This window comes from Lycium ferocissimum, chromosome 12 (genome assembly GCF_029784015.1).
Source record: "Lycium ferocissimum isolate CSIRO_LF1 chromosome 12, AGI_CSIRO_Lferr_CH_V1, whole genome shotgun sequence".
NCBI classification, from domain to species: Eukaryota; Viridiplantae; Streptophyta; class Magnoliopsida; order Solanales; family Solanaceae; genus Lycium; species Lycium ferocissimum.
This window is the reverse complement of record NC_081353.1, coordinates 40,435,305-40,496,517: the sequence shown is the minus strand read 5'-3', so window position 1 is coordinate 40,496,517 and position 61,213 is coordinate 40,435,305. Positions and strand designations below refer to the sequence as shown.

Genomic DNA, 61,213 nt, shown 5'->3' with positions numbered 1-61,213 from the left:
CCCTCCCCCCACCCCCACCCCCACCCCCCAAATTTCAATTTTCTTATATATTACTTCTATAAAAAAAATTATAAATAATGGAAAAGAATTTCTGGTCCCCCACCCCCACCCCATCCCCTACCTCCACCCCCCGCCCAAAAAAATAATCAATTTCATATATTTTACTTTTATAAAAAATGAAAAAAAAAATTCTTACCCCCACCCCAACCCCTTCATGACCCCCACCCCTCACCCCTGAAATTTATATGAAAAAATTAATTTAACTTGACAAAAGAAAAAAAAATTATAAACATGCACTTGAAATAATATTACACCTGTATAATATGGGTTAACCCATAACCAACCCACCATTTATCACCCAACCCATATTTACCCGTATTAAAATATGGGCGTTTTCGACCATTTTTGTTCAAACCATTTTCAACCAAACCAAATCCAACCAAACCCACCCATTTGCCACCCCTACGTCTATGACAACCAACATTTTTGCTTAATGAAGATGTCTATTTAAAGGGGATTAGAGAAAAAGTGAAAATCAAAACAATAAGCACCCCAAGCTACCATTTTCAATATACACATATTGGGCTCATCTTGTAGAGTCCAACAAAATTTCGATGCCTACACATATATCAGTTTTTGAGGATTTCAAGCCTTTTCAAGACCTTCGACCATGCACGTAGATTCAAAACTACTCCCTTTGTCCCAAAAAGATTGTCCTCCTTTCCTTTTAAGTCTGTCCCAAAAAGATTGTTCCCTTTTTATATTTAGAAACAATTTAACTTTATGAGATGATTTACATCCACACAAATATCTAAGCCTTGTTTTGGACCACACATTTTGTAACATCCCGTAAATCCAAGTTAGGTGTAAATGTGTAAATATCTAGTGTTAACATGATATTATATCTATATGAATCCATTCTTGATGAATTCGGGTGGAAGATGGTCGTTTTGAAGTCAAACCAACAATTGAAGTTCTTAAGGGCTCTTAACTTCGCCTAAGTTTTGGTAGGTCTGTCTTCTGGGAGATTTTCATGAACATATGTTACGAATTTGGAAAAACTTCCTTGATGAAAGTTGTATATCTTTGAAATATCTTTCCAATGGTAGGTCGCCCAGCCCGAGCAAAGCTATATACAATAAGTTATGTCCATTTCTTGAAGGGCACAAAAGCTGGAGAATTCGCCCAAAGTACGCCCAGAAAGTACGGGCCGTACTTTAAAGTACGGGACGTCCTTTTGGACGTACTTCTTCCATTCTTCACTGGTCTTGGCAGCCTAAATATGGGCTACAAGTACGGGACGTACTTGTAGGCCGTATTTTCTCCGTTTCTGGCAGAAAATTTGGGTTTAAATTGGGTATGGTCTTATTTTGTTCCCATTTTTTTTCATCCTTCCAAACCCTAAGCACGAAAATCATCTCTCCAAGTCTTCAAATCAAAGATAAGAACACTCTTAACATTACTAATCTATTCTAACATCAAACCCGTGATTCTTACCATGATTCTTGTGATCAAAACCTAGGGTTTGCAGCATAATTCTTCCTAAAGTGATTCATGCTAGGGTTTGGGTGTTCTTCATTAGAAAAGTGAATTGTTAAAATTTGTTTAACATATTAAGGTATGTCTCTTTTAAAAATCATATTTTGGCTGTAAGGATGATTTGTATGTCTCTCTTTTTGGAAACTTATTTTGGAATGAAAATCACTTTTGAACCTATCGTTGGAAGTATAATTTTTATTCGAGATTCTTTGATGAATGAAAGGAAACGTAATCTTTTCATGTTTCTTGAACTCTAATTCATGTCTAAACAATGGTTAATGTGTGTGAGGGGACAAACCCACATTAAACCTAGATTGTAACAAACCCTATATATGTATAAGATATTATGAATGTTTTTCTCTATGAGAGATGCTTAATAATGATGGTTAAGAGTTGGTAATGACATTCTTATTGATGAATTGAGACATGGAAATCTTTTGTAAAGGAGTTATACATTTTCAAAACATTGACTGGAATGACTTATTCTTTCGATATGGCATAATGAACTTTAAGGTTGTTGATGGTGTGACTACTTTGAGATGAATTGTGAATCGGCTTCTATGCCATGGACCTTGTTGTTGTGTTTGCCTTGCTATTCGGGGGGAAGAGTAGCCACTATGGATCCTAGTGTATTAATTGCCTTGCCATTCGGGAGGAAGAGTGGCCACTTCCGGGTTCGCTACACGGTGTATTAATGGCCTTGCTATTCGGGAGGAAGTGTAGCCACCGTGAATCCATATTTCAGTGTATTGCGCAGTGTTTAGGGAACCTCTACGGTCATCCCTTCGACGTGATTGATTCTTGGGCCTGTATTAGCATGTGTGATATTCTTATTCTCTCATGGGTCTGTTGTTGACAATCATGATCAATTTGGAAAGCATAATTGAAAGGAATTGGGATTTTGAAATGGCTTGTAAACTGTTTAACAAATGATATTAAGAATCACAAAGTGGAATAAGCTGCTTTTATACTATCTTTTCTGGATTGATTTCTTTATGTATCATTATAATTTATGTTCATATTACTTGTTGTCCCTGAGACACTCACTGAGTACAAAGTACTCAGGCATACCATTGTTGTTTTTGATGGTATGTTAGGTAACGGAGAAGAAGAGGTTCTTGATACTTGAGCGCTTAGGAAGGACTTCTTTGTTGTTTGCTGCGATTTGTTTGGTAAGCCCACACGTTCATTCGTGGGACACCCTATTATTTTGTTAATTTATTATTAGTTTTTGAAATGCGTCCCGATGAGTCAAACTATTACCTCTTTATCCTAGAAGCTCCATAGTATACATTCTTGTGGGTAGTTGTTGAGTTTTGTTTAACTCTTGGGCGTTTGTCACGTTTTGATTAACTTTTATGATATTAAAGACTTCCGCTGATTTAATTCATATATGCATGATTTGTTTACCTTTATTTTATAAACTGTTGGAGGCGAATGTTGAACCTGACAGGTTCAAGTGTTATTATTGTATCGTTTAGGTTCTTCCGATGTTGTTCATGACTTCAGATGCCGGTCACGTATAGGGTGGGTTTTGGGGCATGACACATTTCAAAAGTCTTCCTTTATTTCTTAAACTTTGTGCCAAGTCAAAAGAGGACAATTTTTTTGGGACGGAGGGATTATTCACTTTCAAGCGGTGTGACTTTTCGACTTTTGGATCCTGTAACAGTTATTTCTTTAATTGACTGTTGGAAAGGGTTTTAGTATTTTGAATAGATGTAACTATATATTTAGAGAATTAATGAGGTGTTTTTTTTTTTTTTTTTTACTTTGTAAAAACAACACATAGGAAATATTCAAAAATTTGAGAAAGTAGATAAATACATTCCTTGACCAACGAAGCATGCCACGTTATCTGGTTAATGTCCCTATATTATAAATATATATAGATTTATAACTATTCTATCTTTTTATCCTTTAATCCTCCATATGCAACTCTTTTTTCAAATATTTAGTGGCTACAATGGAAGAAGTAGTAGCACAGTTACGTTGAAGTCTTGAAACAAGCATTTTTATTCTTTCTTACGACCTTGATTCGAGTTTCATCAAATACCCGCAAGCACACACTTTGGCACGTGCCGACCGTTGTTGTTCACTCTTGTAGAGATTGATTTGTTGGTAGAGTATGTAGAGAACCTCTAGTGTTAGAGAATACCAAATTATTCAATATTAGAAAGTAATGAGCATACACAAGAGTGAAATGAATCGTAAGGATTCATAATGTGGAAAACGAAATCATATTGAAGTTAAATCCACGAGAAAATCGAATTAATGATTCAATTTTATTGGCTTACCGACAATGAGCTCACTTTTCCAAGCCCAAAATATCATCTTATCCTAGAGGCCCAAAGTGGTGTCACGCGCGTGTCAAATGAAACGGCACGTCAAGTCATATAAAAGAGTCAATCCACATGTCAAAGTGACATCGCATGCCTTGTCAAATCAAAGATTAATGAAAATATGCCATGTGTTCAAGTGACATGTTCCAGTTGATGGAAATATAGGCATACGCAGCGGAAGCAAATAGCCAGGATCGAACTTGCATGTAATATAGACAACACATAATCAAGATATTAATCAAACACAAAATTGATACTTATCTCTTGAAGCGTGGCCGCGACCAAGAATCGAATCTTCAACCACGAGCACACACCATCCAGCTGATCGTCATCCTTCGATTCTACGGTCTTGTACAGTGTCCGAATCCGAATACCGAGAATTTGCGAAATTCGTGTGGGCGAATTTCTATGCAAAAAGAGTAGAAACTTGTAAAACCCTTAGCCTCCTTATGGAATAAGACCCCTATTTTATAACTACAGGTTTAGGGTTTTTCACCCTTTTCCAAAACCTGTTGGGTCTTTATTTTTCCCCAAGAAATAATATTCCATTTAATTCTTTATTATTCGGGCACAACAGGGACCACATAATTTAATTATCGAGGCTTCCTATTATGGAATTAATTCAAAAAATCTGAATTAATCTTACCATAATAAATTACGAATTATTCCACTAAAAAATCGTAACTGCACTCCTCAGTTCAATTTCAAAATCATACATTAAAACTTATTTAACTCCCCATGTTAAGATTACGATACCAATCAATTAAATTAAATTACGACAATTTAATTCATTGACTAATTGAATCCTTTATATTTACGCTAACTTACATCATGTGACGGATACAAAATCCACTCGCAGGGTTTTCACATGAGACTTATAAGCATCCATAAAGGGTATCATCAATCTCAAAGTTGAGACATGGATTACATCAACTAATTATTATTTCAAAAATGTAATTTGCCATTATCCAATTCACCAGGAATATATAGACCCGCAATTGAGTTGTACCTTTTAATAAATCAAAATAATGAACAAATCACATGGATCATAATAATTATATCAAGATTAAGAGTATAAGTACATTAATGAACTAGAGAATTTGTTTTATATATTCAGTACAAAAACACTTATCTCTACTTGGTCCGTTCAATACATACAAAATGTACTAGCACAAGAAGACGGAACTATACCGTTCCCATAATGAAAATACATTATATTAATCTTGGGCTACAATCATACCGATGGCTTTGTCCAATTTCCATCTTAGATTGTGAACATAAATTTTATACTTATAAGAGTCGACGATTTAATCTTCCGTGTATAAGCTAAACTCTATACACCAAATCATCTACTATATAAGTAAAGGACACACATACTAGTACATGATCTATTTAATTCTTTATTAAACAATGAATAAATAATTGTTCTATAATAAATACTATATCCAAACATATGGTTAATAGTATATAAACCAGCACCAGCCATGTCTTTCATCAGATATGTTCGTCGGAGCCGCAACCACTCTTTCGACCGATATAACCTTCTTCACCACTCTACTTTCGACCGATCCAAAAGCAACAAAGCAAAAGAAGTCAAAAGCAACGAAGCAGAAGAAGTCAAGGGTGGCGGCATCACAATTCGAGTTAAAAGTAGTTTGTGGTTGATCTGGTCATGGTTTAACAAATTTTTGTTGGGATTAAATTTATTCAATACTACAACATACTTTTTGGGGAACAATATCGGATATACCTTCAAATATGTTTTTCAGTAACACTAAACTGTTAGAATATGTAAAAATATATTCGATTAGTAAAATATATTTTGTAATATTTTGTAATCTTCTATTTTAGGATAGCATATGTTAGTATTATTTAGTGAAATTAGTTCCTAATTGGTAGCCTACAATTATGGTGTAAATCATGTATATCAACCCATTCATGGGAGCAGTTATTCAAGGAAAACATTCTCTTACATGGTATCGGAACTAGATTGGGCCCCCAAATTAAATTGCCCGCTCACGGAAACCCTGCAGTCCTGGTTAATGGGATGGGTGGTCTCCTTGTATGGTCTTGGGCAATCCTCCCCTCATGAGCTAGCTTTTGGGGTTGAGTTAGGCCCAAGATCCATTCTTAACATGGTATCAGACTAGGTTCTCCTAAAAACCCTAGCATCCTAAAACCCTACCCCTCGCTTAACCACCCCGCCCGGCACCGACCCCTCCCTCCCGCCCTCTCTCTTCGTTTTCCTCCTCTTCTCCATGGTGACACCTCCAGTTTGCATCCTGCGACTACGTCACCAATATCAAATCATGCATTCTATTGTGCTTGACTACGAAGGAAGCGATACAATAAGCGGGCTACCTCTTGACTCCGTTGTCGTGCCCGACTTGGTGATCGACCATATCCTATCCTCCTCTGCCTCTCCCACCGCAGGTGCCACCACCGTTTCTGCGGCCAGAAACTTCTTCTAAGGCACTATGGGAACGGGCGATGACATTGTTCGGCAATGGATTTATGGCACCATATCCAATGATCTTCTTAACACGATCGTTCATCCCGGAGAGGACACCGCCATGGGGCTTGGGACCGCATTGTTCGTCTTTTCGGGACAATAAATCGGCTAGGGCTCTCGCTCTTGATGCGAAGTTCACCAACACCAAATTGGTGGATTTTCCGAATGTGAAAGCCTCTTTGCACCGGTGAAAGTTCTTGCGGACAACATGCCGGCGTCGGTGCAAAGTTTCCGACGAACGACTTGTCTTCGCCTTGCGAGGGTTGTCGGACGAATATAAGACTTTTCGCACAACGGTGCGACCGGTACTCCTCTCCCGTCTTTTGATGTTGTCCGGTCGATGCTTGAGCTTGAGGAAGATAGCCATGCGCCGAGACGCCATTCACGGCCGGCTCGGCTTCTGCTCTTTGTTTCCCCAATGTTGCTCCTCGGCATTTCTCGGGTAATGGACAGCCGCGGTTACGAAAATAACGCCCACAATCGTGGCACTTCGCGGTCGTGGCGGGAAAAACAACCGCGGTCGCGGCGGCGGCCGCCCGCAACAACCGCGGTGGCGGCGGCAATGGACAAACAGCCGGCGGGGGCGGCCCGCGTCAGCGCGGCCGCGGCGGCCGGCGGCAAGGCCTCGGCGCCGTCGTGTGTATTATCCACTATGGGCGACTTGGGGGCCACGGCCGTGGGCCACCCCGCGCGTCCCTACCCTACGGCGGGATGGCGGCGGCCGTGGCGGGCGGCCGCCGCGTCCGGCCCTCGCGGCGGGGAGTTCTTGGTCCTCGTCCTCGCGGTCGTTCTACTCGTCGGCCTCGTCATCACGTGGCGGGTATGCGCCCGAATATTGATCAAGCTATGCACACAATGTCGTTGACTCCGCCGATGACGAAATTGGTACATGGACACGGAGCCACGTCTCGTATGACCCGACTCCCGAGGTACTCTCTCGTGCTTATTATCGGTTGAGCAAAATAATGGCATTATTGTTGGTAATGGTAGCATGATTCCAATTCGTGGTTATGGTCGGGCTTCCCTTCAAGTAAATCCCTCTTTAAAGGCTGAAAAATGTCTACATGCACCTAAACTCATCAAAAACCTTATTTACATTCGTAAATTTACTATAGACAATATGGTTTCTGTTGAATTTGATCCATTTGGTTTTAATGTGAAGGATTTACAGACGGGGAGCAAACTCATGAGATGTGAGAGTTCGGGTGATCTTTATCCATTTTTCCCAAATTTTCGAGCCATCTCGCCATTCGCACCATCTGCTTTTAGTGTCATCTCTCCTCGTATACGCACTCCGTTTAGGTCATCCGGGGGATGTTATTCTTAGTTCTTTACGTAGTAGTAATTTGATTGAATGTAATAAGGCTCGAAACAATGTTTGTCATTCTTGCCCTGCGGGAAATTAATTAAATTGCCTTTTTATGACTACTCTTTCAACTACTACTATGCCCTTTGATATTGTTCACGGTGATGTATGGTACTTTTTTGTTCTTACCTCGTCCGATCCACGGATATTATGTTTTATTTCTTGACAATTACACAAATTTTCTTTGGACTTTTCCAATCAAAACAAAGTCCCGGAGTTTATGATGTTTTCTTGTCGTTCCCGGAATTTCATTCGCACTCGGTTTGAAAAAGAAATCAAAACTTTTCAATGTGACAACGGGCGTGAATTTGATAATGGTCCTTTTCATAAATTTTGTGAACAAAGCAGGGATGTGTTTCCGCTTTTCTTGTCCCCACACTTCCCCCCAAAATGGTAAGGCGGAACGGAAAATAAAATCGATCAATAATGTTGTTCGTACACTCTTGCCCATGCATCTATGCCCCCACTCTTATTGGCGTCACGCTTTGGCCATGGCCACGTACCTACACAATATTCTCCTTCTAAACTCTTAGCATATAAGACACCCACTCACATTCTTTATCAAAAGAATCCATCCTACTCTCATCTTCGAGTTTTTGGTTGTCTATGCTTTCCTCTCTTTCCCTCCACACAAATTCATAAGCTACAATCTAGGTCCACTCCATGTGTCTTCCTAGGATACCCTTCCAACCATCGGGTACAAATGCTATGACTTATCGAGCGAAAAAATAATCATAGCTCGGCATGTGTGGTTTGATGAAAATTCCTTTCCTTTTTCACAAATGCCTACTCTATCTCCTACCTCATATGATTTTTTGGATGATGATAATTCCCCGTTGAGAATCCACTTGTTGCATGACCGGAGGCCTTCTTCCCCCGATACGACCCCTCCCTCTCGTGCAACCCACCACCCGATCTCCCTACCTCTTCTCCTTCATCGCCGGCGCCGCCAGTCCGCCTCCACCCCCCGCGGCGGTTCCCCGGCCCCCGACCCTTCCCTCTCCCACACCGCCCCACCACGGCGGCCCCCTCCTGCCCGGCCACCCACCGCGTCATCGCGTGACTACACGTAGTCAACATGGGATTTTTAAGCCCAACTCCAAGTACCATAATCAAGCCTTAAGTGTCACCACCAATTCCATCTCCCCCATTCCTCGGAATCCGTTGGTGCCCTTAATGATCCGAATTGGAAGAATGCTATGCAAGATGAATATAATGCTCTTATTGATAGTAAGACTTGGGAGTTGGTCCCTCGTCCTCCAAATGCTAATATTATTCGGTCTTTATGGATTTTTCGGCATAAAAAAAGAAATCGATGGTTCTTTTGAGAGGCATAAAGCCCGTCTTGTAGGTGATGGCGAGTCTCGACGGGAGGGTGTTGATTGTGACGAGACGTTCGATCCGGTGGTCAAGTACAACTATCCGTGTGGTTCTTACTATTGCTTTATCTCGCTCTTGGCCCATTCACCGACTTGATGTAAAGAATGCTTTCTTGCATGGCAATTTGAATGAGATTGTCTATATGTATCAACCTTTGGGGTTTCGGGATCCAGCTCGTCCTGATCATGTTTGTCTCTTGCGTAAATCTCTTTATGGTTTGAAGCAGGCACCACGGGCTTGGTATCAGCGTTTTGCTGAATATGTGGCAACCATTGGTTTCTCCCATAGTACATCTGACAACTCTCTCTTCATCTTTTGTCGTGGGAAAGATATTGCTTATATTTTGTTATATGTGGATGATATTATTCTAAGCGCATCTTCAGACTCTCTCAGACTCGGCATCATGTCCAAATTAGCTACGGAATTTGCAATGAAAGACTTGGGTCCGTTGAGCTATTTTTTGGGGATTGCAGTCTCCAGGGACAACAATAGCCTCTTTATGTCTCAGAGTTCTTATGCGAGAGGATATTCTTGACGAAAAGGCATGTCACGGTGTAAGCCACCGCCCCGCTCCCGGTTGACTCAAGGGCAAACTCGGCGCTTCTTCAAGCGCCCCGTATGAGGATCCTACGAAGTATCGTCGTACGGTCGGTGCCTTGCAATACTTGACATTCACTCGGCTGACATATCATCGTTGTCCAACAAGTTTGCTTGTTTATGCATGACCCCAAGGTCCGACTATGGAAGCATTAAAACGCGTTTTGCGTTACATTCGAGTACGATTGACTTTGGCACACATTTATACAAATCCCCTCTCGGATCCCTCCTATCATATACGGATGCTTGATTGGGGAGGATGTCCGGACACTCGACGCTCCACATCGGGTTATTGTGTCTATCTTGGGGATAACTTGATTTCTTGGTCTTCCAAGCGCCAACCTACTCTATCTAAGTCAAGTGCTGAAGCAGAATACAGAGGGGTTGCTAATGTTGTCTCTGAGTCTTGTTGGATTCGTAATCTGTTGCTTGAACTCCATTGTCCTATTCGTCAAGCAACGTTGGTCTATTGTGATAATGTAAGTGCCATTTACTTGTCTGGAAATCCGGTACAACATCAACGTACCAAGCATATCGAAATGGACATTCACTTTGTTCGCGAAAAGGTTAGACGTGGCGAAGTTCGTGTCCTACACGTTCCGTCCCGTTATCAGATTGCTGACATTTTCACCAAAGGTCTTCCGCGCGTACTATTTGATGATTTTCGCGACGATCTAACCGTTCGTAGACCTCCCGCTTCGACTGCGGGGGTGTGTTAGAATATGTAAAAATATATTCTGATTAGTAAAATATATTTTGTAATATTTTGTAATCTTCTATTTTAGGATAGCATATGTTAGTATTATTTAGTGAAATTAGTTCCTAATTGGTAGCCTACAATTATGGTGTAAATCATGTATATCAACCCATTCATGGGAGCAGTTATTAAAGGAAAACATTCTCTTACATAAACTTCTGAAAGGAATGCATGAAGATCTCAAAAACTGGGAAAGATTCCAAAACCTAAACTAAACCTAAGCTTGCGGAAAAGGAAGAAAATAACCTTCTTGCTGTGGAAGTCGTGGAAGTCCCCCCCAAAAAAAAAAGCTACTTGGTGGCTTTGAAAGCTTTTGTCGGGCTTACACTTCATCATGCCATGCTGTTTTCAATAAACAACCTCAGGGTACTGTTTGTCTCTGATGACTATAATGATCTAGTTGAATTGGCAGCTCGCTATTGATTTTCTCAAGACACTAGTGGATGGATATACCTTTCTGGATCTTATCCTATGTTTTAGTTACAAATAGTATAAACATGTAGGCATAGTATATATTGTACTCAGGGTTGATCTTAAAACAATATGAATCTTGAATTTTTCTATTTTTTTTTAAAAGACAATTGAAATCACTCCCTTAAAGTATAGATCAAATTGAAAGAGAAAAAAGGGCAAAAAAGAAGTAAAAGAAAGAAAACAGCTCTCATGACCCATATGAACAACCCGGAAGCAAATTTGAGCAAGAAATACATAATGCGCACGTACTATAAAATAATTCAACGAATGAAAATGGAAACATATGTAGAAGAAAAGAAAATAGATATTCATTTTTTTTAAAAAAAAAAAAAAAATCTTTTTAATTCAATAACAAGATTCCAAAATACTGACCAAGAGGAAATGGATAATTTTATGCAATATTATTTTCTAAGCACTACTAACACTTAAGCTTACATTTGATCTACAATAGATATGTAATGTTATGCACCAAATAGAAACAGTGAAGACAAATTCGAAACGCGAGTCTAATCTAATTAAGTTAAGCATTAAACTATAAGAAACCACTCTATCAAATCAATATTACATGATTCTTTTTTCCAAATAACCACCAAACATGTGGTGTAGTGACCAAGCCTCTTTTGAGTTACAAGAAGGATGAAGATTTCATCCCTGTATAAATATTTGCCTGCTGAGTTAAGGTTAGGGGGATATCGTTATAGTTATAGTGTAAAGAAAGTTTATCCTTACAATCCGGGGTAGGGAAGTTAGCTATATAAGCTATACAAAAAATAAGCTCGATACTAATCATGAGGAGTTTCATATTGATTAGGTCTAGCTTTGATCCAGAAAGAGGGTCGTCCTTCAAAAGAGATTTAGCTCTTGTAGGGAGAGTTAAATCTTCTATGAAAAATTGTTCTTTCTTGGTCTCTTCTCGGTGGTTAGCTAAGTAGTCTGCAACTGTGTTAGTTTCGTAAAAAAGTGTTTGAAGTTAATATTGCCCTGATTTTTTGTCATGTTGATCTGTTGAATGAGATCTTGACTTGCCAAGCAATGCAAATGTCACCATATATTGATCATGCCAATAGTAATTTAGAGTCTGATTCGGTGTTGATGTTTTGATAACCCTTGTTGATGCACCAATTCAACCCCATCAAGGTAGCTTTTGTCTCTGTGATATTGTTGCTGCACTGTCCATAGTAGGCAAAGAAAGCCATCAAGAAATGCCCGTTCTCATCTCTAAGTATTCCTCCTCCTTTTGAGCTGCCTGGGGTGCCTTTACTACATCCATCTGTATTTAATTCAGAAAAGATAAATCAGGTTTGATCCATTTTATACATTTAATATTGATTTTAGGCTTAAGATTTTCGATCGTATAGCAGTAGTTATGCCAGGGGCCATCAATTTTCAGAGAAGTAAATTGAAAATTAATGATCAATCTAGCAAGGTAAGTAATTTGATCAATGACCCTTCTCCGAGTGTATTTGATGCCTTCATATCTGTAAGTACGCCTTGCTTTCCATATTTCCCAACAAATAATAGTTAGGAGGCATTGGAGGATCATAACATGGACTTTGCTATTAGGCTTAAGAAGCCACCAGTTCATAGTAGTCACCCTGCTATCTTTAGCAGACGAGATAATACCACAGCTAACACCAAAAAATTTCACTAGCCCTGAAAAGATGATTGGTGTTCTCAATCTTTTTAATTAGTTACCGACTGTTGCTATACTACGTATGTAATTACCTACCGTAGCTATACTATGTATTTAAAGAAGAGTACTACACCGTAGAGAAAAATACATTGAGAACAAAGTTTCCTTCTTCTCCCTCAATTTTCTAAATTTGGCCCTCTCATTCTCCAAGCCTGCACGAGCCGCTCCGGCGAAATCCGAAATCCGACCAACTCCCACCACGAACAACACCAATGAAGATCAACTGCTTTCCCTCTTTCTCGCCCTTTCCTCATCACTATAAGGCTCACTGCCTATGTTGATGAAACCCGCTGGAAAACTCGAGTTCCAAATCGGCTTCATTATCACCTCCACCCCGTCGTCATCTCTGGCCGAAATCTATGGCTAACCAACCATATTTCTCATATCTGAGTGTATTTTCTCTTATCTGAGTGTATTTATCAGATTTGATTGTATTTTATTTCTTGTATTTCTCAGATCTGGCTGGATTTGAGCATATTCGTCATTTTTATTGTGAATACAGTGTATCTTTTTGTATTTTCGCCTGTATTTCTGTATTTCAAAGGAGATTTTTATATTTCCGCCAGTATTTTTTTGAATTTTGTTGTTTGAATACAACCGATTTGAATAAAGTGAATTGAATACAATGTAATAGTAGCTACGAATGAATGCAGTAATTTAAACATATCTGAATATCCCTGTATTTTTTTTTTTAATTTTTGTTGTTTGAAATATAGCCGAATTGAATACAATGGAATACATCCTACAAGGAATTAGTAGCTACGAGCCGTAAACAGCTAAACTATAGATAAAGCTTATTAGAAGTGTCGTAACTATAATCAAGTTTACTTCGTAAGTTATAATCATTTACGTAAGTTCCCCTTTTTTAAAACCTTGAATTGTTTGTATTAGATTGGGCTGTCAATATGGGCTTGGTCCGTTTGTCCGGTCTAGCTTAGCCCGTGATTTGATAGGCTGAACTGAGATAGTAGAAGCCCATTTAAGAACGACGCTTTTTAGCCTGGCCCTAGTAAGTTTGTTAGTCAGTGAGGCTTGACTGAGGTTGGACTGAACCGGTCCCTGGGCCAAATAAAAAAATATTGAGAAAATTACAGCCAATTACCATTCGACCATCTAGTTTACATAATATGTACACTACTTTATACTAAATATACATCTATTATACATACCAAACATATACATACCTATACATATAATTACATACCTATACATAACATATACAACCGAAGTGTATAAATAGTATATACTTCGATCATATTTGGTAAACTAAATGGCCAAAGGGTACATTTACATAAGTTTCTCAAAAATATTTACACAAATGATCATTGTGACTAGGGGTGTTCAAATGAGACCGAAAAACGATCCGAACCAGTAAACCGAGTCAAACCGACTTAATAAACCGAAAACCAGCTCGGTTTGATTTGATTTGGTTTTAAATTTTAAAAAATCGATAACATTTAGTTTGGTTTGGTGTTACACACAAAAAAATCTGAACCAAACCGATAAAATATACATATTTAAAATATTATATATATTAACTATATTTTATCTATCTTCTTCATAATTTAGGGCATTCCAAGTTATACATACTCAAATAATTAGAGAAGAAAGTCTAGCCCATTTATGTTTAAGGTAAAATAATTAAAAAAAAGCACTAAATGTAAAAATGGAATTTTCCCTCATTTAGTTTTTCATCTCAAATTTAAACTTTTCTTAGTTTTCCAATTGTTAATATCAACCTTCAATTATGAGTAACACGATATTCACTTCAGTCAAAAGACTTCATTTGATACATATAACCAAGAGCTTCCCACTAAGTAAATACATAGGTAGATTCAAGAGGCCAATTATTTCCTCTCTGATTTCATCTCTCAGTCAAAGATGTTCTGGATATTGTCTCAAGCGTATGTCAATATTTCTTGGGAACTCCGTTATCCATTTATGAATAAGAAATTTTTGTGCCTCACTTGTACTATCAATTGTTTTGCATTATAAAATACATCCTTAAAATTCGCAAAACCCGAATCAAACCGACAAAGCCGAAACCTATAGAATCTATACTATAATGATTTGGTTTGGTTTGAATATTAAAAAAAATGACTTGATTGGTTTGGTTTGATTTTAACCAAAAACCGAGTCAAACCAGACCATGAATACCCCTAATTGTGACCGGTTTTGTGAATTTTTTGACACCCAACTCATTATTTAGCATTTATAGCAATCCACGTAAACTTAAATAATTTCAAAACCAAAAAGAAAACCGGAGTTTGAACTACTATCACAAGAGAGTAATGGATGTGTTGAGTACTTCGTACGTACCACACTTAGATATAAACAGAAACACATAAATGTATAATTTGCTTTTGGTCCTTTTTTTTTTTTTTTTTTTTTTTTTTGGCGTGACCTTGTCACATGTGAGATTGTAGATGATCCGATTTACGGGAATTAACAAATACTATATTGGCTTAATGCATATGCAGCCCTCTAAACTTGCACCTTTTTTTTTCATTTTGACACTTTAACTAAGTATTGTTCCTATTGAACTCCTGAACTCGTCCTCAAGTGTGTCTATCAAATAAAATCCGACTTAAATAGCATTTTTCAAATAGCATATATGAACCTATTCCTTTGACTATCTAAGCATACTGTTACAAAACTAGCCATCTAGTCAATGGACCATCTTAAACCCAAATTCCATATATTTTTCTTCATTTCCAGAAACTTCAAACAAGATTGTCTTCTGTAAAGTATAAATCCCATGTAGTTTATCTTACAAAATTAGATACCCCGCAACAAAATCTTTAGAATATTTTTAATTATTTGACTACCTAAATGCAACAAAACAGTAACACCTATTAGAAATCAATTCAATCAATGATCAACCAAAAAACCGTGGCACATGAACTGGAAGTTGGTAATTAAGTAAGAAAATGACACTAATGAAACTAACTGAATATCGGTTCGCGCATACAAAGAATAATTCTATCTTATTGCAAAGTTTGCTATGTACGTCGAATTGTGTTTGATAGACACACTTGAGGACAAGTTTAGGAGTTCAATAGGAATAAAACTTAGTTGAGGTGCAAAAATGGAAAAAAGGTGCAAGTTTAGGGGGCTGCATATGTATTATATATGTACGTACCCTGTTGGGTTGGATTATTCCTAATTTGTCCAAGCTCTGGTCTTCAATCAAATTTTGCAAGAAAGCCAAATGTCATACATTACTGGTGCGAATTAAACTCAATGTCCAAATACAAAATGGGTTGATATAGTACAGGTTGTTCACCAAACCACTTACATTTTAAGTTTTACATTTGTGTATTTGAGTTTTGAGACAAACCAGAACCTAGACTTTTTTTTTATTTTTATTTTTTAATGAAAAGATAAAATGGACTATTGGTAGCCCACCAACCTAAGGCAAGTGCTGCTTCATTTGACGCACAAGTCAAGACCGTACCAACCCTACCAATTTCATGTCCATTTAAGCTCAGTCTTTTCTCCATAGAAAACATCAGCCGGTGATTATAGGCTATAGGCAATTCAGTAGAATTTTTTGTAAGTGGTGTTAATATTTGAAAACATGAATAAATGACAAATTATTATAATGACAAGCCACGTCATTTTTTATATTTATATTCGATATTTTTATATTTAGTAAAACATTTAATGAAACGTATCACATGATGCCGCTTGGAACAAGGCATATTTGCCGTGCCCGTAAACATTCATTCACGTATTACGCATATATCAATATATTTTAACATGTAATTTTTCCAGGCTACTAATTAATTTCACATTTTATAAATGATTATATATAGTTATCTTTTAAATGACTTGATAACGTAATTTTTTATTTTTTATTATTTTATTATTAAATAGAAGTTACTCTTTTTTTTCCTACCTACGTGTAAACTTTTGGAGGATGCCGACTACTCCACTTGTATGTAGTTCAGTAGTTGAGGTTTTTTAACATATTACTTTGCATGATGAGTAACACGCATAGATCATTATCCGTGGATGATTTTCTTAAAGTGCTACTAACCATTTATTACGCTGACAATATGAAAAAAATTACATTATCAAGTTAATTTTTTACTTTATTCACATATGGATTTCACGCAATTTTTTATAATCTTGAAAATATGATAAACTCTCTTTTATAATAGACAAAACTAATCTGATAATATAAAAATACATTACTGTTGTTAAATAAGTTACACTCCTAATCTATTTTTCCACAAGACATGCACAATGGTAATGAGATAATTAAGTGGTGTCAATCATTTCGTTGAAAAGCTTAAGGTACACTTGTACATGAGATAATTTTATTTATTAAGTCTATTACTCTACGTGTGCAATGAATCAAAATTTAATAACCTTATTACTAGCTCGAAAGTTCACAAGGGTTAGACCGAACCTTTCAAATTTGATTAAAATACGGAAAATTTAGGCCATGCATGTAATTTTGGTCTTGCTTAAAGTAAAATTAGACAGTCCTGATGATGATCCATATGAATTAATGCCCTCAAAATCCCATATTAGTTATCTTAGAGTATACTCTGAATCTACATGATGTGTCGGTGATCTATAATTAGTTTGAGCCCTTAAAAGTATCTATGAGTAGGTAAATAATAAGAGGAAACTTCTATTTATAGAAAACGTTCAAGAACCACAATTTCATAAAGGGAACAAGAAGCCATTCACAATAACACGATTCCCCTCATGCATTCGATAAAATTCTTAATGAAAAGCAAAACTATTTAATTTCACTCACCATTCGCTCTCTTCTCAACTAAAGTGGGTGGCATTTATCTCATTTTTAATCTGTCTTGAAAAGAATATCATTTCTCAATTTATTCTTAAGTGATAATTTATAGTTAGATAAACGTTTAAGACTTGTTTTAGATCATTCAAAAGTATTCATTCCTTTCTTAAATTCTACGCAAGTGAAATACATAAGTTAGGACCAATGAGTAATATATTAGAGTTGAGGCTCATCTACAATGTTGGTTACGGATTCACGTGAACTCAATAACTTTTGCACATACCATGTATATATATTAAAATTTTCACTTAATAAATTATTACTACCATTTGATTTTAGTTACTAATTCACGTAAATTCAATAGTGTTTGCACAGATCCTATAATATATCCATTAAATATGTATAACTATTAGATCAAGAATCCAATTATTATTATAGTGTTAACTTGCAGTCATTAGAAAAAGTACCTCATAAACTTTAAATCTGCCTTTATGATTGGAAACAACCTACTAATTATCAACTCAATTAATAATATACTCTTTTCTAGCCCTCTATAAATAACATAGACCCCCTTTATCCTACGTACTCAAATCTGCCATTTGAAAGCTCTAATCTGGACCTATCCCTCATTTCCCCCTTCTTCTTCTTGAACTCAAAGTGTCTAACTTTTGTTGCTAATATAACATGTTGTGTTGTCGTTCAATATTATCTTTACATGTGCTCTTTTTATTCTATGTTGTTCTTTTATCCGAAGGGAAGATGCAGCTACCAAAAAACTTGAATATGAAGGCCGTTTTTATGTTCGGAGATTCCATAGTTGATCAAGGAAATAATAACAATATGACAACCATAGCCAAGTGTAATTTTCCACCTTATGGGAAAGACTTTGTTGATGGAAAGGCAACTGGAAGATTTTCGAATGCCAAAACACCGGCAGACTTGATAGGTATATCCATGATCTTAAGCTAATTATAGTTAGGGTGTGTCCGGTAAAAAGGAAATTTTTTTCAGAAAACGTTTTAGTTTCTAATATTTCCATTTTCCTTTGGTCAAAATATTTTCGAGAATATTGAAATTCCAAGTTCGTCTCCTTCCCATCCACCCAACCTCACTCCTTGAACCTCCCGCCACCGCCACCCACCCCCAAACCCCATCCCACTTTATAGTATTTTGCTAGATTATATGTAAATGTTTTTGGGATAATATTTTTCTGCTTACTTACCTAATACTAGGAAAAAGTAAGAAACCGACTACGAGAACCCTGAGCTCCCAAATGCTAGTTCAAAGGGAGAAGGATTATCCAAACCTTATAAAGAGTCCATAATTCTCATCCGTCACCGATGTGGTATATTCTCTTCACCTTCCTACGACACATAAGCACAGAGTGAAGCTAAAACATGAGAGAGCAATTAAAGATTATATATTCAATATAACAAACACACCATCTTATTAGTCATAGCCCGAGAGACCGTTTTGCATTTGAATGTCTACTAGAAGTAGCTGTAAATATGAGTAATTTTGCCAATGCTCACTCAACTTTTATTTTACTACACTAACGTTACTAAATTATTCTTTATAATAAAAAAGTCACTCAACTTTACTGAGGTATTACAAGGAGTCGTGACCAAACTAATATTTATAAGAAACAATTCCCTAAACTTTGCCTAATTGTCACAAAAAGTCATTAAACATTTTTTTTTTAATCAAGAAGTCATTCAACGTCTTTGCCTAAGTACCGTATGAAATGTCTATTTTATTTCCCTCTAATGACTTTTAGTGATATTTATAAAATGTTGAGTTGCCTTTTTAATTAAAAAAATAGTTTAGTAACTTTCGTGATATTTAAGTAAAGTTGAGTAATTGCTTCGTTATAAAAATAAGTTAAATGACTTTAGTGCAATAAAGTGAAAGCTGAGTGACCATCAATTGCTTCAACATATATAATTTAAAATATTCATCTTTTTCTTGCAAGATTATCCTTATAAAATATAAGTTTAATGTCACTTACACTTAATTAGCTACATACAAGTGCAATTTTTAATCCTTAACGGGAGACCATTAATCTGAGAAATTCCATTTTAATATTTGCTTATGTTAAATAGAGTTATGACTTAACTGTGATATTAATATCAGTGGAAGAACTTGGAATTAAAGAGCTAATGCCAGCTTATCTCGACCCCAAATTGCAAGCTGAAGATCTTAAAACTGGAGTAAGTTTTGCATCAGGAGCTTGTGGATACGACCCTCAAACAGCTGCCTTTATGGTGGGTATTTTCCATTCTTGAATTTATGTTTTATTAGTACAAACGACTCAAAATATATTTACACAATCAGATAATTTGAAACTAATACTAACATTCAACTAGGTATCTACTTAATAATCTGTTTGGTCAAGCTTCTGAGAAGTCAAAAGTACTTATTTTAGAGAATTGAGGTGTTGACCAAACTTCTAGGGAAAAAAAAGTGCTTTTGATTAATAACAAAAGTTGTTTATTACAAGCTAAAAGAAAGTAACTTTTTCTTAAAAGCACTTTGAAAACCTTGGTTAAGCGCAAGTTGCTGACAAAAGTAATTGCAAATTGATTAGTCAGACATACATTGCTAACCTGCAAAAGTACTTTTTCAAAAATACTTCTATCAATTTTTCCTTCTTCAAAATAAACAAATTTTGAAAGTTTAGCCAAATGGGCGAGTATAAGTTTAATTAAGTGATCACCTTTTAAACATACCCTGAGCGTGTAATTATTTTTTATACCTTCGATTGATGAAAAGTCATTTTCATCCTTTACTGCAACAATACTATAGTCAACTTAGTAAGTTCGAATGTCATCATAATCTTCTAATTACATTTTTACGTATGGATGAAAATGATCAGTCAGTGATGCCACTATCTACTCAATTAAATTATTTTCAAGAATATATTGGGAAGCTAAAGGGACTGGTTGGAGAAAAAGAAGCCAACAACATACTAAACAACAGCCTATACTTTGTGGTAGCTGGAAGCAATGACCTTGCCAACACCTACTTCACAATTGGATTTCGCCAGAAGCAGTATAATATTAACTCATATACTGATTTTATGGTGGATGGAGCTGCAGATTTTATCCAAGTAAGTACAGTCGTAACTTGCTATAACGACACCCGCATATAACAACACCCCTCTTTAACAGCCAATTTGTTTTGGAATCGATTTTTTATGTTATATTTTACTTCTCTATAACAAAGATTTCATCTATAACAAAGAACAATCAACTTTACAATAATACACTCTTTGTAAAATTACCCCCCATATAACTGTTATCTTCTTTTTTAGGTAATATAATAATTAACCATCTTTATAAAAATAGAATATCTATGATTACCAATAATAAGTGTAGAGATTTTGACCAAATATTTGATCATTTAATACACTATTACAACAAAAAATAATATTATATGAATATATATATTTTCATTATTAAACGATTTTCCTTCATTATACAAAGTGTGATTAAGCTTAGAATTCGACAATTAAAAATGAAAAATGGATTTTATGCATCTTTTTTGCCTATAACAGCGAAATATTATTTAAATGTCAATGCTGTTATAATTGTATAACAACCATTCTCTATAACAACTGAAAATTTTTGGACCCAGCGATGCTGTTATAGAAAGGTTTGGCTGTATATGAATATATTTTTCTCTATTGCAATTTATGGTGCCTATGTGTAACGGCCTAGATTCAATTGTCAAAGGTATATTGTCTACTTTGGATCTTGAGCTTGAGAAATAGCCCACGCTGATCATTTATCGATCATGCATATAAAAAATAGTCATTATCATGTGAAAAACTCCGTGACAACATCCTAGAATTTCACTTGCGGACAATGTCTCAATTATACAGACTGAAAATGGCTATTTGGGAAAACTATATATATACATATATATACATACATATTAAGGAGAAATATTTATGAAACGTGACGATAGTTTTTCTTATTTACAAAACATAACGATATTTTACGAAACATGACGGATTTTCATATATTTTATTTTCAGAAAATATTTTTTAAATTTTTTTTTAATATTTTATATATATATATATATATATATATATATTTTTTTTTTGCTCAAAGGCTTAAAAAATTACCTCAAATTTTTGTGTATGAAAGCTATATGAAAAATGTATGAAATGTGTATGTGTGAGCGAAATTTTTAATATAATTTTCATATACAAAATTGTGAGTGAAAACTTTAAGCCTTGAATATTGTATGAAAGTTGTTACAATGTTGTTGTAGTTGTATTAATTTTCCAGAAACCTAATATGAACTTTATATACGAAAAATGTGAATGAAATTCTAAGTCTTGAGCGAGATATACACATTTCATACCATTTTCATGCATAAAATTTTGAGCGTAATGTTTAAGCCTTGATCGAGAAATACACATTTCATACGTTCTTCATACATAAAATTTGAGCAAACTTTTTAAGCCTTGAGCAAGATATACACATTTCATACACAAAAATTTGAGCGATTATTTTAAGTCTTGAATATTGTATCAAAGTTGTATACAATGTTGTTGTAGTTGTATTAATTTCTACGTAAATCTAACATGAACTTTATACACGAAAATGTGAGCGAAATTTTAAGACTTGAGTTAGATACAAATTTCATACTGTTTTCATACACACAATTTTGAGCGGATTTTTTAAGCCTTGAACAAGATATACACATTTCATACCGTTTTCATACACTACATTTTGAGCAAACTTTTTAAGCCTTGAGCGAGATATACACATTTTATACATAAATTTTTGAGCGAAAAAAAGTATTTTAAGAAAAATAAATATATATATATATATATATATTTTTTTAAAAGCATGTTTTGTAGAGGGGTTCTAATGTTATGTTTTGTAAATATAAAACTATCGTCACGTTTCGTAAATATTTCTCCTTAAGATATATATATATATATATATATATATATATATATCGTAGTTGTCCCTTGTGGATTTTACCGTTTTGGTCCGACCTCTTTGGTATATATATATATATATATATATATATATATATATATATATATATATACGTAGTTGTCCCTTGTGGATTTTACCGTTTTGGTCCGACCTCTTTGGGCCAGCTCAAGGATTTTAGGCCTTACAATTTTTTCTTGTTGGACTTTAACCTAATAGGCGCCCCCGACAGTTGAATCCTGAACTTGGCCTTATATGACCCTCTCCTTCCATTATGACGTCTGATTTGCCTAAGGCAAGTTTCACAAGGAACATTCTTTCGAGTTCAAACGCTACTGGTTTGTGGGTTCGTTATACTACACCCACCCCTTCTCGGAACTAGCGTCCTTGTGGAGTTTTTACCCACCATTGTACTAGGGAATATACTGACTCGAATACCACCTGTAACATTCTAAGCCCACAACAACGGTATTGCCGCTTTGGCGCAATCCCTTTGCATTGGTTCACATTTTTGTGAGACAAAAAATAGTCTCACACAGTCACAAAATTATTTTTTTCCCGCTAATTTACGTCAGTAGATATTTTGACTTGAGTCAGCACATCAATTTGCTATTATTTATTTGATTAATTCATCTTTTAATTTGTAAGGAATTGTACAAGTTGGGAGCAAGAAAAATAGGAGTTTTTGGGATTCCACCAGTTGGTTGTTTGCCATTGCAGAGAACAATAAGTGGAGGTATAGCTAGACTATGTATAGAGGAATACAATGAAGCTGCTCAATTGGCCAACACTAAGCTTTCTACTGCCATTAATGATACACTATCCAAGAAGTTGCCTCACTCCAAGCTGGTTTTCATTGACCTCTATGATCCTATGCTTGATCTCATTGTCAACCCTCAAAAATATGGTACACTTTAATCTTTTCTAAATACATATTCTATGATCATAGCATATGTTTGGTCTCATTGCAACTTTCAAAAGTAGGTAAATTTTGAATCTTTTTAGGCCGAATCCACTAACTTTTGTTCAAGTCATGCATATATACTCTATTGCTCGGACTCTTAAAAAATTTTGCTGCCTCCGTGTCGGATCCTCCAAAAATGCACTATTTTTGGAGGATCTGACACGCACCCATCGGAATATTTTAAGAGTCCGAGCAACATAGCATATATATGTTAGGAAATAAAAAATTTCGAACCTTGTAACTCAAATTGTTGGTGATTCAGTGGTATCTCGAACGCATAAAGTTTAAATTTTGGATTTGTCTATGATGGTGGAGGCGCTTTACTATCAGAGAAAGCCTCACTTGTTGTCTAATTATTTGTCTCTTTTTTGTTAATTTGTTTGTTTTTAATAGATTAACTAACATTTTAGCTCTTAGGATCTCTATGTGAACACCACTGTCATAAGTCTCCAACACAGGCAACGTAACTAATCTCCAAGCTACAACTTATTGACAAACTAATTAAGGAAAGTTAGATTTTGGTCTAACTAAATAAGGGAAATGGGTTTTTTGCAAAGGGTGCAATGAGCTAAGTGGTTGTAGCTAGAGATTTGGAAATATAGGAGGGAAAAAAATATTGTTGATGGTTATATCATATACAAACATTGATATCAATTCAACAAGTTGAAAGGAGTTATTTATGGCATGAAAAAGATTAGTTATATTTCTCACTACTGAAAACTGAAAGGTGCTAAATGTAATTCTTTTATGTATATACATTTTGGTACATTGGTGTTGTCCAGTAAGTGAACTTATTTGAAATCTGATGATGCTATCAGGATTTGAAGTGGTAGATAAAGGATGCTGTGGTACAGGAAGCATAGAGGTGGTCTTTTTATGCAACAGATACATGAGTAGTACATGTGAAGATGACACAAAATATTTGTTTTGGGATAGTTATCATCCCACTGAAAGAGGCTACAGGATCCTAGTTGATCAACTGATGAAAAAGTATATCAATAGTTTCACATAAACATTGAATATCAAGATCCAGGATATTGCTTCCCCCAGACATTGGGAAAAAGCTCACAAAACAAGTGTGCGCCTTTTCGTCCGTACTTCATCACTGTCCTAATATCTGTATTGATTGAATTTTTTTTTGTTCTTTTATATAGAATGTGTTTGTGTCCTATACTAGAGTTTGAACCTTTATACATCTTATGTTTTTTCCATTTAGATACCTAAAGGGTTTTGTATTGTTGAGATTTAAAGAAATCCCGAGTTTGTGCTTACTTTATATTAGGAATCCAATGGCAAAAAGCTAATTACATGGCCCTACCTGCGTTTTTATTTTGTACATAGACGATCTCTGGTTATAGAGCTAAAGATGTAGCCGCTCTCCAGTGGCAATTGGCAAGAAAGTAAACAGAATCTTCCTTGTAGGGTAATTCAATCAGCGTGTAACTGGAAATGCAAGTTACAATGTCTAATTTTGCTACCTGAGACAGTTTTCTAAGTGATATATATGTCAGTGAAGCAACATATTATTACAAAGGTTTAGTGAAGGGGGGTTGCAGATTAGCCCATAAAGTTTTTAAGCAATATAGGGAAGGTAACACCCACCAAAGCCATATAATACAACCATTCATTTATGTTAAAGAGTCCCAAATTGGTCGACGAAATGAGCTATGGTCTTCCTTGATCTTATGCTATTCTTATCTCACGGAGGCTGGAGCTAACTTGTATTAGACTCAAGGCCCATTTTCTGTACAATTAACTACAACTTCCAATGTACTATTGCACCTGGATATTGGCAGCGCCCATATCTCCTAGCTTCTACTCAAACTACACATGTATGTATAATCCAATAACTCTAAAACTATATCTGAATTGCTGTAATATTGGATATTCTCAAAATAAATGACTCTGGTTTTCCTTGTGTGCTTTGTGATCCCACTAATCCTCTAAACTATTCATGATTATCTTAGATATATGTTTTTTTGTATCATAGATATAGTATTTTCTCTTTTGCCCTGTATAGTTTTCCGCTTGGTCATGCCAAACTGAATATAAGTCCCAACTAATAGGGCAACTTAATCTTTTTATATTAGCAGCTTCTGCAGAAGCTTGTAATGAACTATGGGCTTATTCTTTAGTTATCACGTTGTTTCTATACTCAGAATGTTGTTACAGTAGCCCCTTAATCACGCAACATCATTTCCGAGCACAAATAAACATATTGGTATTAGTAGTATTAATGGCATTATGAGAGTAATCACTAGAAAGTCATATTATTTGTGCAGTATAGCATGAGTACTAAAAATGAAGGAAATAATAGTTTTCTTGGATAGTCCATGCCTACTGGTTGTTGCAAATCTCTCTACAGATAGTGATTTCTTTGGCCTCTGTGATAGTCGTCTCTTTGGCATCTGTGGCCATTTTAACTACTTTTTTCTTGAGTTAACTGTTCTAGCTAATGTCTAAATTAGAAACTTAGTCCAACTTCCATGTTCTTTTTGTACTATAATTCCAACTTAAGGTAAGTTCTTTATCAGGGAGGCATCATCAATGACTTTTGTTCACATTTTCTGTGTTGTTGCTGTGCACTAGTCCAAGAACAAAGGCAAGTGGAGATGAGGAGATTATCGGGTGTCACTTCTTTACCTATCAGTTTTTTCTTAATGTGACTAAAGAGGATCAAGAAGAATATAATATTCTCATTTTGGTAGCGTCTGTTAAAACAAGACAAACATGCTGTTATAAACCCCTCACCAATGCTTCTTTTCTCAGAATAACACACTTCACCAATCAACAAAATAAATACAAATTAAAGTTCCCAATTACAATAATTACTTGGCCTGATCATGTGAAACAAATGTTATCACCTAACAAATCTGCAGTCCGGCCTAACTTCTTGTCCGGTACCACTTATACTACTCATCTTGATCATAGAATTGGCAAATGCTTTAAAGAAGTCATCCTGAGAGGTAGCATACTTTGAAACTAATCTTTTTGTCCTTGAATTTGTGAGCAGAGCTTCATCTGAAGAGAAAAGGCCCTTGCCATTCATTAGTAGCTTGTAGTAGGCGTTGTCGAATAAAGTTGTTGTAGAATCCATTGTGGCGCCTGCATTTCTGACCTTGTTGTGCGCGGGGCAAACATTCTGGAGACTGGCTGCAAATGACGCTTGTAGTGTTGGATCAACATTGTGACTGTTGTCGAATTTGTGGATTCTGTTTTGAAAGGAAGAACAATGAGAGAATCCAAGAGTGTGCCCTCCTGTTAACAGAAACCAAAAAAAAAAAACTCTGTTACTAAAGTAAATCTTGAGTTGCTGTAATCAATGTAGGAAATTGTGGAGGCCAGAAAGGTGAGAAATAGAGTCATATTCGATATTTACATTTTGATAGGTCCAACCTTAAGTTTCTTAGTATCGAACTCATTATATTCCTGAAATGATAGTTTCAGAATTTAAGAGCCGTGAATGCAACCAATAAAAGATTACCTGAAAGTGCAACCAAATCATCCAAAGAAAGGCCTCTTTGAGCAAAGTTTTGTTGGAGTTGAGAAAAGTTGAAGGTGGGAGAAGGTAATTGTCGGGTTTCTGTGGCTTTTGAGATTCTTCCATCTTTTCTACCTTTTGGCACTTCCCAACTAGGACCTCCAGACTGACACAATATACATATATTCATTAACGGAGAAGTAATATTGCCTTTGTTTGGCTGCTAGAAATATTTTTAATGGTAATATCATGTTTAGTTTATATTAGAACTTACAAGAGAAACAGCATCACGAGCAGCGAGAGCCACAATATCAGCACATGAGACAACTCCAGGACACAAATCCTCGATTTGTTTCTTAACAACGTCGATGACATAGAATGCATGCAATGAGATGTTAGGGGGTCCATCTTTCTCTGCTTTGTTGTTTCTTGTTGAGTTCAGCAGCACAGATCCATCACAACCCTTTTATATACATAAAAACATAAGTATATAATTAGCTACTATGTATATATAATTAGTTATGATACTCTGTCCATCATAAGGAAAATTAGCTACTCCTACAACATAAGATGATCATAACAAAAAGAAATAACTAATATATAATAGTTGGCGAAATACGATAATTATAGAGCGACGTTGGCTTTAAGTGGTAAGCGCCTCCAATTCCAAGGACCAGGGGCAGAGCTAGGTTCAGGCAAGGGAGTTCAATCTAATCCCCTTGTTTGGAAAATTATACCTTTTTGCAACTATATGGCAAAAAGGAATTCTTTCGTTATATAAACGTTGAATCCCCCGACATTAGGAATGTTGTAGTGTAGTGGCAAGGGGGGGTTCAAAAGTTGTTTAAGTGACATGCTCAAATCCTAGGTATGACATTTTAATATCTTTTTAAAATCCCATATATGAATTTCTGGCTCCCGAATGATGAGTAAATGAGGGAGTTTAGTGCTCCATTGAGCCGGGAAAAAATGTTGATAATTATCTAACTAGAGGAAAAAGGTAGAAAAGAAGTGAAAATTTACTCTAACGAAACAATCATGGAAGTGCATCCTTAAAAGTGCTGCTGGAACTGTTTTGTCATTCAACATAGCTTTCTTGACAATTTTTGTGACAGTTGACTCGGCGTTGGGGCATGTTTGGTCGTAGTAATTTGAGCTCAGTGCCTTCACTGCAGTGGAAAACAATGCAAAAACAAAGAATAAAGCAATAAGACATCTTGATACTGCCATCATAACTAAAAAAAATGGCAAAATTATCTTATCTTTTCTTTATGCTTAATTTGAATTGGGACTACGCTGTGAGACATTATGATCACATACAATGTGCATTTAAAGGGAATGCTTTGTAATAGCGGGCATAAGATTACAGAGAGAGTTGTTACTTGAATTGTTGGTTATGTTTGTTAGCAAGTTTGGTCAGCTAGAACCATTAGAGTGGTATGGAATTGGAGTAGTTTAACATTCTTAATTTAAATTCTTCTTTGTGAAGCACGTTCATATTCTTTAACCTGAGTGAAGCCAATTCTAATGTTTACTGATTTTGGTTGGCATATAGAGACAAAGGGGTTGTTTGGTTCAGAGACAAGTTATACAAAGATTAATAATGTACGAATTCATTATAATGCTGAGATTGTAATGTAGGAATTAACAATGCATAAATTCTAATGTAAGGATTAAACTATCTGCTTTATTTACTTTTCTTTTTAAGTAAATAATCATTTAATACATAAGGTTTTTTTTTGACCATTTTAGTTGGTTTGATCTCTATGTACTACCAACCCCCGTGTTCTCAATCCACTTTCGATCACATATAAAATAAGAAAGCAAATTTAGATATTAAGCCTATGGATTATTTTGACGTAGTGTCACATCCATTATTCTGTGGCAATTGGTTCATATTAAGTGTAAATATACATTTTTTAAAAATTCAAACTTAGATACACAACTCAATAATTTTTTTTTAAATTCAAGCTATATAAAAACTCAAGCGGATGAATAATAAGCGAAGATTGGTTTGGTAGAAGGATAACTCATTATAGTCTCGGGATCATGATCCTGAGATTATAATTCCACATTCTATGCAGGATACCAATTTAGTACCAAGACTTTGGCATAAAATTTATAACGATTTTAAACTAATAACCAAACACGGGATAAATGTAATCTCAAGTTTTATACCGAAAGTAGTATCCTAAACCCGTTAAGCAAACGACCCCATAGAGTTGACCCTCAAGTTTTAACAACCCTAGGCTAGAGAATGTGGTTGATCACCATAAACAACAATTACCCAATTATTATACCAAAGAGAGTATATAAAATAAGAGAGGATAAGTTGTTGGTAGGTAGGAGAATTCTGTAAGCATGCAGTGGCTTTAAAGTTAGTTAAATCGCTTCTATAATATAAGTCAATAACGAGTTCTTGTCATTAGGTCACAAAAAGTGGAGGAACAACAGTTGCTAAAGTGCTGTTTATGAGGCAAGCAAAATGACCAACCTTTTCACTTACTTTAAAAGAGGAATGTTATTGTTACATTGGTGGGTAGGATTGAACTACTAAAGCATAGATTGATTAATAACATTTTGTCATGTTATACTTGCAATGAGAGTCATAATATTCAGAAAATTCTAATATCATATGACCATGTTTAGGAACATATTTTGCTTGGTCATTATGCAAATTTATTATTGTCAGATCATAAATAGCGGAATCTGGCCAACTACTCCTTTTGTCACTATCATAGTCCGGCAGAATACTTACTCACATTTGATATTTATACTAGTCTAATAAATATACCAATATGCAACTTTATATACAACTGTTAACATTAATATGACCTAGTGGGCAGACGTTCTAGGAACTAGTTATGAAAGAACAATTAATATTTGTAACAATAATCAAGAAAGACCTAAAAATTTAATCATAATTAATTAATATATTTCGGTAAAAACATTAGATGTGCATAAATCTTTACTTTGCGTCAAGTGACTTGAATCAATCCATCATCTCACCCAAAGCAAAATTTCTGATCTATTTTGAAGTAGAGAAATCATGAACCAGTAGCCATTAAAGAAATCTTTAAGTTTGAATATATACTTCACTTCTTCCAACAATTCTTGGATACAAAACAAAAATGTTGTACTTAAACAAGAATATATATGGTATACAAGATGTATAACATGAAAATGGTCATATTACAAGGGTACAAGATCAGGAGCAAACTGAAAGTATAATTGATGCAGCTAGACAAACTGTCTTATTTATCCTTTCATATAGTAAAATACAATCTTTTAAACTACCCCTACTCGCATCAATAATTGATTTTCTGTTTTTTCACCAGCTTTATTTGGACTATAGTTCATGGGCTTACTTTACCAATTACCACCAACTCCTCAACAGTCAAACCACTCCATAATTAATCTTCAATTCCTCCTTGAGTTTTTTTTTCTTCCAATAGTATGTATAATAATTGAATAAAAACAAAAGAAAAGGGGGCGGGCTACTTTCTGTAAATAGTAAGCACGCCGCAGCCCTATAAACCCAAAAACTAAACTCTGGTTAAAAGACATTCTTTGAGCATTTTCTTGTATATGATCAGAATTGAATGTGACTTGAGAATGTTTGCCCAAATTTCCAACTAGATGGAACAACATTTAAGAATGTTTTTGTGACACCATCAGTAGTAGTGACTTTAAAAGATATGGATTGTCCATCAAGATATGCATTGGATTGAAAACTTGCACCCCAGTTCCTAGACATGGTTAGCCAGTTTGTGTTTGACCCTTTGATTTGAACAGATTGAACAGATCCTGCCCCTCCTACATTGCTTACCAAGACTAGTTCAAAATAGTCCCTTCCATTTATTGTGAATCTAACTCCATGCTTCTTCTTGCAAGGTACCCTGCCCCACAAAAACATCAAATTTGTCAAATCAACTTGTCTGATTGCTCAAGACTATATAAAAAGACAACATCCTATTCATCAATTAATGCGGGACACTTTAACACTCCTCGGAGGGCGGATAATATAATATGAAGGCCCAACGCTGACTAAATCAAGAAATAAAGTAGAAATAGCACCCGCTGGCCACTTTACGGCCGTGTTTTTGAAAGATAGCCATAGTCTTGAAATTTTTAATTCCACAAATGAAGCTCCATAGCACTGTCCCGTAATTTTGCCTATGAAGCTTGAAAATTTGTGACAGTGACTTTCTTATGAAAAGTGACTATTTATAAATTTTACCCAGAAATAAGGTTGAGCCTAACCTTGATATCATGTAAAGATAATAGACCCCGGACGGTCGGATCTAACTCAATCTAAAGAACTAGCTCATGAGGTTAGATTTGTCCAAAATCATATAAGACGACGACAACTAATTCTCTCAATTATGTGGGATAATTTGAAATTGTCTTCATATATAACTTTCGTGTTAATTGGAAAGAATCTTGAGAAGACTTAATCTAAATAGAACTAATATTCTCATCTAGAGTGAAGATTATATCACTCTATATATGAGTAATATATAAGTGAAGAATGACTACCTTTTGTAGAGCACAGGAACAATGCCTCCTTTGTAAATGCCAATCTTTTCCCAAGCAGGTTGAGCCATGTCAAAATGTGGACGAGGAGGGTTGCACCATCCTCCATTGTTACTAGGAAGATTGTAATTTGGTGGACAAAAATTTGTAGCTGTAATTGTAACAGATACTCCCTTCTTGCACCATTTAGGGTCTGCGTTATAATCACATATGATTTTGTAGCATTGGCCACATGATCCTCCATCATTGAACAATGCTGTGCTCAATGCTGCAGTCCTAGTTCCATATCCTGTTGAATACAAATTGCCATATCCACAAGCACCCCCTGTTTTTTCAAGCCACAAAAACCAATCACTTGTTAATAATCAAGATTTTAGTTCAGGTAGTAGCCTGCTTTGGTCAAGTTTCTGAGAAGTCAAAAGTGTTTATTCTTGAAAGTTGAGGTGTTTGACCAAGCTTCTAAGATTACTTTTGAAAATTGAGGTATCTAGCCAAGCTTATGAGAAATCAAAAGTGCTTATTATTTAAAGTTGAGGTGGTTCGCCAAGCTTCCAAGTAAGTCAAAAGTGGTTACGTTTGAAAGTTGAGTTGTCTGACCAAGCTTTTAGGAAAAAACTAAGTGTTTTTGAGGACTACTGGAAGCTGAAAAAAAAGAAAGTAATTTCCCTACAAACACTTTTGGAAACTTAGCCAAACGCAAATTGTTGTTCTAATATTAGCGAAAGTACTTTTTAAATCGAGTAGCCAAACACAAATTACTACTCTCAGAAAGTACCCTTTCAAAAAACACTTTTGACAAAACGGACTATAGTAGGAAGTTCATAAATGTTGTCTCAGACGTTAGGCAGATCCGACATGTAAGTAGTGGGTGTACTTCGACTAGAACTACGTATACATACATGTATGTACACAATTTGAAGATATCTTTTTAAAATAAGTGTATATATATTTAGCGATGCATGCATTATCTGTAAATTTTGAATTCGTGTCTGAGTACGTACCCATTGTGCCAGAAGCATCAGCTCCACCATAAAATGTGGCATGAGCACTTGTCCATCCAGATTGTGCTGTGAAAGCATTTGCACTTAAGAAAAGAGTGCTCAAACCAATTATAAATCCCAATGCTAAAATGCCACTGTTGGCCATTTTCTTAGCGGATACCAATAGGAGAAAAAAGAATGAGATATTGGCGGATGAAAATTGAGGAATTATATTGGAACTATGATGAATTCTACAATATTGACATAGCCAAGAACAAGTACTATTGCTACTTAAATAGGTGTACTGTCTATTAAATACAACCACCTTACATGTGATCACTGCAACTAGGTGTGAAAAAAAAAAAAAACTAAGACATTTTATTATAAAATTGAATTATCTCTGCAGAAAACTGAAGAATTCAATTATTCCCACGTTATATCACCTCTTAACTTCTTAGGCCACATGGGAATGCATCTAAACCCATCTCAATTTGGTCAATTTGTCATATTTTTCTAATGTTTTTCTTGGTTCTTTATGAAATTAAGTTAACACATTCAATGTTTTATTACCATGTAGGGAATAAATTTTTTCTGTCAAATTGTGATGCTACCTCACATGGCTTTGCTCTGTCCCATCATTATGATCATCTGTAAATGCACATGTTCATACTCTTGTCATTTATATACTTGTCTAATTTCCAAGTATAATTAAATAGGAGGATATAATGTTACTCCTATATAAGTAGCATATTGGCTAGCTAGGGAGCTTATTACTTTCTACATTAGATATTAACTACTCCATATAACTTAACAATCATTAGTTACTAGAATAAGATTGTTACATAAGATCCGTAATATTCTTTTTGTTTAAAAGAATGTCACGGTTACTTACTATTAGGAGGGTCAATAACTTTTTCCAATTCACTACAATTTTAAAATACATTTAATTAGTATCGTTAAATATTTCAAAAATACAAAGTTCGTCAAATAGCTTAGAAACGATATCATTTCTAAGAGTTTAAGTTCTATACAGTGATAGCGTAAAAAATGAGTAAACTTCAAGGGAGGTAAGTCAAGTTTAACTTCATATCACAAAAGTTACTTTTCCTTTTTTCATTACATAAAATTCACTTAACTAAACCCATATCAATTCAAAAGTCACTTTGGCTTGAAAATGCACAAATGCGGTGAAAATTCCTCAGATTTATTTTTAAGTATGTATCATCCGCTAGTATCATTAAATCCAAAGTCATGTGCGGCAAATTTTTAAGTTGCATGCCACATCAGCTTTAGTGGGTCCACTTTGCATTCTAAATTAATTAAGCCATTCAAACTCATTTGTAATACACAACCATTGATCTAAAAAATGGTTAGATCGTTTATTAGGTACGTAATTGCAGTAAATTTTTTCATAAACATTATTGATAATCTAATAAAAATGCTTAACTACCCTACTATGTAAATTTTACTACAAGTGTAAAAACAAAATATACACTAGTGCATATAGCTTAAATCCAATTTCTTAAAATATAAAGTTTGCTAAATAAATTAAGAAACCACCGTCTGAGACACACAGAAAAAATAGGGCATTAATTGATTCTTGCCCACCGTATTCGGTATGTATGTGTCAAATGGAGTACATATTTACTGGAAATCCATCCATTCAAGAATGTACGATTGATATACGTCCACATGAGATGTCTTGTAGGCATGTCTTTTAAGTCATTATTATTGGTGTTTGACATACGTACATTTATTTTCAGAAAGTAGTCAAATAATAAAGTGGTATATTAAATACACTCGTAAACTTATCCGTGAAAGATAAGTATGGCAATTTTTTTAATAACAAGCTCAGGGAGTAAACTAGTTATTCCCTCCGTTCATCTTTATGTGATTTAACTCGAAGTATGAAAGTTAAACTAATCAATTTTGTACGTGAATTCGAATAAAGTCTTTAATTTTTTTTTGAAATAATATCTATATGTTTAGAAACTATACAAAGATATTGTAAGTGACAATAATTGACAATATAAAATATTTTCAAATGTTCTTTGAAAAAATAATAATCAAAGAAAGTATCATTTAACTGTTAGCATTAGCTTAACAAATTTATGAAGGAATCCAATTAATCTGAATCTTCATTTAATTAAAAGTATAGCCAAATTAAACAAAGAAGTTAATCAAATTAACTTATAATTGTGTGGTCGGCACTGGTTGGTTGATCGTGCACTTTCATGATTGATTCCAAGTTGTTTTCCCTTAATAGACGGCATGCGTGTAGGGAAAAAGAGAGTTTATTTTATCTTTGACACATTAATCACTATTTTCTCACTAAATTTCCCACCGAAAAATGTTTAGTAGCTATTCTCATCGAATGTCGGTGAAAAAAATCTAAAAAATAGTGTTTTTACATGAAAAAATTAGAAGTTTCCCCGACGTTTCTTAACTGTTTCACGCCGCTTTTTCTAGTGAAAGGCTGATTCGGTGGGGTAATGAGGTGCAAGAAAAACTTAACATATGCAAATTTGAATCATAGGATTCTATATGCTTAAGGAAAATGGATTTGCAGAATGAGTTGGAATATCATGTTTCATGACACAAATTTCTCATGTCGACGGAAGAAACTTCTGTTTCTAGCCGTGTTCGACTTTATTGATAAAATAATGATATATATCCTTGAACATGAAAAAAATTAATCCGTTTCAATCTTAACAACTATGAACTGTACATGTGATTATCCTCTCCACCATAAAGCACAGCAAAAGCTTATTCTAAAGTACATTAAAGGGAGCCACTTTTCCATGCACAGCGAAGGAGCTAGAAAAAAAAAAGGTTTCTTTTAGCACAAAAAAAAAAAAAAAAAAAAAAAAAAAAAACTAAGTCGATTATTCCCTTTTTATGATGTGGAAAAATAGAAAATATTTTTGTTAGGCGAAGGATGATTATGCTTGTAAATGTTGATAAGATCAAAGTTTAGACGTCAACTATCTCTCTTAATTATTAATCAATGATAACTGACAAGAGAATGAAAGTATTTTTTCACGTCTGATTTACTTTTAATCATTCTTCTATTAGACACATAATAACCAACAATTTCATAGGGATGTGACAATAGAGAGCAGCAACTCATTCGATATTTACACCAAATCTATTAAGCAATGTATATGTTTCACACATACACATTTATCACTTAATTATAATTAATGTTAAGTAATTTTCCCCGCGATTAAATGATATGTATTTCACTTTAATTTTTAATAATAAAAATAAAATTATTTGATTTGATATAGACATGCAAGTAAGTATTTACCAAGTTTTGTCCGTAGATAACCAGGTCAACAACTAATAACTAGATCTCGCTGCTCCAATCAACTTTTGACACTATTTCCATGTAAATCATTCGATCACCATGCACATAAAGTAAAAGATTTTAAAGTATTAGAGAACTTGCAATTATTAATAAACTCGAGCTATTCAGAAATTATCATTGACAGCTTCCTGAAAATATGATAAGAGCTAGGTGAATTGCTAATTAACAAACATTTCAAGCTGCATTCGTTATAAGAAAAAAGACTAAGTTTAGGAATAGTACAAACTTTGCTAAGATATTTTTAGTTGTAGGGATAAGAAAATTATTTAAAATTCATATTGGCCCACTAGTCTATCTGTTTACAGTACATCAAGATCCAGCTGTACTTGGAATCAGCACAAACAAATTATTGATGAAATTGATATTCTCACATCAGTAGATTGAAAAGTAAGTATAAATGACGTGATCTTTTTAAAAAAATCATTTACACAAAATTCACTAGTTAAAGTAAGAGATCAAGTTGTACAATTAATACTTCAAAAAGAGGAATCCAGGTATACATTTGTACTATATCTTCATCGTCAGTTACCCCTAAAAAAATAATAATAAAGTGAGCCCCATACTAAAAACATCAAGCAATATTAAAAAAAAAAAAAAAAGTAGACCCCATATTAAAAAATCAAGCAATGTCAAAAAAAAATGCATCCCATATTAAAAAATCAAACAATATTCATGTAATTCTCAAAGTATCCCCATTAAGTCAATAATGGTGGATCCATACGTATCAACCCATTTGTGTCAACCAACGAAATTAGTGGAGCAAATGAAATTATTTCTTCAAAAGGTTAAGTAGTCAAACCATACAATTTCCTTTCTTTTCTTGTATTAGCCTGAGATCTAATCTAAATATTTAACTGTTGTATTTGCTATTCTGCTATGTCATTTATTTGTTATGTTTACTAAATAAATATACTTAAAATATTTATATTTTAGAATAAGATAGAATTTAATTACTTTTTCATTTTTATTCTTATTCTAATAAATGTGAAAAGAGATTAATGTCATAAAAGAAAAAATAATATTTAATGGAGATCAAATAATTAATAAGGTAAATTAGTCAAATTATACTTCTAATTGACGTTTCCTTAAAAAATCATGCAAAAGACAACATGACAAGTAAAATGAGCTAAACCAATAATATTTACCAAAAATTAAAAAATAGTAGTTCTTCGTTTAAATAGAAAATCAAATTTCTACTTTGTTTCGTTTTAAACATGTAAAATTAATTTAATATTTTGAATTAGAATTATCCAAATCAAAATTTGATAAAAAATAAGAAGTATTGTTTAGGTCCAATCTACATACATTAACAATAGAATATTTTACACCTTTAAATTAATTAAATCAAAATTCAAAGTATCAACTGATGCTTAAATATTGTTATTGTTTTATCTCAAAGAGAGGAAAATAGTTTCCTTTTTAACAAGTCTTCTCTTTTAAAAAGTATTAATAAATTTTTGCCAACTTTGTATTCGTAGCAAATACTAATATAATAAAGTTTTGGATACGGAGCATAAAACTACAATGTTATATTAATCGTGTTTTGAACATAGATGTGTATATATATATATACTTATATATATATAAAACGACCTATTAAACTTATGTATGTTTATTAGCAATATAAAATATATATATATATATATATATATATATATATATATATATATATATATATTATCACTAAACATAACTACATACAAGATATGTGTTTTTTTACATAAATGTCTCTCTTTCCTTCAATGCCGTAGAAAATGGCCCCGTCAAATTTGATATATTTTGTTTTGTTTTAAATATTAATAGGCATTGCCTGACACGGTATACATAATATATCTAGTAGTAAACAAAAAATTAAGCTCCATGAGAAATAATCTCATAAAATATAAAGTGATTCTTTGATATTGCAAAAAGAAAAAAAGTCAAAAGGAGGAAAAAGAAGAGTGCTGGAATTCAAATTTTATACGAACACTGTTGTGCAATTTTTGCATTTTTAACAAAAAGGTGTTTCTAATGATTAATGATATATCCACAATAACTGATGTCACAATCTTTCAACCTTTTGAATATTCCAGCACCAATAATTTCATTTTGGTTGTTTATGAAAGAACTTGAGCATCCCACAAAAATGTTCATCGTAATTGGTGGAATGGCTCAGGACTTAATAGATTCCTTTTAAAAAATTATATAACTGGTGATTGATAAGTGTATTATTTAACATTTTTTTGCATGTGTAACTTGATTCTTGAATTTATATATGAACTGAATATTTGCTTTCGTTTTTCTTCTAGAAGATTAAAGAGTGAATCGGATGTACAGAGATATATTTTTTTTAGGCTAATTAGACATTTATAAATAACTTGAAACTAAGAGAAGCCGTAGAGCTCAACGGACTAATGAGTGGACCTCAACATTAAGAGGAGAAGAGCTCAATATACTAATGTACTCGTGGAGTAAAGTATGTGTCTTATATAAATTGAGAGAGCCCATAGCGATAGAGAATGAAGATTATAAGGCCTCATTTTTCAAAATTTAGCTCATCGATACTAAAAACGAAAAAATGTGAGCATTCAATCCCAAAATCTTAAAGTAATAGATATAGTGACCTTGGACTTTACAAATTCTTTTGAAAATGAGAACAAATAATATAACAAAAAGTATAGAAATAAGAGATTTTGTAAAGAGTATATGAGAAAACTTTATTATTTCAAGTGTTTTACATAATGTGAAAACACTTCTATTTATACGATATTGTGATCATCCTAAGAGTTACAAAACTTAAGTGAACACTTTAATAAATACAAAAATTAAGTTGGTTCATAGAATGAGAGGAACATCCATACAATGTATATTTCATAACATAATTGATTACGGATAAGTGCATTCTCTGATATCGTTGATTTTGAAGCCAAGAAAATTTTCATGTCTATTCAAAACGTGTAGTGAGTATTGTTATATAAATGAAAAAGTTAAAATGAACACTTTAAGTGAAATAGTTTTTTTTTTTTTTCAGATCTTCATTTCAGTATATCATGATAAAATAATTCTGTTGAATTTTAATTATCGTATGACAATTAATGTTGTAATCCAATATAAGTTCAAATTGGTTTTGATAGTTACTACACCCTTTATTTCAATTTAAGTTTCTTAGTTTGCTTAGGTACAAATTTTAAGAAAATAAGTGAGACTTTGAAATCTTATGGTCTTAAATTAAAAACGTGTGTAATGTACCACAATGCCTTTTGAATTTTTGGTCTTAAACAAATCATGAAAAATGTTAATATTTGAGAGTTACCAAAAATAGAAAAAGACATTCTTTTTTAAACAAACCGAAAAAGAAAATTAAGACACTTAAATTGAAATGGATTTCTAATTGAGAAATAAACTCTTACCTGTGATAAAGCGACAACATTTGCAACCTTAATTCAATGCTAATATACTTGCTAAGTGCTAACCAAATAATAGGACTTCCATACAAGCTTGATAAGTTCTTACAACAAATTTTGGATATTTTTCTAGGTGACTCTCTTTTTCATTGATCATAAATCAACAAATAGAGCATCATAACATCTTCACTTCAACAAGATTATTTCAATAGTTTCCCACAATCAAAATCACCCATTCTCAGCATAGTCTTAATGGTAAATTGAGCCAAGAATTTCTCCCTCAAGTAGCTAATCACCATCCCATTACTCTGTTGTGCTAAACCAACCAAATATGAAGTACTAATAAGGCTAAAAATCCTCCATTTTCTCTCTTTTGCATACTTCTCCAAACCAACTTTAATTCTTTTGTACAATTCATCACCCTCTTCTAATTTCTCCACTTTAATTAATTTTCTTGCAAAAATAGCCTCTGAAATGCACCTTGCAAGAACAACACTATCTTCTAATGCTGAACATCCACCTTGACCAATATCAGGTGTCATTGGATGAAGTGCATCACCAACTAGACAAGTGTTATTTTTGACAATATTGTCTCTTTTTAAAATGTCCCATGGTGACCTTAATTTTAGCTTTGCACAATGTAGGCTATCTAGTGAAGTTCTCTCTAGGATATTGTATGCTTCTTTTGACACGTTGCTGGCCAGACTTAGCACGAATTGTTTCATTTTGTTGGACTTCCTTCTATCTTTTCATCGTCTGAGATGTATACAATTCAAAGGCAGATAATTAATTAATTAGTACAACTCATAAAAGAGAAAGAAAGAGACAAGCATACACAAAGGGTTACTTTATGTAGAAAAAGAACAGAAATAAAAGGTCGCATTATCTTCCGGTGAAAAAGTACACAATTAATCGTCCCTTTATCGTGTGTGGTATACAGATAGTTTATCTCATTGATGTTCTGTGGAGAAAAGAAAGAGGTATACCACTATATAACCACTTCTTCCCTTTATTTTACATGATGATGTTAATTGAGAATGAAATTTAAGGGGGGAAAAGACTTTTGGTATATATTTAAAAGTATGCTTAGAACTTGTAACATTAAATACTTTCCACGATGTCCCAATCATGTTAGGGACTTTGTTTGATTCGATATGAAGTTTAAGAAAAAAAAAATCGACTTTTGAAATTTGTGATCTAAACAAATCATAATCGTGTAACAGTAAATAGAAAGTTTAAACTTAAATTGTTTTTAAAAGTATAAAAGTGACATTATCTTTCGGGACAAACTACAAAAAAGTGTGATACCTTAAAATGAGACAAAAGGAGTACGTATGTCATAACATTACTTTGATTAAAGTGTGTTAGCATGTCCAAAAACAGTCTATTCACCTCCCAAGATAGGGTAGACTACCCTCTGTTTGGACCCTACTTTTTGGTTTATTAATGATGTTGTATTGATTCTATATTTATTTATAGTAATAATAGAAGGAAGGAGGCTTACAATCCACGACAGAGGGAGTAAAAGTGCAAAACCAGTAAAAGCTCTTGTCATCATAAGGAAGAAAACCAATACGAAATCCACCTCCAAAATAAGCACAGAATTTGGGCTCAAAACCATGAGCCTTTGGATACTCAACATATCCTCTAATTGCTGAACGATTTGCATCAACTGGTTTTTGAAGGCCCATACACTTAGCCACCACTGAGTTGACACCATCACATCCTATTAACACCTAATTCGTGCAAATAGAATTCAGTCAGCTATATATATCCTGCTCAATGTCGAATTCAGAATTTTGAGTTTATGAGTTTGGATTCTAGAAAAGATAGCTTATTCGTGAGTTCTTGATAAATTATTTTTATATATTAAGTGAATTTTTATACAAATCACTACTAAAAATCACTATTTTTCCAGGGCCAAAAATGTTTAGTGGCTATTCCCATTGAATTTCGGTGGAAAAACCTAAACAATAGTGTTTTCACAAGGAAAAATCAGGAACTTTACAGCGTTTCAATGGGAACCTGTTTCTTTAAGCCTTTTCCCGGTGGTGTTCCGAAATAAGAATAAGTTTGGAAAATCATTTTTCATAACATATATTTCTAGAGGTGTCAAAATGGGCTGGCCCAGCCCAACCCAGCCCTAAAGGGCCAAAGAATTAAATGGGAACTAATACGGGTTGGCCCTTCTAATTGAAGGGCACACAAAATGGCGCCCAACATAAAGCGGGTCTATGTCTAGACAAGCTAGCCCTTTAAGTTTTCATCTTTCAAATAACATTTTCCTGAAGTGATTTTTGGTACAATTTGAACATGAAACTTTTGCAATATGAAATAGAATCTTCTACCACCCATTCTTGCGCAAATCCATATCATAGAAGAAAAAAATTCAAGAGAACAAATATAAATTATTATTTTTAATCACTAATTAGGATCACGTTCAAAAAGAAATTAAACATAATATAAATTCTAAGACTAAAAAAGTATTACTCCAGATTCTAATTACTACTTAGTAGTAAGTACATTCTTCTTTCTCATTACTTTTTATCTTTTTGTTTAATTTACTTATATTTTTTTTAAAATTAATTAATATTATTCTTTTCTGGCCTTAAGGGCTGGCCTCGGCCTCACCCTTGAATAGCCCGGTTATAGGCCGGACTTTTGAGTCTCGCTTCTATATGGGCCAAAATCTTAGCCCAACCCTACTTAAATAAAGGGTTGGGTTTGAGCCGACCTCGCGGGAACTTGCTTGGATGTACCCCCACATATTTCTCATTGAATATCGGTGGGAAAAAACTCTATTTCTAGTAGTGGTAACTAAAATTCTAAATTTGCCTTCCCTAATCTCGTCTAAGTTTCTACTAATAACTTGATTTTCTTTAGTTGAAGGTTTCATGCACGGGACTCGTAGTGAAAAAAGCATACGGATAATTACTCATAATAAGTGAAATTAGTAATCTAGAAAAAATAATTTACATCAACTTTGCGGCTACAAATTAAGGTACACATATTTTATATTTTTTTTGTATATACATTAGTTTAATTTTATTTACTGGCGATGTAAAGGATATTATCCGGACAATCTAGCTTGGGTTATAGTAAGTTATTACTTTACTTTTTTAGATTACCATGTTAGACGTAATATGCTGCTCCATGTTATGGTAAGCCGACTTAATACAATAGCATAAAAATTATTTACACTATAAGCGGGGGATCCACCTTTAGGGTGGGGTGGCATGACACCCCTCGATTAATAAATTTTTATATACTTATGCTATAATTTGCTTAAATGGTTAAATATTTGATCACCCCTTTTACCCCATCGTAATTAGACAAAGGTGCCACGGTGGTAGACAAAAATTTGAATCTATCTTGAACATTTTAAACTCCGTTTTTCTTTGCGCTTTTTACTTCCTTTGTACAGTGATTCCCTTTTCGGCCCTCCCAAGTTTCTATTTATCTTTTTATTATTTATATTGTCTTTCCTTTTCTATTATTTTATCTCGTGTTCTCGCTAGACAAATAGAAACTTCAAAATCCCTTAAATTAAACATTTCTCTTAATCTCAAATCTGTGAGTATTTAAATAAAAAAGCTTGGGTCTCAATGGGAATTTTGGATTGAGATCAATTTTTTTTTAAAAATAATTTCTTTTGTTTATTACTCCCTCCGTCCATGTTTACTTGTCTATATTTGACTTGAGACACTCTTAATAAGCAATAAATAAGATGAGAAATGAATTGGAGTACTTAATAATAAGGGTAAAATATGTATAAAATGGTAAATTATGTCTTGATTTTTCAAACTATATAACTTACAAGTAAAAGTGGACATATATATTTTTAGTATAATGGACAAATAAAAATGACGGAGGGAGTGTATTATAAAAATTTATGCTATTCTATAATTGTTAAATTCAATTTAAATCACTTTAATTACTACTTATGGTGGAAATTTCGTAAGCACGACTTAGAAAAGACATGAAATTTATGATTTATTTTAGAACTTTTAGTTTATCTAATTCTACTAGTGTCGTTTGCCCGTGCTAAGCCCGGGCCCAAACTGGCGTTAAAATTTTAATTTATAGATATCTTTTAAAAAAATTCTACTCTTGCTTCTTTATTTTTGTAACATTAATCTGATACTTCGAAAGACTTCTAAAATATTAAAGTACAAAAAGCGCACCTGAAAATTAAAGGAAAGTATTTTTCTTAGTTTATATATTAGACTTAAAAAAAAAAAAAAAAACATTTGAAAGCTCTCATAATTTCCATTTTACTTAAATTTTTTGAGATTAAAGTTTCTATGATCCAAATTTAGTTTTCATAAGTTAAATTAATTTCATTTGCTTCTTTGAATTGAATGCATATTGCCAAACTCATTTTTTTTACCAAAGATATTACAATATTCAATTTATGTCAAAAATATTTGATGCGCAAATATTGTAGCATGATGACATCAATAAAGTTAACTTACAAATAAATATAAATAAGTAAAAGCCTTGATATTATGAGAATTTCTTGTAGATATTCTTTCAAATTAAATCACAAAAAATTACTTAAAAGTCAATAGAATTAATTGTTCTTACTTTAAGCTTTCTTTTACATTCCAAAAGATGCATGTTAAAAAATAATATTTTTTTACTTTTTCTTAATTTAATAAACCATTTTATGAAATCTACATTGTAATAACTTGTTCATGTTAAACGTAACTATTTTATCCCAGACTATATAAAATATTGATTATCCGATATTTTGTAAAATATTTTAATATTTAAAAATAGGTAAAAAAAATATAATTTTTACAATCGTCTAGTATTATTACTGTTTGAAAATTAAATTGTATTTTCTTTAACTACATTATTTTTTCAAACATTTTCAGAATATATAAAATAATATTTTATTGTTACTCTTTAATACGATAAATAAATTTTATGTTAATAGTGTGCGCACGTAAAATTATAATTAACTACCGTACTTCGAATTCATTTTCTATTGATACGGAGAAACGTAATTTACATTTTTGAAGTATTTACCGTTGTTTTAAAAGTCATTTTCGGGGCGAGCCTTGGGGGGCGCGTGCTCAAAAATGCTCCCGGGCGATGGGTCGGGACGTCCCAAAAGGCGTACGCCCGGCCAATTCGGGCGTATGCACAGGGAGTTTGGGGCAAGTTTTTTTTGTTGGGGCGTGTTGGGGCGTAAGCCCAGAAAACTTCTTCAAACTAAAATGAAATTTGTCAAATAAGTCCTTAGTATAATGCCCAAATTCTCAAAGGTCACATGTAATTACTCAAATATTTTAAGGAATCGAAACATTAAATTTAAAAGTCAAGACCTTTTATTCTTTAAGTGCCTAATATATGTTCTTTTCCAATTATTTATCTTGTCTTCTACTATCTCAAAAAAAAAGAATTCAGCAAATCACTTGTATTGTAAGTAGCCGTAAGTAGATTGGGGTTCTAATTAGTTTTTGGTGAGGGGTGGAGCATTGCATATATATCACTTATTTATAGTTTTATTCAATTTTTACGTTATTTCACCTATTTAAAAGTATTTATTATAATTATATCATTTTATAAAATACTAAAAGTTAAAACCCCATGAGGCTTATGCCCCGTGCCTCGGGGCTTACGCCTCACTGAGGCAGATGTAAAACGCCCCGCCTTACGCCCTCGCCTTTTAAAACACTGGTATTTAACAATGATATAAGTTATTTACATTTATTTTCTTAATTTAAAACTTAATCCAAACTTAAGAGAAATCTTCGTAAATTATTTATGTTCGCCAGCATGTACGACATAAGATTGTAGGGGAAAATTAAAAAGAAATTACTAAATGGACGAATAAAAAAATTAAAATAGCAAATGATAAATGATACATAACATCAATAAATAATAAATAGTATTATCAGAATAATATTGTAATTCAATTATTAATCCTATATTAAGATAGAATTGAATGACATGATAATTCTTTATATGTCTATAAAAAATTCTTAAGGAAAAACATAATTTGAAACAAGTTTAATAATATTTCTACATAAAAGATTCAAATATGTATGAGTATGCTTTGTGGGGCCTCTATAACCTTTTTCATAACATCATAACTTTTAGTGGCATAAAAAATTCCTTAAAGTTCTCAAAATTTTCAAAAATGTGTGAAGATTCACAAAGCCATTATTTTTTCAATTAGGGGTAAAAAGAGTCAAAAAAAAATTCACGTGAAGACTACAAAAAATCGCTATTCTCCCTTATATATAATAGTAAAGTAAGGAAAAGTAGACAATAAAAATAAAAAGTAAATTTGACCTTAAAAATAAATTTGGAACCTAGAAGTAGTTAATTGAAAAGTTTGAAATTAAATTGGAAACTTTTGTGAGGACTACAAATAACCCTTGGTTCTTCCTTATATATAGTACTAACATTTACCTATGGGGAGTATTTATCTATTGAAGAGTTTTTCTATTATTTTTCTTATTTTGATTAGCGCAATTCCCTTATTGAAGATGTTATTTTACTTATGCAAATTCATTTTTTAATATATATAAGAGATGCAAGTCCCTTGATGAAAATGTTGATTTTACTGAAAATGGGTGTTAATGAGTGTGATTTCTTGTATATGTTCATTTTTTAATTTTTGAGATGTAATTTTCATATTTGCAAATTAAAAAAAAAGCCTATAAGTTGACCCGAATAAACTAAAAAGAGATGGATCCGACCCAAATATATGTTCCTAATAAGATATACATTGAAGAAAATTGTGGCATCCCGCCACCTTCAAATTCTAGATCCGCCTCTGAACATAAGCGTATCATAGATAGAGTATAAATACTTCTAAAAAGGAAGAAGACCAAAAATATAATTCACCTTGGTTCGAAGAACAGTTTTGTCGGCGAGATGCACCAATTTGAATACTCCAGATTGTTCAATGGAAATAACACGAGAAGAATACTTGATAGTTCCGAGAGCGGTTCTTTCTCTCTAAAGTCTCCACTATCTCTTGCCTTTTTATACAACGGCCGTCGTAATCAATTACGTCGTAATAGTATTAAGAGTTGTGTGAGAAGAAAAAGATATGAGGAGAACTATATTATAGTTCAATTTATGTGGTATAGATTGAATGGATAAAAAACTTAAGAAAAAAAGAAAAAATTTGAAATTTGTTACGGTAACATGTTATCGCATTTGTGTGACTATAAAATTTCATAATATTTTTAAAGTTATAAAAGTTAAAATGAAAAGTGTAATATTAAGTATTTCCAAATTTAAAAATTTATCATTCTTTTTTAAACGCATTAAAAACAAAAATGGAAGGGGGAGCACTAAATATGGAATGTGTGCTTACGGTTTGTTGTTTGCCTCGAGGGAAATCTCTGCAATAGGCAGGCCTGAATCTGCTGAAAATGCTTGGAACCTACAAGAAAAAAAACCATTAAATTCAAACTAGATCCCACACGTACGAATTAGTTAATTGTAGGAATACTTTGTTAAAGTGTGTGATCATTTCATCTAAGAATTTAAATTGTGAGAGAGAACACATTTTTATTTGTTTAATTTTGTCTCCAACATGCCCTTACGTGCGGGCAAAATTTTCTTTTTTTCCATGAGTCAAACACGTAAAACTTCTTTTTGGTAGGAAGGAGTGAGATTTGAATCAAGAATCTCTTTCTGCTCCAGTACTATGTTGAATTATGATTATCTTATCTAAAAACTTAAACTGTGAAGAAAAAAAAACACTTTTATCTACTTATTTTTTTCCTTCAACATACTTTAATCATGCAAGGCATTACACTAATGTGCAAGTTTCAAATTGAAGTGGTTATAGTTTTGAGTTAGCCTTACCAAGTAAAGTGGAGAGAGCGTTGTCTAAGAGAGTCTCCAACACCAAGAGCATCAAGTGCCCTCCACGCATTGGTCCATAAAGCAAGTGCAAAGCCTGATGTTCTTAGAGATTCTGATGATTCCAAAACTATGCTACGTACTCCCAACCTAAATTAATAACATATTGTAGGAATTAGAATAACTTGTTTTATGATTTTTAAAGAAATTATATATACACTGACAACGTAAAGCAATGAAAATAATGTTGATGTGATTGCGAAATCTAGCACATGTACACAAACTGCTATGCTCTTACACTATAAAAAGAAAGAGGAATTAGTTAAGAAATTTGTTGCCAAATAGTCCGTAGCTAACATGATTTTTTTGATAATCCGTCGTTAAATAGGATTAACAACGGATTTTTTATGTTTAACGAAAGAAATTGCCCATTGATTATTCCTAAATGCTTTGTTTTAGTGTTGTTTCATCGTATATGGGACTCCTTTAATTCTAATTTATTTATTAAAAGAATTACATTTTTCTATATTGAAAAGTCTTTAACTTCTCATTTCGCCTAAGTTTCAACGGTTGAACTCAAAATAATATGAAATAAAAACTCCTAACGAAATGATCTTGTAGCCATAAAAATGTCTGACATTTTAAGACTTCGAAAAGACTAAAAGTCTTTCTTTTTCTAAAAAAAATAAAAAATTATGTCCAGTCAAATCATTAAATATAAATTGAAAAAAACACTTTCTAGCCCTAAGATTACCCTTTTAGTACGATTTTGTATACCTGTGAAGTGCCACAGAAGTGGCAAGTCCAGCAATTCCAGCACCAACTATGACAATGTCCTCATTTATCTCCATATTCTCCTTTTGTGGCTGCATAATGCTTCTTTTGGCTAGCTAGTGATATTATTCCTTCTCTATTTTAATACTTCTCCAACTGGAATAGGTTATTAGACTTTCAGAGACATTCCTTATATATAAACTATATAGAAGCATGGGTTTGCACCCATGCTTCGTCGTCCGTTTTAAATGAACAACATGAATACAACTTTCTCTTTAGCGTAGTCAATTTGTTTTGATGAAGTTTACATCAATTCAAATGGTTAAACATCTGCTTTGTATCATCCACAGAAAAAAGCCTAAAAGGCTAACACTTTGGGAGGACTCCGTCGAACATTATGGAAATGAACTTTCAGAGAAAGTGAAACACTATCCTGTCTTCCTGGCTAGAAGAGTGGTAAAATCATCATCAGGTAAAATAAATGAAGAATTATGTTTTTTTTTTTTCCTAAACACTTAATAATTAACCAAAAATAAATATCCATATCCATGCAGGGATATGGAGCAGATACAACACAACAATACTCTTACATCCCACATATCCAGAAGCTACCACATTAGCTGCATGGTAATGACAATACAACTTTTATAACAGTTGTTTTCAATAACTTATTTAGACTCTTCAAAAATATGCACGATTGTCGTAATTTTAGAGGATTCAACTCAGATGCAACAACATTTTTGAAACCACCTTTTTTGCAGGGCCAAAACAATTCAACGACAACTCATTGAGTACGCAGCTAGAAGCATGTCCCCAGAAGGCACTCTTCTTTTTGTTCCCTTTGAAGAAGAATCAATATTCATATCCGATATCCAAATGCAGCCACAGGTACATTCTGTTTAAAACTTTTAACATCAATAGCATCAGTATAAAAGTTACTAAGTTGTTTATTAGTTGCATTTGAAACATTTGTTCTGATGAGTTCTTATTCGGAGATTATTTGTTGGATATTTGTTTTGCAAAATTCCAGGGTCTCACTGCATAATGGAGTTTCTGTTGTTTTCTAGAGAAAGGAAATAATATATTTTAGAATTGAAAAGAAAACCCTATTGTTCATTTTGGTGTAAAGAAGGATTAGTATTTATGTTCATCTGTTGGCTCACTGGAATAACCTATCTGAGTTTGATTATGTTGTAAGCTTTTTAATTCCCTTCATTAAACAGGAAAAAAAAGGGGCATAATTGAGCTTTTGAAATGATCTGTCTTCATTTTGGTTATAATAGGATGACCATTCTTGATCGTTTGCATGACAATTTAAAAGTTTCTAACATAGCTAAATCAATTTACAGGGACAAATATTCAATATCGACGGTCAACTTTCACTGATAAATGAAGACCAACATTTCTGCTCCATGTACGTGCTCAGATTGTAAAATGCCATTTTTAAGAACTACTTCACCAAGGCCAATCTACTGCATCCAGTGCGAAAGATCTACCCAACTTATTCCCAGGTATTACTGCTAAACATAGCATCGACAAATATTCAACCTTTAAAGAGATACTAAAAGATGTTTACACTTACATTACTCAACTCAACCGCTGAAACTACTATGAAACTACTGCACTATCATAGTTCGCGTAAAAATAAAAATACCAGGAGGATCTTATACCATATATTATATCATACAATAGAGACATATAATTACCATTTATATATATGAAGTTTTAAAGATTATACTACTCTACGAACATTTCCCGAACTTCATTTATTATTTCCTAGAAATATTTTTAAGTTTATATATCTAAAGTTTTAAAGATTATCACATTTTAGTCTTGGGATATGATCGTTCAAATGATGTTTACGCATGTTCGAGGAGTCTTATTAGTGCATAAAAATAAAATGATTAGCATATGTTGGGCCCGTGCTGCCACTTATTAACTTGAAATTGTTTTTTATTACTTTATGACAGAATCCAATTTGAAGTTATGGTCATGGATGACACTGGTAGCACAGTAGCGTCCATCTCGGATCAATCAGCATCGAAGATGTTGAACCTCACTGTACAAGAGATTTATGACATCTGTCATGCACAGGTATTTTATATCATCGAATTTACAAACTTATGACAATCATCATGACTAACTAACTTTTTCTTGCTGTAGAGAAAAGCGCTACTTCTTGACAATGCGCATAAACAATTGGCCTCAAAACTTTCAGAATCCAAATGAAAAGATTATTTTCCAAAAATCAAGATAGGCTAGCTATCATGAATTATGAGGAAAAAGAACCTACCAACCAACCATTACCAACTGCACCAATGACTAGCACTGCTGAAGCAAGCAAGCGCAAGGCTATGGAGATTGGCTTCGACCAAACGAATTAGCAGAACCTGCCTACCAAAGACAGACCTTCCAGCACTAGACAGAAAACAGAAACCAAGACTCCTCTCAAAAGGGAGTGAAAGCTACTGGAAATGTAAGTCTTACAATTTCACACATAACTGAATCTTCTCCTTACTTGTTACCATTATTAAAGTTACCATCTCGGAGAATCTTCTCTAGCTTACGTTACAAATATCACTTCTCTGTTTGAAGTTGCTATTACTGACATTACTTATTTACTTGACAATTGACATACATAGCATCAGTAGTATTTGTAATGTCTTCAAGTTGCCTTTTCCTTCTTCATTCTTTATTTTTAGATTTATCATTAGTTTTTGGTATACCATTCCTAAGTACTCATTAAGTCAAGAAAATTATTCAAAACTCCTAAACAGATCACTGCTTTTCCCTTCTTTATTTAGTCCCTTTATTTAGCAAAATATACACTACAGATTACTTACATGAATGATATTCTCTTTATGGAGGAGCAAATTAATCTCTTCAGATTCAGTTCCTTTCTTCCAGCTTTTCTGATAGCTACCCTACTTTCAACCAAATAAGATCAAAGTTAACTAATGTGTCCATTGGTTTCTGCTGTAGGCCATAGGTGTTGGGATCACATATCTAAACCTCCATATTTCTAGGTCTTCCTATCTTTTCCACTGTTCTGATAAGTATTTCTGCTCGATATTTCAGAAATGACATCCTCAATATCATGAAATTCCACCCATATCTTCTTATCTCCATTTCTCTAATTCTGGGTGTTGATGATCCAGTAAACTTACTCACATGATAAGCTGCTGTCATAGGCAATTTGACATGCATAGGCCAGGTTAATAATACAAACCTCACATGTTGATGATGATAAGAGTAGACATGCCATAAAACTTGGCACTTACATTGTAGAATCTAGTGTGCAACTGTATGATATCATAAAAAACTGCTGAACTACCATAGTGATATTATGCGGTTTTCATTTTTGTTATCCGTTTGCCTATTTATAATTCTAACTGTGTCTGGAGCCAAGAAACAACTCATGTTCGACATATCTTCTTCTTGGCATTAAATTGAGTAGGCATTTGGCCACGAAGGCCAAATATTTTTCACTTTATTTGGAACTTTTAGATTGGAGTTGAACTTGGAGTTGTAAATGAAGTTGTTTTGCAAAGAATACTTGGTTATTTAAAAAATAGAGTTTGGGGATTTTCAAATGGGTGTAAATTGAAAGTGAACATCTCAATTAATAACCTTAGATCTTTGACCATAAATACATAGATGTATCAGAGTTTGCTCCTCTGATTCTGCAACTCTCTAAATAAATTCTCATACTTCATGTTTTTTTGGTTCAATTTTTGTGCCTTCTAATCAATATGTCTTTTGTCTATTTACTCTTTGGTACTCCATAACTTTTAGATGGATAATACGTTCTCTTTAGGAGATATGACCCATTACACGTTGCATATATGCTGCAACATTTTCTGTTCGAAGATTTGGTTGTTTATTCTCTGCTATGCTAATAGAAACTTCATTAAAAAAAGTTGGCAACTTCCTTTCTTTGGCTAACAGAAATGCATAACAGATGCTTTTCATTCGCTAAAAACAGCACTCTAATTTTAAAGCAGCTGCAATTTGATGTGTTGATAGATCTCTATGGTACATCTGGAACATATATCCAAATTCACATTTTTCTTTTCTCATTTGATTTGTTTGGATGTTATATATTATGGTGTGTATTACTCCTTGCTGAATTATGCATGACATGTTACTCTTCTGACTCCACATCTTATAGAAAAAGTCTAGAGGGGCTGCTGCTCTTCCATGTCTAGTCAACCGTACATTTACCATTTTCCAATTCCATATATTTTTATGAAAAACACATTGATATAAGTTCTAAATAGACAAAAAGAGATGGTCTTACACTATTGTTGGATTAAGCTATTGGTCTATAAACTCATCCTATTTCTGTATGTATTGCTACTAATACAAAACAACAATGTTACTTCTAGGAAAAAAAAAAAAACTTTCTTTATATCTCTAAACCACTTTTGTCTAATGCTGATCTATCAATTGGAGTGGCTAATAGAACCCTTTGTTTTTTTCATTTACTTTCAACATCTACATTCCTAACCAAAGCTAGCCTCGTTTTGTTATCAGGTTTTGCCAACAAGTTTTTGGAGCACATCTTTTTGCCAATGCACTGTCAAGGTACTATCTTTTTGCCAGAAGACTGCCTTTTTGAAAAGCTACATTACAACCATATGTGACGCCCCGTGCTTTAAAAAGGTACATGACACGGCTAGGAACTGCACTACTACTACACTTTCTACATCCATCACTTGAAAACTTGCACTAATTTTAACCACAAATTTCTACGAGTATTTTGTCAACCATGGCGTCGCACAACTACAACATGCATGATTGCTACTAAGAAAATACTTTTACGTAAATATGTGGTATAAATGATGTATATATGACAAGGTAACCATCAATGTAATAGACAAATGTATATATGCATAAACAGTGCAAACTTATTTTAGTTGTCTTATACTATCTTACCTCATTACTTACGATAATCTTCTTACTGTTGGATATTTTAAATTATCCCTAAATATTGTGAAAGTGAACGATTTTTCCGTTGGTTTAGGGAACAACAATATCTGTAAAATTGATGAAAGATTTGCTTGAGCTTCTCATTTCTTTGAAATATATCTTAAACCCACTATAAAAGGTTGTGTGAAGAACCTTGGTTGGTGAGTTTGGCCTGTAATATTATGTTTATCTAACTATCATTTCTCATTAGATGCTTACCTTTATATTTATTCACTTTCATCTTTTAGGATATCGTGTATGCTTTTATAGGTAGTAGATGTTAGCATTATTCTTTTATTTTGAATTATGTTAAAATTTCAATTTAGATATCGAATTATGCATCATGATGCATTAGTAAGCCCATAGGTATTCTCTTTTTCAGGATTTATTGTTATTTACAATATTGCCCGCACTGTGCACGGACCCAACATTTAAAAATGTGATACTAATTAATGTCGCTACTCTCTACTTGCACAGTTTCATTCACGTAAGATGTAACTTAAATCCTAAATGACAATAGCTACTTGAAAATTAACCATAATAACACTACCCAATATAAAATACATATACTAACACTATTCAATACATAAATTTTTATAATTGTACGCAATTACATATATATAAATACACTACAATCCAAAGTGTGCGCACGGGCATACACCCTCTGCTGTGGGCCCCAACTAAACATCAACCAATTAAAAAAAAAGTGTGGGCCCCAACTAAACACCGACCAATATTAAAAAAAAAAAAGTGAAACCCACCATCTCCAAACTCACGGAAAAAAAAAAGTGGACCCCATATTAACAAAATCAAGCAATATAAAAAAAATGAATCCCATAAAAAAATAAAAAATAAAAAGAAAGAAAAAAAAAGTGGAACCCACCATCTCCAAACTCACGGAAAAAAAAAAGTAGACCCCATATTAAAAAAATCAAGCAATATAAAAAAATGAATTCCATATTAAAAAAACAAACAATGTCAAAAAAAAAAAAAAAGTGCATCCCATATTAAAAAATCAAACAATATTTATGTAATTTCCAAAGTATCTCATTAAATCAATAATGATAGATTCATTGCCACATGCGTATCAATCCATTAGTGGAAGCAAATGAAATTATTGTACAAAGAACAACATACCATAATAACACTACCCAATATAAAATACATATACTAACACTATTCAATACATAAATTTTTATAATTGTACGCAATTACGTATATATAAAATACACTCTGATCCAAAGTGTGCGCACGGGCATACACCCTGTCTAGTGGGCCTGACTAAACATCAACCAATTAAAAAAAAAGTGTGGGCCCCAACTAAACACCGACCAATATTAAAAAAAAAAAAAAGTGAAACCCACCATCTCCAAACTCACGGAAAAAAAAAAGTGGACCCCATATTAACAAAATCAAGCAATATAAAAAAAATGAATCCCATAAAAAAATAAAAAATAAAAAGAAGAAAAAAAAGTGGAACCCACCATCTCCAAACTCACGGAAAAAAAAAAAGTAGACCCCATATTAACAAAATCAAGCAATATAAAAAAATGAATCCCATATTAAAAAAACAAACAATGTCAAAAAAAAAAAGTGCATCCCATATTAAAAAATCAAACAATATTTATGTAATTTCCAAAGTATCTCATTAAATCAATAATGATAGATTCATTGCCACATGCGTATCAATCCGTTTAGTGGGAGCAAATGAAATTATTATGTGTAACATACTTAAAATACTTATATATTAAAAAATAAGATAGAATTTAATTACTTTTCATTTTTTTCCTTTCTAATAAATGTGAAAAGAAATTAATGTCATAAATTAAAAAATAATATTAAATGGAGATCAAATAATTAATAAGGTAAATTAGTGAAATTATAATTCTAATTGACGTTTCCTTAAAAAACCGTGTAAAAAAAAAACATGACAAGTAAAATGAGTTAAACCAAAAATATTTATCAAAAATTAAAAAATAGTAGTTCTTCATTTAAATAGAAAATCAAATTTCTATTTTATTTCATTTTAAACATGTAAAATTAATATAATAATTTGAATTAGAATTATCCAAATCAAAATTTGATAAAAAATAATAGGTATTATTTAGGCCCAATCTACATACATTAACAATAAAATATTTTACACCTTTAAATTAATCGAATTAAAATTCAAAGTATCAACTAATACTTAAATATTGCTATTGTTTTATCTCAAATAGAGAAAAATGGTTTCCTTTTAAATAAGTCTATTAATAAATTTTTGCCAACTTTATATTCGTAGCAAACACTAATATAATAAAGTTTTGAATACGGAGCACAAACTACAATGTTATATTAATCGTGTTTTGAACAATATATATATTAATTTACTACTATATAGAAGAGCCGGTTTATAAGCAAGATCGTCGTCCGTCCTTTAGTCCCCACTTTTTTATTTAAGGGCAAAAAAATCTTTGTGGTCCCACCCGATTTTTTATTTAAGGGCAAAAAAATGACATTTTATACTTTATATTACCAACTCCTTTAAAAAGTAGATAGAAATACTTTATTATATTTATTTTTCTACATATAGAAGCTTGTCGGTTTACCCACGCTTAAATGCGTCTATCGCTACTCTTAAAAAAAAAATGCTTCTATATAGTTAAAAAAAAAAAAAAAGGAAAAAAGTGGATCCCACCCTCTCCAAACTCACAAAAAAAAAAGGTGGACCCCACCCTCTCCAAACACAAGAAAAAAAAAGTGGATCCCATATTAAATAAAACAAGCAACGTCAAAAAAAAAAAAGCGTGCACCCCATATATTAAAAAATCAAACAATGTTCATGTAATTCCCAAAGTATCCCCATGAAATCAATAATACTGGATTCATTGCTACATGCGTATTAATCCATTAGTGGGAGCAAATGAAATTATTGCACAGCAAAAAATATGGACCCCATATTATTGTTTTTCTTCAAAAGATTTAGTAGGCAAATATATACAATTTTCTTTCTTTTCTTATATTAGCCTGAGATCTAATCTAGATATTTAATTCTTTGTTTTCTATTCCGCCATGTCATTTATTTGTTATGATTACTAAAATAAATATACTTAAAATATTTATATTTTAAAATAAGATAGAATTTAATTACTTTCATTTTTATTCTTACTCTAATAAATGTGAAAAGAGATTAATATCAAATGGAGATCAAATAATGAATAAGGTAAATTAGTCAAATTATAATTCTAATTCACCTTTCCTTACAAAACCATGCAAAAGACAACATGACAAGTAAAATAAACTAAACCGAGAATATTTACCAAAAATTAAAAAATAGCATTTCTTCATTTAAATAGAAAATCAATTTCTACTTTGTTTCGTTTTAAACATGTAAAATTAATTTAATAATTTGAATTAGAATTATCCAAATCAAAATTTGATTAAAAAAATAATAAATATTTTACACCTTTAAATTAATCGAATTAAAATTGAAAGTATCAACTGATGCTTAAATATTGCTATTGTTTTATCTCAAAGAGAGAAAAATAATTTTCTTTTAAACAAGTCTTCTCTTTTAAAAAGTATTAATAAATTTTTGTAACAAACACGAATATAATAAAGTTTTAGATACGGAGCACAAAACCCATGCTTCGTGTATATATATATATATATATATATATTATCACTATCCAAACACAACTACATATATATAAATACACTATAATCTAAAGTGTTGGGCCCGTGCGCAGTACGGGCATAGGCCATCTAGTATTACTAAAGCTGCGACAGTACAGTAGTCTTTCTTTATTAGTTAAATATTCATTCGAGTCAACCAAAAAATGGAAAAACTGGGTCGACCAAAAAGATTAGCTTGTTTTCCACTTCAAGTTGGGTCCAACTCTATCCAAGAAGCCGAGTAAATGTACAGTTTATCAATTAACTTTAGGAGAATGAAAGCATATCACTATAAAAGAAATATTAGTTGCGGAATTCGTCGCTAATTTGTCATTAAATAGCTCATCAGAATTTTTTGATAATCTGTTGTTAAATTAAATTAGCAATGAACTTTGCTATTTAGGGAAAAAATTAATCCGTCGCTAACTCTTACTTCCTACGTCTTAATTTAAGTGTCTTAGTTTGACCGGACATAGATTTTAAGAAATAATGGGATACTTTTCAATCTTGTGGTTCTAAATTAATAAATATGAGTGTAATATACAATAATGTCTTGTAGGAATCTCTTGGAAAATTGATCGGTTAGTTAACTCGAACTCACCTTGTTGGTGAGGGTTCGAATCCCCTATATCATCAATCCTCTTCCCTATTTCCTATGTAATAAAAACATTTTTAAAAACATTTAAAAAAAATAATGTCTTTTGAGTTTTGTGATTTTAAAATTGTCATGTATGGTACATCCTCTGTCCCAATTTATATGACACAATTTTCTTTTTAATCAATCCTAAAAAGAATGACACATTTTCTTATTTAACAATAATTTAATTTTAAACTTTTTTTTATGCTTTCAAATAATTTATAAAACAAATATTTTTGCCTTGTTTTGAAACAAAAGATTTTTTTGTCGGATCAATTTGGCTTTACATCACATAAATTGAGATGGAGGAAATATATAAATTTTAACTTATTAAATATGAAAAGAGACAACTTTTGACATTTTTAATTGGGATCCAATGGAGTAATTATTTTTTAAGGGATAGGAACCACTTGAGTTGCCGTCCACTAATATCGCTGCAAAAAGTGGCTTTTGGAAACACTTACGATATGATGGATCAATATCTTTTCATGTTGGTACATTTTTCGGAGTACTTCCCACGCATGGGGTCAGAAGAAGGAAGTTATTAGGAGATACGTGGCATAACAAAATTGAGTTAAATCAGACATAGTTTCATTTCAATCATATACATGAGCTTCACCAAATAAAGGTTGTTAAGGGGTTGCTTTCATCTTAGTTCATTGCACATTTCTATTTCTACTATATAGTTCGTCGTCAGTCACTCTTAAAAAAAAATATATAAGCCCCAATCTTCTTTAATAGTAGAAAAATTATAAAAGAAAATTAAGATGGGGCCAATCTTCTATAATAGTAGAAATGAAAAAAAAATAAGCTTAAGGTGGGGTCCACTCTTCTATAATAGTAGATATTAAAAAAATTAAGGCGGGATCCGCGTGGAGAATTAAGAGACAATTGACAATTGCAAAAAAAAAAAAAAAGTTAAGATGGGATCCACGTGAAGAAGTAGGAGACAATTGTTAAAAAAAAAAAAAAAAAAAAAAAAGGTGGGTCCACGTGAAGAAGTAAGTAGAGACAATTGCAACGAGAAAAAAAAAAAAAAGATATTTAAATAATGATAATAAGTTCGAAAATGATAAAGATACGCTTAGAGAAAATGTAAAGAAGAAGTTCGGGAAAAAAGAAATAACGATTTAAATTGAACACAAAAACTGCTAAAGAAGTCATAAAACCAAAAGATTTAAAACTTATACCATACGTCTAACACCAATAATGAGGAATAACATCAAGAAGGCGAAATATAAACGGTCTTCTATAATAGTAAATTTTTTTTAAAACAAAAAATTAAGGTGGGGCCCATTCTTCTATAATAGTAGAAATTTTTAAAAAAAAATTAAGGTGGGGCCCACTCTTCCATAATAATAGAGATTAAAAAAAATTAAGGTGGGATCCACATGAAGAATTAGGAGATAATTGCAGCAAAAAAAAAAATTAATTAAGGTGGGATCCACGTGAAGAAGAAAAAAAAAAGGACATTTAAATAATGATAATAAGTTCAGAAAATGGTAAAGGTACGCTTAGAGAAAATTTAAAGAAGAGAAATTCAGGAAAAAGAAATAACGATTTAAATTGAACACAAAAACCGCTAAAGAAGTCATAAAATCAAAAGATTTAAAACTTATACCTTTGGGTATAAGTTTAGACACATACGTTTCACACAAATAATGAAGAATAACATCGAGAAGACGAAATATAAACGGTCCTGCTCATAAAAATTGCATCAGAACAGATGATGTCATTTCAAGTGGCAGGTATTAATTATATTTTTGGCCACGTGTCACTTTTACACTCCTTTTACTTTTCACTGTTTTATCATGATCACATAATTCCACTTAATAAACAAATAACATTTGTGTATATGTATTAATGTTCATCTATATATATGCATCGACAATGCAAATTTAGGTATGTTTATTGACAGTATAAACTATATATATATATATATATATATATATATATATATATATATATATATATATATATATATATATATATATACCCAATATATAAATCTTTACAATTGTACACAACTACATACACATAGATACACTATATAATTCAAAGTATTGGGCCCGTGTGCAGCACGGGCATACGCCGTCTAGTAATTTCAATTATAACTTCAAGAAATTTAAGGTTGTTAAGGAGTTACTTTCATCTTCGTCCACATAATTACAATCGTAACATCAAGAAAGTAAAGTTCATGCATGCACATACCAAGTGTTATTATCATAATTTAGCTTGTTGTGGGTCTGATTTTGGAGTTATGGAGATTACGAGGCTTTGCTTCCGGTCTAAAAAACGATTTTTTTTTTCTGTATTTCCAAAAGGTGTTGGCATATGGTACATATAAATTTTATTCCCGTCGTTTTAATTTTTGTGAAAGTGTTTGATTTAGTACCAAATTTAAAATCTAACAAAACTTTTGAAACTTGTGATTTATAATAAGCCTTAGAAACTTATGTGATTATAAATTATCTCAATAAAGGTCTGTTTGGTATGAAGGAAAACATTTCCCAAAACATATTTTTAAAAATTTTCATGTTTGGTTGGTCAAATTTTTTGGAAAACATTAATTAAGAAAATGATTTCTCCACTTGGAGAGAAGATAAGCTTTACAAGTAAGCTCCCGCATTGATTGTTTTCTCTCCGCCCTTCACCACACTCCACCTAGCCTCCATCCCATCACCCCATACCCCTATCCCCACCTCCAACTCCAATGGTGTTTGCCTAAATTATACTCAAAATACTTTTGAGATAATTTTTCTGCTAATTCAAACACAAGAAAATAAGTAAAACAATTCAATATTTTTCTTCATATCAATAGCGAAAATATTTTTCTTCATATTTTTTAACGAAAAAAGTCTAACACATCTTACAAAAGGGTAAAAAAAAGAATCTATTTAAAAGTTAAGGCACGGGTCTTTAACTATACTTAATTGTTACCTTAAATATTGAAAAATGTCATTGTTTTTTAAATGAATTTTTTTTTCCTTAAAAAGAAAAAATTTGAAAATAAATCTAGTCTTCCACATTTAGAAACGTCACACACAAAATCTTAATTTTTTCAAGATAAAAATATTTGGCTAATTCTAAAAAAGCAAAACATAATCTATTTTAAAATGCAATTATCAAGTTTTCGTATGGTGGTGTCTCCCTTTTACATCAAAAAGGAAAACAAATATACAAAGGAATAGGTTATAGTCATCATGCAAGTTTTCCCCAAAAAAAATCAGATCATTAGCGAAATATCTTGTATATCTTATATATGTAGTTTTTTATTCTTTTAATTAGGGATTTTATTTGCACACTCAACAACATAATGATACCGCCGCCACGCGCTATATGAGCACAAAAAATATTTTGGACCAGAAATATGTATAAATATAGTTGAAAATCTTCAAATTTTTTGTATTTATATTAAATTCGTTGTAAAAAATGACTAATGAGTGGTGTCGTGCTTCTCACTCCTTTATGATTGAATTCCTTGACTCACAATAGTGAACAAAGAATAACTAATTAATTAAAGTTGTTAAAAGACTCAGTTAAATACATTGATGTGGTAGTACTTCTATGGCCTTTTGCGATTCTCTTTTTGAATTTAGGTTCACTTTAATAATGGTGCAATAATAATGCTATTAATATCCAGATACCAATATGTATAAATATATTATTTTCAAATTTTTTATTTATATTAAAATCATAAATAAAAAATATATTTTATTACCTTACCCCTATATCCCCCTATATCTCTCCAATAAATACATTCTAATCAATATTAACTATTTTCAAGAACATTTAATAATTAAAGGTTAAAAGATGGGAAAGATTTAACTAATTTTATCTTGATTTTGTAAATGAACAAGTAATTTGGGACATATATTTTTAGTAATTTAGGCTAAGTAATTGTTTCTTGAACATATGCAAGGTACTAATTTCTTGATTAGACTTGGAGCCTGTTTGGATGGGCTTAAAATAAGCAGCTTATAAGAAAATAATTTATAAGCAAAAAAAAAAATAAGTTAGAGTAGACTAATTTTTTTTTTTTTTTGGCTTATAAGCTATTTTCAGTTTATTTTTAAGAACATTTAATACTAAGGGCAAAGAAATCAATTATTTTTTTTACTTATTTTATGTAAATGAACAAGACTTTAGGGCCATTAAAATTTTTATAAGCAACTTATATGGGATCCAAACGGGCTCTTGATCTTTATCTTATCATTGTAGATAGAGATTGATTCTCTTAAGTTTGT

The 61,213-nt window shown here is 32.7% G+C and overlaps 4 protein-coding genes and 1 pseudogene across 7 annotated transcripts; 2 read left to right on the top strand and 3 right to left on the bottom strand.

Annotated features, from left to right (window-relative positions):
• The first annotated feature begins 18,006 nt into the window (after window positions 1–18,006).
• On the top strand, window positions 18,007–25,179 carry LOC132040844 (GDSL esterase/lipase EXL3-like). Its single transcript, XM_059431524.1, has 5 exons — window positions 18,007–18,371; window positions 19,559–19,689; window positions 20,301–20,534; window positions 23,029–23,287; window positions 24,163–25,179. Exons 1-5 carry the CDS (start codon window positions 18,110–18,112, stop codon window positions 24,354–24,356), a joined length of 1,080 nt encoding a protein of 359 aa, XP_059287507.1. The 5' UTR covers window positions 18,007–18,109; the 3' UTR covers window positions 24,357–25,179.
• Window positions 25,180–26,038: 859 nt separating this feature from the next.
• LOC132039955 (peroxidase 64) lies at window positions 26,039–28,102 on the bottom strand. Its single transcript, XM_059430519.1, has 4 exons — window positions 27,849–28,102; window positions 27,100–27,288; window positions 26,829–26,991; window positions 26,039–26,602 (listed from the first exon to the last, which is right to left on the bottom strand). The coding sequence occupies exons 1-4, from the start codon at window positions 28,056–28,058 to the stop codon at window positions 26,205–26,207; spliced, it is 960 nt and encodes a 319-aa protein (XP_059286502.1). The 5' UTR covers window positions 28,059–28,102; the 3' UTR covers window positions 26,039–26,204.
• A 1,954-nt stretch (window positions 28,103–30,056) lies between these two features.
• On the bottom strand, window positions 30,057–32,637 carry LOC132040822 (expansin-A11-like). The gene is made up of 3 exons (XM_059431501.1): window positions 32,363–32,637; window positions 31,365–31,686; window positions 30,057–30,724 (listed from the first exon to the last, which is right to left on the bottom strand). Exons 1-3 carry the CDS (start codon window positions 32,505–32,507, stop codon window positions 30,418–30,420), a joined length of 774 nt encoding a protein of 257 aa, XP_059287484.1. The 5' UTR covers window positions 32,508–32,637; the 3' UTR covers window positions 30,057–30,417.
• A 6,470-nt stretch (window positions 32,638–39,107) lies between these two features.
• LOC132040381 (monooxygenase 2-like) lies at window positions 39,108–47,897 on the bottom strand (annotated as a pseudogene).
• Window positions 47,898–47,984: 87 nt separating this feature from the next.
• On the top strand, window positions 47,985–52,718 carry LOC132040472 (uncharacterized). Of its 4 annotated transcripts, none has more exons than XR_009410694.1 (7): window positions 48,019–48,176; window positions 48,259–48,331; window positions 48,466–48,592; window positions 49,054–49,215; window positions 49,675–49,765; window positions 49,868–50,180; window positions 52,241–52,718. XR_009410694.1 is itself a non-coding variant. In XM_059431117.1 (5 exons), exons 1-4 carry the CDS (start codon window positions 48,002–48,004, stop codon window positions 49,135–49,137), a joined length of 459 nt encoding a protein of 152 aa, XP_059287100.1. In that variant the 5' UTR covers window positions 47,985–48,001; the 3' UTR covers window positions 49,138–49,215; window positions 49,689–49,798. The 4 variants fall into 4 exon arrangements, 2 of the variants coding, with proteins under 2 accessions (XP_059287100.1, XP_059287099.1); XR_009410695.1 differs by having other exon boundaries at window positions 48,026–48,160; window positions 49,675–49,798; XM_059431117.1 differs by lacking the exons at window positions 49,868–50,180; window positions 52,241–52,718 and having other exon boundaries at window positions 47,985–48,176; window positions 49,689–49,798.
• Window positions 52,719–61,213: the final 8,495 nt, after the last annotated feature.

What these genes read in the sequence shown, in the direction of transcription:
- LOC132039955 (XM_059430519.1), bottom strand. Translation starts at nt 28,058, where the DNA reads ATGATGGCAGTATCAAGATGTCTTATTGCTTTATTCTTTGTTTTTGCA. An exon ending in TCCATGATTGTTTCGTTAGA is followed by an intron (nt 27,289 to 27,848) that starts GTAAATTTTCAC and finishes TGTATATAAAAG; the next exon opens with GGTTGTGATGGATCTGTGCT. An exon ending in TGATTTGGTTGCACTTTCAG is followed by an intron (nt 26,603 to 26,828) that starts GTAATCTTTTAT and finishes TTCTGTTAACAG; the next exon opens with GAGGGCACACTCTTGGATTC.
- LOC132040822 (XM_059431501.1), bottom strand. Translation starts at nt 32,507, where the DNA reads ATGGCCAACAGTGGCATTTTAGCATTGGGATTTATAATTGGTTTGAGC. An exon ending in TGATGCTTCTGGCACAATGG is followed by an intron (nt 31,687 to 32,362) that starts GTACGTACTCAG and finishes TTGAAAAAACAG; the next exon opens with GGGGTGCTTGTGGATATGGC. An exon ending in GTTCCTGTGCTCTACAAAAG is followed by an intron (nt 30,725 to 31,364) that starts GTAGTCATTCTT and finishes TTTGTGGGGCAG; the next exon opens with GGTACCTTGCAAGAAGAAGC.
- LOC132040844 (XM_059431524.1), top strand. Translation starts at nt 18,110, where the DNA reads ATGTTGTGTTGTCGTTCAATATTATCTTTACATGTGCTCTTTTTATTC. An exon ending in AACACCGGCAGACTTGATAG is followed by an intron (nt 18,372 to 19,558) that starts GTATATCCATGA and finishes TATTAATATCAG; the next exon opens with TGGAAGAACTTGGAATTAAA. An exon ending in GAGCTGCAGATTTTATCCAA is followed by an intron (nt 20,535 to 23,028) that starts GTAAGTACAGTC and finishes TTAATTTGTAAG; the next exon opens with GAATTGTACAAGTTGGGAGC.
- LOC132040472 (XM_059431117.1), top strand. Translation starts at nt 48,002, where the DNA reads ATGAAGTTTACATCAATTCAAATGGTTAAACATCTGCTTTGTATCATC. An exon ending in GCTACCACATTAGCTGCATG is followed by an intron (nt 48,332 to 48,465) that starts GTAATGACAATA and finishes CCTTTTTTGCAG; the next exon opens with GGCCAAAACAATTCAACGAC. An exon ending in ATATCCAAATGCAGCCACAG is followed by an intron (nt 48,593 to 49,053) that starts GTACATTCTGTT and finishes ATCAATTTACAG; the next exon opens with GGACAAATATTCAATATCGA.